The sequence below is a fragment of the Notamacropus eugenii genome, chromosome 3, assembly GCF_028372415.1.
Source record: "Notamacropus eugenii isolate mMacEug1 chromosome 3, mMacEug1.pri_v2, whole genome shotgun sequence".
Classification (NCBI taxonomy): domain Eukaryota; kingdom Metazoa; phylum Chordata; class Mammalia; order Diprotodontia; family Macropodidae; genus Notamacropus; species Notamacropus eugenii.
Genome location: NC_092874.1, coordinates 451,796,929 through 451,869,017, shown reverse-complemented (window position 1 = coordinate 451,869,017; position 72,089 = coordinate 451,796,929). Strand labels below are relative to the sequence as shown.

The following is a 72,089-nucleotide window of genomic DNA, read 5'->3' as shown; positions in this document are numbered from 1 at the left end:
ATAATGAAGCTCATCATGTCTTGTAGCACAATAGTATTCCATTTCATTGATAATAACAACAATAATAATTTATTAATTAAATCATTTACTTCTTAAAATAAATTATTTCTTTTGTTCCTCCTTGGTAAGATTACATACAGAAAAAGTCAAACAAGATAGTGAAGGTCTCAAGATCCTAAAATTTAAGAAGCATTTGAAGAAATTGGAGTTGCGTAACCTGGAAAAGAGATAATTCCTGGGGTGCATGATGCTTTCTTTAAAGGGCTGTAACAGGGAAGAGCAGTTGGGCTCATGGTTTTGAACCAGGAGCAATGGGTGAAGTCACAAAGAAGCCAAATTAGGATGAACGTCAGGAAAAACTCCTTAAGAAATACAATTTTCTAAGGTGAATGGACCATACCGAGAAGTCACTGGTCCCTCCTCTTTGAGGGTCTTCAGGCAAAGACTATGAAACTACTTGTCAGATGATCAGAAAGGGGATTCTTGTTCAGATATAAAGTGGATGAGATGATATGGCCACTAAGATCTCCTTTATCTTTGAGCTTCTGTGTTCATTTGTATATGCTCAAACTGGATCTGCCCCCAAACAGCTCAATTCTGTGTATTTGGACTTAATTTTTTTTGGTAGGCTTTAAAAAAAAAAAAAGTTGAATATTGTTAGGTGATAATTGAGTCTTTTAGACAGGTCATTCTATTACGTTATCAGGTGGATCCAGCCTTAAAGGGCTGTCCAACTCCTGGCTATCATTCAGTCTGTGAGAGGCTGTCAGCAATGATTGGAGCATGCATCACTTCTGTCTGTAAAGACCCTGGCTGGAGAAGAAAAGAGAGAAAGGTCTGGGATGAAGGGAGCCTTTTCCTGTATGCAGATCATGGTGATACTACTGACTTTCTCCACTGCAAAGGAAGGATCAGGTTCCTCAAATACTTCAATAGAAAAGCATGACCTGCAAAGCAGTAAAAGCAGCTTTATGCTTTAGATAGTCCATTGTAAATCCCAGACATGGTCATAATAAAAAAATGTCTATACTAATCAAATATGGCACAAGGCCCTAAAGGTCAAAGTCTGCATTGGAGTAGGAGGCAACTGTGGGAGAAGGGAGCATAGGATCCTAGATCTAGAATGAGAAGGGATCTTAGAAGTCATCTAGACAAGGAACTGAGGCCAAAAGAAGTTACTTGCCCAGGATCACACAGCTAGTAAGGGACTGAGATCAGATTTGAACTTAGGTCTTCCTGACTCCAGGCCCTGCTCTATCCAGGCTCCATCTAGCTACCACTTCATGAATTCAATTTTGCAGGGAGGTGAGGTAGGGAGGACTTGTTGAAGACCTGGTAAGAGACAAATTCATTGACCTTGTGTTTCTTCCTCCATTGTGCCTTCTTCACTTCACTCTGGGCAAAAGCCCTCCTGGCTTTGGGTTGGCCCTTTCAGAATTTTCCCAACTTTCTGTCTATTCCTTCAGGTGTGGGGAACCCACACTTGAGAACGTAGAGGGCCACATGTGACCTCCAGGCCACAGGTTCCCTACCCCTACTATTGCTTCTTTGAATCCAAGCTAAATTTTTATAATGCTTAGTGGTAGATGGTACAAATTTTTTAAGGGTACTTCCTCTCTCACTTGGCCTGTTGATTACCCCTAGTCACTATTATGCTTTCTCCTCTCACCATCCCAAGCCCCTAACATATTAATCCTATCTATTATCAACTATATATGCCTATAATCAACTTCATAGTATCCCAAATGAGGGTAACACATTAAGAATATAAATCACTTACACCTTAATATGAAGAAGTCATTACTCCCTCCCCCACCCTGCCCCAAGAACAGTCATTTGATAGAGGAAAGCAGAGAGAGAGAGAGCATGAGAATATTGAGTGACCAAGTATGGAAAAGGTAAAGTTTTATCTTTTTCAGAACATAAATTTTGCATTTTTATTGAAAGCAAGCTCTATTAATATACTTTGCTTGTCGAATATCAAAATAATCTGAATAACTCGGAGAAATATTATAGCTAGTCTACCCAAAGATGACTCAGGTGGGGGGTGACTGACAAATCTTTGTACATATTAAGTGAAATATGACTAATCCATAGACTTCACCCTTCTACTTCCATATTTCTGGCCTATTTTTGATACAGACCTTTTGCTATAAATTAAATTATTTCTTTAATTCTTTATCTTTAGAATCTTTAATTTTACAGAATATCACAAGATCAAAAGCCCTTTTTCTTTTTAGATCAACCAGGATAGCTGAGAAGCTGAAGAAGAAGAATAATTAGTAGTAGTAGTAGCAATAATATTAACAAAACAGTAACATTTTACATTTATGTAGAATTTGGTAGCTTTTTGGTAGCGTTTGCTAGGATTGTCCCCCCCCCCCCCATGACAAAGCATGTTATGCAAGCATTGATATCTCCATTTTGCAAAGGAGAAATCAGAAAGTCAGAGAAATCATCTGAATGTCCATGATCATCATAGGACCAGTAAGTGACAGAAATGAAGATCAAACTCAAGTTTTCTGCCCCTAACTTCAATGATTTTTTTCTTCTATTGCAGATTTCTTTTTGGTATCAATGTGGTCATTTCCCCAATCAAAGTTTACTAGATGACATTCGTTGAATCAATATCTAACTAAAACAATCAGATGAATTTTTTTTACAAACCCTTCTCATTGTTTTGTCTTTAATTGGCCAAACAATTATTTGGATAACATCATCAGCACTACTATCGGTGTCATCATTTACATGGGGCATTGAAATTATTGATAATAATAACAATGTGAGGGAAATAGATTTATTATTTTTGCTTTGTAGCCATTTAAACAAAAATACTGTTGCTCAATAAAGTTTCTAATTCTAGGTTCAATTCTATAATGGTATTGGCTTTTAGTCCTTCAATGAAAAGCCTAAGGAAAACCTGAGAAAATAGCTTCCTCCCAGGTTGTATTTACTTGCTGAAAGTTAACAGGAGAAGAGTGTTGTCCTCCCCTCCATTCCCTATATGGTCTCATCCAATTCACCGAATGAGTGAATAAAATGGATGAGTGAATTTTATTCATTCACTCCATTTCTCATACATCATAGGCAGTAAATAAATATTTGTTGATTTGATTTGACTTGATGAAGGAATAAATCAATGAAAAAATGCAGCATTAGCAGAAATTCACAGAGTGGTTTCCTGATATTCCCTCTGTGCCACCTCTAACTAAGAAACGTCTCTAAAGTAGGGTATTGAGTTTTTAAAGCTGCCATATTATGATCAATATATTTGGAAATTGTTTCTAATGTTAAATATCTTTTTCCTCCCCTGGAATAATAAATGCTTCCTTTACCCCACAGCTGTAGGAATTTCCCTCATAGATGAACAGAGCAACAAAAATGAGGGGGTGATCTCTGATCCCAAAGTAAGTGATGTGATCTATGAATGCACTGAGACCAAAGTAAGGTCTTGGGGTATTTCTTTGGTCTTGAACCAGTTCTGTACCTCCATGACTTAATGTTTCGTTCTTATTCCTCACAAAAAAAAACCCAGAGCAGCACAGAGTGTGCTCAATGATGACTGATTCAAGTTTAAATTATTCATCTGGTCCAAATTTCTCACTTTCAAAAGCCTATTCTAGGTACTGGTGACAACATGTGACAATTCACTGTGATTTTCCCCTCAAAGAATTCAAATAAATAGTTTTCATTCCAAGATAAGTCATTATCTTGTGTAAACTGAGCAGGAAGGACAGGGGGTTACCAATTCTGCATGAAAATCCTGTGGTTGGTTCAAGCAAATACATTCTGAACTGGTGACTGTGGTTTGCCTGACAAGAAAGAATGGTTCAAGAGTTTATAGAAATAAATCTGTTATCTGGAAACTAGCACCTCAAGGAACAGAGTGACTTTGATTTGTTCCACTGCTCAGTTTCACAGAATTTCAGAGCTGGAAGATAACCTTATCAGTCATCGAGGCCAACTGATAATCAAAAGGAATCTTACACTATATAGGACACTTTCATTTTTCATTTGGATCCCCATAACTTTGCATGGCCCTTGGCATATAGTAGGTACTTAATAAATGTTTTGTTGATTGATTTAATTGATTGGTACCTGATGAATGGTCATCCAACTTTTGTTGGAAGACTTCATTTACTAAGGTGGCATAGTTTGTACAAAACATCGCCTGTAAAGGTCTGGCACACACTCTGACACCAAGTCAGACTAGGTTCAGGGAAAAGTGGGCTCAAGCCTTCCTTGAGAGTACATACGACAGAGGTGCACAGTTGCTGGAAGTTATTTTATAAAAGTCCTCAATATTCTCCCCTTCAGTATGTTCTAATTTTTATGCTGGGCTCTTTGTAGAACCTTGAAGGATGCATCCGGTATGTCCTTGGCTCTAGATATAGACATCTTCATCAGCTTTTCTAGAAATATTGCTAGATATCAAGGATGATTGGAAGTTCAAAATTCTATAGACCTTTTGAATCATATATGGTCCTCCTCCACCCAACGGGCTGAAGAAGAAGTCTAAGGTCTTCTCCCCCATAAGAAATCCCTTCTCAGGGGCTTATGTTGAACTTTCTCTTTTTCCTGTTGTCAGTCACTCAAAATCTCTCATTCCAACCACACCAGTGGTTTTATAAAAACTCCAAAGGGTGCGGTCATGTCTCTTAGCCATTCCAGACTTCCTGTCACCCCTATAAAGGTATCTAAGCTTTGTTCATACCTGATAAATAGCCAAAGTTTATTCTCACCAGATAAAAGTATCAGGGCATGGTATCTTATCACTTATTTTATTTAAGTGGGGATGGGGTAATCATTTTATATTCTTTCCTGACTAAATTTTAATATTTGCAGATTTCTTGGAATTTGCTTGAGAAAGTCCATGGCATTAAATCCTGGCTAGCTGTTTAATAACTTGGAATGCCTTTGTAGTACGAGATTGTGAAATCCCAAGATGCTGCTTTAAAAACCACTATCAGTAACAAGAGGCAGTGTGGTAGAGTAGTTACAAAGCTGGTCTCTGAGTCAGGATGACCCGGGTTCAGGTCCTCCCTCTGATATATGTTGATCATGTAATGCTGGGCAATCACAGTCGCTTAACCTCTCAGTGTTGGTCTAGAAAACTCTCCAAGTTATAAAGAACATGTAAATTTGCATTGATAGAGGGAGTTTCCACATCTCCCACATCTAGGGAGTTCCCTATGTTAACGAAACTATAGGTTCATTCTCCATGCCTTTGGCCATCAGTCAATCAGTAAGCACTTTGCAAGTACTCACTATAAGCTGGGCACTTAGGATATGAAGACAAAAATAAACAGACCTGACCTCAAGGAACTTGTATCATAATGGGAGAAACAACATAAGCTCAGAAAAGCAAATTATAAAAAAATCTGTAAAATATATTCAAAGGAATTTCAGGTTAGCTCGCTTACTCTTCTTTTCACAAGCTCACTCCAGTCCAAATCACAGTATGATGAGCCGCTCTTTAGTGGAAGCAGTTGCCTAAAATCACATGGCTGAGAATGGATCATTAGCGGCTTCACCTCTCTGTATCGCTGCACGATTGGTTTTCTCCTTCCTTCCTCCGCCATCAACATCCATACCCTGTCAAACCACATCTGAGAGAAGTGATGCATGAACATTTTATTATCTTGGACAAAAAGTGGAAAACTTCAAGTGTACAAATTGTTTGGTAATTTAGGTGTCATAATTCCAAGTGTATATTGCGTGCATCTCGTAAATTACACACCCCTTCAGTTGACCAAATATTTTATGATACTGGGCATCCTAAAATTGGCTTTTAAAGGATGCATAAATCTCATGGCCCCTGAATGCTGTTAAGCTTCTCATAATTTAATTTTTCCTTTATGAAATGGGAATGGTATAAACATGAAATTATAGTACAAAACACTTTATTTTTATGTACATACCATCTTTCCTGAGCTGTTTGGAGTGCCCTGGGTTGTAACACATAGGCAGCTATTTGATCTCTAACTCAGCTCCCCCCTGAATCATATTTAGCACCGCCTCCATAGGCTGGGGCCCCAAACAGATGTCCATTTCGCCCCCACTTCAAAATGGTACTGTGCCTTTCAGACGACCAAGATTACAAAACTTTGGAGAACAGATGAGAAAGGGAAAAAAAGATGCTTTTGATAACCATGTGTCCTAACAGAGAATATATTTCATACCTTATGGGAAAATAACAATAAAAAATGAAGATAACTGGCACCACAGAGTATAATTTCTACTTGGCTTCCTATTAGGATAGTTTAACTAAGTTGATGTGATCTATGAATGCACTGAGCTGCATACCTCTAGTAATTTTAAGAGACAAAAGTTATATTGACAGAACACCCAAGGAATAAGATCAATTCAGTTAAAAGTTTGGTCTTGTAGTTGAATAGAAGAGGTTATTCTCCTCATGCTGACTGGGTGACTGACTTTTCCCCCCTTTTCATATAATCGTTTTAGTACAGCATAAGCTGAGCCTAATAATAAAAATATCTTCTTTTTGACTAGTCCTTTAAAATTTGTAAAACTTTATACCCTCTATCTCGTTTTATTCTCAATCTTGTAAGATAAAAGGCTATTATTATCCCTTTTTTCTAGAAGAGGCTCAGAGAGGTTGCATCATTTTCCTAGGGTCACTTGGCCAGTAAGTGTCAAAATTAGAATTTGAACCTGCTTCCTGACTCCATGTTTCAGGCTCTATGTACTAAGAATGAGAGAATAGAAAAGGGAAACAATGAAATTCAACAACTTTATACTTATTGTGTGCAAGACACTATACTAGGTGCTGGGGATCTGAAAATATGTAAGCCAGGTCTCAAGCCTACAACATTTGGATGAAATTCTCCTCATTGGTGGAAGGAATGATGACTCCACTGTGTGCCTAAACGAGGGGTAGATTTGGCTAGAGGACTTTGAAGAAGACAGAGATTCTTCCTTATGCTTCAAGGACAGGGAATATATGGTTAGAAGCTTGCTGCAGGTAGAGACATGTGAAGAGAGGACAGACTTGGGAAGGCAGAAAGGTGGAGGAAATTTGGCTAATTGACATGCCACTGATTTCTAGCTTGCCTCCTCAGATACTTCAGGGAATTTCTCCTTGGAAGACATTGAAGCCTATCTCTCAGTTAAGATAAGGTATTCCCCTCATCATAGGCACATAATATGCCTACTAGTAAAGAGAGACTTATGCAAATACTGAATTACAAATGAAAACAGTCCCTTCCTTCAAGAAGCTTAAATTCTATGGCAAGGATACAACACAATACAGTTATGTACAAATTGCATGTAAAGTAAGAGCACAGTAATTAGCCAAACAAATATGTGTGGGTCTATACAAAGAGAAAGACTCATATATATGTATATATACATGTATGCATATATGTATGTATGTATACATATATATAATACCTAAATGTATGTAGGTACGTATATGGGGGGGATAAAAGAGGGCAAATAATCAGGGAAGAAATAATCTCTCAATTAAAAGACAGAGCAGAGGGGGAAATGGAACAGGAATCTGAGGAATCCAGAGACCATACAGCCTATAAAGTAAAGGGGCCTGAGCTAGAACATGAACAGCACACACAGGGGTCATTCAGTTTTTGCTTGAAGGGAGGTACCTCACCACTCCCAGGGGGGCTGGCCCCCTCCACTTTGAAAGTCTGACATCCAGCTAAAGTTGTATCTTTATGACTGTTGCCCTAGCTCTGCTGTCTAGAGACAAGCAGAAGTCAGATTGTTCTCTTGCTTGGTGGTTCATGTACCTGTAAACAGACATTGTATCTCCCCTAAAAATCTTCTCTTTCCCAGGTTAAACACCCCTAGTTCTTTCCATTTAACATCATGTTGACAGTGTAGGTGGTGATGAGAATAGGAATGGGATAAGAATTCAACAGAATCACCCATCCTTCTGCAGACCAGATTACATATATGGGCTCAGAAAAGTCACAGCACCCATCTTAGCTTCTTCATTCATAAAATGAAAGAGTTTTGATGATCTCCATGGTTCCTTCCAGCTTAGAATCCTATAATCCAAGGATCTGTTGGTGTTTCAAGAGCCCACTTTACTATTTTTGGATTATCTTAAAGAAGACACCCTGCTCTAATATATCTAAGGAATAGGTTTTTTTTTTTTTAAATTTTCCTCAGAGGATAAAGAGAACAAAGAACTTCATATAATAAGCTCCTAGGGTCCCAAGGCATCATGGGATCAAACAAATAAATTCTACACTGAAATCTAAATTTCAGAGAACTAGGTACATAGCAATCCCAGACCAGTAGAATCAGTGTAGAAATACTAGATTTACTAATTACTTGGGCCAATAGAGGTACATTTTTTCCAAGTTTTATTTGCATAAGGAAAAAAGAATTCTATCTGAAAATTTCCACATGCAAATTTTAAGCCTGCTCTGGCAGCTACAGTCCTAACTCTATAGAAAAAAAATACATCATCTCTCTCATCTGGCTTTCACTTTCTATATTCTGATAGAAACCAGAGCTCTGACTTCCTGTAAACCTCATGCTGCAGCCTCTGTACACTAAGCATCATGGAATTTAAAAGCATGCTCTATTTCTGAGGAAATTCTCACAGCAGCTGGTGGATTCACTGTCCATGCATGCAAATAATATACTTCAGATTTTGTACAGAAATGTATAGGCCACATTAAGCCAAACAGCAATTCGTGGTCACCATTATGCATCTGTGTGGTCCTTTTATCCTGTTCTGCTAAAGAGACTTAAAGTTTTTATCTTATTAAATACTTACTTTCCCCAAAAGATCAATGTTTTTCATCATTCTTCTATGTATGTGTCTTTACGTATGTATGTGCATATACAAATAGAGATATATACAACATATATACATAAACACACACACACACACACACACAAATTGGGAAGGAGAGAAGTCTAAAGTCAGAAGGTGCCTTAGAGGACATCAAGTCCATTTCCCTCACTTTAGACATTAGCAAACCGAACCTAAGAAAGAGGATGTGCCTTGTGCACAGGAAATAGGAGCAAAGCTAAGAACCACATGCAGGTTCTTTGACTCTGAGTCCAATGCCCTTTTCACCACATGTCACAAGACCTCTTAAGATTTTGTGGGAAAATATATCATTTTGTAACCTTTGATGAACCTTTCTGAACTGATCTAGTCTGGTCCTCAAATGACAGGCCTACAGATTACCATCAGAGCCACACGCAAAGCTTTCCCAGGTTGGCAGGTTTAGTTTTAACTTGTGCACCCCTGTCATGGCCTTTAAGAATTCAAGTCATCTCTTGATGAGGTATCAGAAAACTTAGCAAAGGATTGAGATGAGAGTAGATTTATAGCATTTAAAGTCATCTACGGTATAAGAATGAAAAAAATCAATAAAACTTTTTTTTTTAAATAAAAGAGACTTCAGAGGAGGGAAGAATTTATGACCACACAAGGGATAGAGAACATTACAAGATATAAAATGGACAATTTTGACTATATTAAATAAAAAAGATTTTGCACAAACAAACCCATTGCAACCAAGATTAGAAGGAAAGCAGAAATCTGGGAAACAATTTTTATAGCAAGTGAATCTATCTGATAAAGGATTCATTTCTCAAATATATAGAGAACTGAGTCAAATTTGTAAGAATACAAGTCACTGTCCAGTTGATAAATGACCAAAGGATATGGACAAATGGTTTCAAGATGAAGAACTCAAAGCTATCAGTAGTCTTATAAAAATGTTCTAAATCACGGTTGACTAGAGAAAAGGATATTAAAACAACTCTGAGCTACCATCTCACACCTAGAAGATTGGCTAATATGACAGAAAACTAAAATAAATAATGTGGCAAGGGATGTGGGAAAATTGGAACAGTAATACACCACTGGTGGAGTTGTGAACTGATCCACCCATTCTGGAGAGCAATTTGGAACTATGCCCAAAGGGCATTTAAAACTTTAAAACATTTAAAACCCAGCAATAACATTACATATCTATCCCAAAGAGATCAAAAATGCTGAAGGGATATGGGTACAAAATATTTGTAGCAGCTATTTTTTGTAGTGGCAAAAAATTGGAAATTGAGGAGATGCTCGTCACTTGGGGAGTAGCTGAACAAGTTGTGGTATATGAATACAATGGAATATTATTGTTATAAGAACATAGGGGTAATTCATTAAAACCTGGAAAAACTTTTATGAACTGATACAAAGTGAGGTGAGCAAAACCGAGAGAACATTGTACACAGTATCACAATATTGTTCAATGAATTACTGTGAATAACTTAGCTATTCTCAATCTAAAGGACTCATGTTGAAAAATTCTATCCATCTCCAGAGAAAGAACTAATGGAGTCTGAATGCCGATGGAAACATATTATTTTTCACTTTCTGTACTTTTTCGTGTTTTTTTCCTCTTTGGGTATGTGTCTTCTTTCACAACATGAGCAATATGGTAATATGTTTTGTATTATTGAACACGTGTAACCTCTATCAAATTGCCTACTGTCTCATGGATAGGAAAGAGGAGGGAGGGAGAGAGAAAATTTGGAAACTTATTTTTTAAAAAATGAATATTCAAGATTGTCTTTTCTTTTAACTGGGGGAAAATAAGATATTATTTTTTTAAAGGGACTTCAAAGACCATTTAACTTAGGGGTTCTTGGTTTTTTTTGCTTATTTTGCTACTTTAGGATATATTCTTTTTCCTTTTTTCAAATAATAAGCATGTAAATCCTCAATCTGTCCCTTCTGCCTCCTCAGTAAGAAAATTAAAAACAAAACAAAAAAAATAAAGCCAACACTATATAACTTCATAGTCCAGTAAAACAAATTCCCACATTAACCATGCCCAGAAATGTAGTTCCCTTCCTGAATTTTAAGTTCATTATCTCTGTATGAAGCTCAGTGGCATGTCTCATCTTTGTTCTTTTGGGTTTATCATTATTTTGATCAGAGGGCTAATATCTTTCAAAGTTGTTTTTCGCTGTAATGTTTTTCTGCTCACTTCATTCTGCATGAGTTCATACAGATTTTCTCCAGTTCCACAATTTTTTTCAGTCATTTCCAATAGGAAGACACCTCTTTAATTTCCAGTTTGGGGCTATCATGGAAAGAACAGCTATAAATATTTTTGTTCATATAAATCTTTTCCCTCCTTCTTTGATTTCTTTGGGGTACAGACCTAGAAGAGGTATACTTGGGTCAAACTGCATATAGTTTGGTAAATCTGGGGGAATAGTACCCAATTGTTTTTCAGAATAGCTGAACTAATTCACAATTCCACCAATAGTGCACTAGTGTGTCTGTTTTTCCACAGTTTCTCTAAGATTTGTCATTTTAATCTTTTGCCATGTTTTCCAGTCTGAGAGGAACCAGGTAGAACCTCAAAGTTGCTTTATTTAACATTTCTCTAATTATTTGTAATGTAGAGCATTTCTTTATATGATCATCTCTATCTTTTGATACTTGATTCTGTCCTTTGAAAATTCCATTTATATCCTTTTACTATTTATCTTTTGGGGAACGGCTCTTAGTCTTATAAATACTGGTTAATTCCTTATGTATTTTTGATATGAGACATTTATCAGAGAAATTTGCTGTGAAGATTTCTTCCTGAGTTAATATAAAAGTAAAAATCTAAAAATAGAAGTTTCCCTTCTATTTTTTTATTATATTCAATTTCTTAGTGCAAAACTTTAAAATATATATAATCAAAATTGTGCATTTTATCTTGTATGATTTTCTATATCATTTGTTTAGTTATCAGTCCTCCCCTATCCATTAATCTGAAAGGCAATTTCTTCCTTATTCCTCTAATTTGCTTATGATATAACTCTTTATATTAAGGTCCTATTCCCAATTGGAACTTATATTGCTGTATGATAAGAATTAGTGGTCTAAATCTAAGTATTTCCAGTCTGATCTACTGATTGATCTTTGATTGACCAGAAATAAGTCATTTTCATGACTTCTGCATTGTAATCTCTCCCTTTGTAATGCTTCCAAACTCTGTAAATTTTGAATGCTGTTATCCCTAGACTCGTTTCCTTCTCACATTTTTTCATTATTTTCTCTAAGAGTCTGAATTTTTGTTCTTCCACATGGGTTTCATTCTTTTTTTCTAGGTCCATAAAATAGTCTTTTGAAAGTTTGGTACTGAATAAGTAAATTAATTTAGGTAGTATTGTTACTTTTATTAGGTTAGCTCTACCTAATCATGAGCAATTCATGTTTCCCTAAGTTTTAGATTTTTTTCTGTAAAGAGTATTTTATAGTTAAATTAATGTAACCCCTGGGTAGTATTTTGTGTCTGTGACAGTTATTTTGAATGGCATGTATCTTTCTGGATCTTTCTGCTGGATTTTATTAGTTATACATAGAAATGCTGATCACTTATGTGGATTTATCTTAAATCTTATGGTGTTGTTTAAGCTCTCAATTATTGCAGTTCATTTTTGATTGAAAATCTAGGGTTCTCTAAGAACACACTCATATCACTGAAAAAAGTGACATTGTTTTTCTTCTTTGTCTATGCTTATTTCTTCAGTTTCTTATTTTTGTCTTATTGGTATTGGCTAGCATTTGTAACACTCTGTTAAATGGCACTAATAAATATCTTTGATTTATTCCTGGTATTTTTTGGAAAGCCCTCTAACTTTTACATATAATATTTGTTTTTGGATTTAGAGAAATACAATTTACTGTTAAAGAAAGATCCATTTTTTTCCCCATGAGTTCTAGAATTTTAATTAAAGTGAGCATTGGATTTTACCAAAAAACCTTTTTGATATTTTTACTATAGTCATATGGTTCATATTTATATTACTAACATGTTTTATTATATACATATACACATACATATATATGTATCTGTGTATATGTATGTGTACATGTACGTGTGCATGTATGTGTGTGCAGTCTTCCTATCTTGAAAAAATTCTGCATTCCTGGTACAAACCCAACCTGGTCGTATTGTATAATTTTTCTAATGTGTTGCTATAGACTAATTAATAACATTTTATTATTAAAACTTTGCATCAATGTCCATTAAGAGTATTGGTCTATATTTTCTTTTACTGCTTTCTCTCTCTGATTTAGATAGCTCAGGTATTCTTAACCTGGAGTCTGTGAACTTGAAAAAAATTATAAATAAAATTAAATTTAATTACTTTCCTGTATAATCTTATGTATTTTATTTTAAGCATTTAAATCATCATTCTGAGAAGGAGCCTATAAGTTTCATCAGATTGCCAAATGGGTACATGACACACAAAAAATAACTGACCCCCATATCTAGCTCCACACCTGTAGTAAGTGAAATTATTTGAAATTTGAAATTCTTTGTTCATGGAGATGCTCATCAGCCCTCCTATTCATGAAAGTTAGCCTACCAGAGTTCATTTTCTTTTTAGCTCTTTTTGTCTTTCACCAAGACATTTCAAAATTTTCCATGTTGGTCATCTTATTCATTTAAGTGAAAGTGTACCTTTTGCTTATTTCCCCTTGAAATATGAAGACTTTAAAGGCTTCTTTTTGTCTTTCGTCACTTCATTTCCCTTCATATCATTTAACCTCATTATTTTTCACTCCTTTTTGTTTGGAGCCTTGGTTTTCTTCTTTTGATTTCCTGTTTGTCCATCTTTTTCATTTCTCTGGCATATTCTACCCCATCCCAAGTTTTCATTCTTTCCTTCCTTGGGGGATTGGGTTAAACAAGTACAAACCCCACCACCCTACAACCCTTGTTCCTCTCCTGGCTCCATTCTTGCCCTCACCCTTTCAAAAAAAATTAAAATGGCATCAAAATGTTGCCATAAGAAAATTCATAAACATTTTCCCTTTATCCTTATAAGGTTACTACTCTGGATGCATTTTTCATTCTTTAAACTTTATATTTGCAAGGAAAACTTTTGTCTCAAAAGAAATAGCATATACATATATTTGCAATAGCAAAAACCTGGAAAGAGATCATATATCCAGTGATGAAGGATGGCAGAATTAATTATGGTATATATAATGGAAAAAATATCATGGTCTCATAAAAGTGATTCTTATCAATATTAGGAAATTTGAAGTATTTATATGAGGTGATACACTGGGAAATTGGCATCACCATAACTATCTATATATCAGCTCCTACTACATGTTTTTTAAGAGGCAGCATTCAGTAATGGAGAGAGAGCCAGCTGTCATCAGAAAGACATGGGTTCAAGTCCTACCTCTGAATGTATATGGACTATTACCTTGGGCAAGTCATTTAATTTCTCAGTGCCTTAGGCAACTCTCTAAGACTATAAGTGGCAGAATAGCCATTGATCTCTTTTGGCAGAGTGAGTTTTCTCACAGGGAATCCCCTACAATTATAATAATAGGTCTGGACAGAATACATGCACATACATCTGTGTATTATATAAACTCACATAATACACCAATATGTGCACATATACATGTATACAAGGTAAATATAGAGTCTTTTTTGAGTGTGAAGTCACTATTATCTGGGGAATGGGGATCAGAAAAGCCCCTTCATAGCAAATGGCACTTGAACTGAGTCCTCCCAGCCACTAATGCCGCCTGCTCTAAGATTACCTTGCATTTTCTTTATATTTGTACATACATATTGTGTCTAGTTAATTACATGCTATTTCTCCCACTAGAATGTGAGCTCTTTGAGGGCAGGGACTGTGTTCTGTCTTTCTTTGTATCTCCATTCTTTGGCATAGTGCCTGGCATAGAGTAGATGCTTAATAAATGCCTATTGACAGAAGAGCTAAGCTTTGAAGGGACCTGAGTGTTCCAAAAGTTGAAGAGGGAGAGAGAATATTTGTTTGGTTCAGCTCTGCTAAATAACAAGGGTTAAATATGAAATTTTGTCCCTTATTTGGAATATTATTTGGTTGTATTTTTAATGATTAAATATGTGAAAAATCTTTAAATTTTTGAAGAGACAGAATATATAATTGTGTTAATTCCTACATAACTCATTATTATATGAAAACAATTAGAAATTGTTTGATGAAGCAGATTCTGTTACAGATGGCCAGCCTCCATACATTCCATGACTTGGGTTTCTTCTCACCTTCCCCCAGTCTCTTGCCAATTCTGTTTTGCATCATCAGTTCTCTTAAAATACAAGCATAAAATGTTAAAGGACACTTCTTCCACCTTTATTCCTTTGAGTATTCTTTGTTCTTCTCTAAAGCTTTTTCAATCAATCCGTACTTACATTTAAAGGACTCCTGTGTGACCTTATACAAGTTACTTCACGTCTCTGGGTCCCAGTTTCTTATCTGGAAAAATACAGGGCTTGGGCTCATAGGATTCCAAGATCCCTTCCAGTTGTAACATTTTGTGACTCTGTAATTGGCTCTTTGGGGCTTTTTCTGTCACCCTCATGATCATATCATCCACATAGGATGCACAGGAAACCAGTTATCACTTTATGCTGATATTTCAAGTGTCCGTTAGCACTTATCATCTAAGAGAACTGAAGTTTGCATCATGGTTCATACACACTTGGCATATTCAGTGATTCAGCTTAGATAGCTAGACTTCTCATGTATTGTGCCAAGGGCCATCTCTATCTCCTCTTTAAAAAGGATTACTTCTCACCTTGAAATCTAATTTTATGCATGCTGGAAGAGAAAGGAATGCTGAAACATTTTTCTTCAATCATTTGGATTTTCACTTATCCAGAAAATTCTTGCTTTTTAGTTATTGATATGTGAGATCATTCCATATTTGTTCCTTTTTCTCATGTCATGCAGAGTCCACAAAAGCTCTCCTTGAATACTTAATGGTGGACATGATTCTGAATCACATGATAAGTTAGCAAGTTGCAAGCTGTAGCAGTTTGTGTCAAGCTTACCACCTTGGAATACCACAAACTCTCTAAATTGAAAGAAACATTAAAAGCCATAAAAACCTACCCAAGGAAGAATCTCTTCTACAAGTGGTGGGAGATCTGACATCAGACTTTTTCCAACTGTGTGGCCTTGGGCAAGTCACAGAACTTCAGTATGCTTGCAATTTCCCTCCTCTCATAGAGTGAGAGAGTTGGGAGAGATGACATCTGAGATCCTTTCCAGCTCAAAATTTCTGATTCTGTGAGTCTGGGTGGTCATCTAGTCTTTGCTTAGAACAGCATCTGACACAAAGTAAGTGATTAATAAATGTGTATTGACTCATTGACTGCTTGAGAACTTCTCATGAATGGGAATCTACAACTTCCTAAGAAATCTTTTCCACTTTTGAATAATCCTAGGAGTTTTTTCTCTGCATCCAGCTTAAGTCTGCCTCTGCAGGTGCCTTCTGGGGACAAGCAGAACAGATCTACTCCTTCTTCCATATTACTATCATTTAGATACTTGAAGATAATTATTGTGACCCTCCCCCAGTCATCTATTCTCCAGGCTAAACATGCCCAATTTCTTGCTATGCCATGATCGTAAAGGGCTTCATTATCCCAGGTGCCTTCTTCTGAGTACTTTCCAGCTTATCAGGAAGACCCGTTGAAGGAGAAATAGGGTGGGGGGCAGCATGTGCCAGGCAAGGCAACCAACATCAGCAATTTGCTAACCATCTCCTCTCAGATTCCAGAGGAGGCAGCCTGGCAATTTGAACTGAAGAGTCTTAAGAATGGCAATTCTTTTAGCCCAATCCCATCATGCAACACCCAGGGAAGCAATCTCTATGAAGATACAGCTCCTGCAAATGCTACCGCCAAAGCTGTTAAAGATCCAGAAAAGACATTTCTGCCAAGGTCCTGGCACTGTGAAATGGTTTAACATCAGACACTGATGGATTTTATCAGTGGAAATGACATTAAAGAAGAACCAGTTGAAGCCTTTCATATGTTCTTCCTGCTCATTAGGATGTGAATTACTTGAGAGGAGAAACTGTCTTCCTTTTTTTGTTTGTATCTCCAGAACTCAGCTATGTGCTTTGCACATGGCAGATACTTAATAAATGCTTTTTTAAATCATTTATTCATTGATCACTGTCCTTCCTCAAATGAGGCAGCCAAAGCTAATCATAGTGATTAAAAAATGGTGTAACCAAAGGAAAATACAACAGCATGGATTTCTTTAGAGTCCCTCATACTATGCCTCTTCATGTAGTTTGATCTCAGCAGCTTTTTTGGCTTCCAATATCATTCTGTTGACTCATTAAGATTATAATCCATAAAAACATCCAGATTTTTTTTTACAGATAAACTGATGTCTAGTTTCCCTCTTGTGTTTGTAAATTAGATCTTTTTAGAGCCATGTGTAGCCCTTGGCACATTTCCCACCCTCCATAATCTTTCAAAGATCACTGACAGAAAGTTGTTGGTTCAGGAATCACATCAGTTCTTTACATACTTTGGGATATGGTTCATATGAACTCATACTTATTTTGGGTTTTAAATTCTTCTTAGCTATTTTTGTCCTATCATTTCCAGTCCAAAGACCATTCTCATTGGCAGAGAAAACAGAAATAAAATAATAGTTGAATATATATGCCTCATTGTCCTCACTCATTTACCATCCCACCCACTCTGCCTGGTAATAGGTTACCCACTTCCCCACCCACCTGTTGGAGGAAGACACTAGCTACATATGGCAAGGCTCATCACCAAAATGTGAGCCACCATGGGATGGACTTTTTTTTTGTCAGAGGAGGTTTTAACTAAGTAGAAAATAACAAAGAGCATACAATAATCCTCAGTCCTACGTGGGCCCTTACTACTTCTACTGTCATTATAGTAGAATGAAATAAAGGATATGGAAGGTGCTAAGAATCGCACATTTCATAGAACATATATGGATAACAACTCAACCATTGGCATTCTTAATTCAGGACACATTCTGCCTGCTGGATAGAAGACACAGAGGCCCTAAAATGAGCAGATTAGTCACCATTTTAATCACAAATCATTCCCACCATTGGTGATAGTGGAACCTTCAATTGTGAAGTCTACCATTTCAGTACATGATATCCTGTTCAAGGAATGAGACTTAAAAAAAATAGTCGGGGAAAATCGCTGAATCAGACCAAGAATATGTAGAAGAAATCTGAGCATGAGGTGATACATTTTTAATGTTTTCAAGGACTAGATCTCAAATGGGAGAAGATTCCAAAAGCTTGGGAAAAATTCAAAGTAATGAGAGACAAAGTAAATGTGCAATATAAATAGACACCATTGACCCTTATGTCTACTTTCTCATCTTGATAAAAATATTTATAAAAATAGCCTACACATGCACTGAGGGTTTAATCAATGAAAGTAGCTCCCTTAAAAAAGTTCTGGGGTCATTGATACACTGAACACTCAATGTGATATGTCAATAATATGACTATATGTATGTGTATTTCTGTATGTCATATATGTGTGTATCCAATCTTTTCACCTAGTCTTAGGACATGGTATGGAGATCCTTCATCATCCTAACCCCACCCCTTTGGACTCTCTCAGTTTGCCAATATCCCTTGATCAGAATTGAATACCCTATTTCAGATATAGATGGATCAGGGCTAAGTATAAGACAAAGATCACTTCCCCCATTGTGAATATTATGCTTCTCTTAATACAATTTAAGATTACATTAGTTTGGGGGATGCCATGTTATATTGTTGAATCATATTGAGTTTGCAATGAACAATTAGCCCCAGGTCCCTTTTGAAGTCATATTTACACACACATGTATACATCTATATGCATATACATACATATATACACACACACATATAGGTGTGTGTATGTGTGTGTGTGCATCCCATGAAAAGATTAGATTAACAGGGGACTAATATCTTAAAGAATCCAAAGGACTGCCATGTGGAAATCTGCTTGGCTCTACAGGGAAGAACTAGGAGCAAAAATTTGATGTTGCAAAGAATTCAAGTTATGTTTGATGAAAAGAGCTCCCCAATGATTAGAGCACTCCCCAAAAAGAATGGACTTCTTTGGTATTTTGTGATCTCCCTGTCCCTGGAGGAATTCAAGGAAAGACTTGATAGGCCTTTCTCTCATATATTGAAGAGAGAATTTCTGTCCAGATATGGTTGGGTTCACACTCTAAGATTCTGTGACTCTGACTGTGTATAATAGGAATAGACAAGGATGGGGCTAAACTTCATTAGGAACAGTAACAGAAAAGACAAGATGGCTCTGAGGTGAAACCTCAGAGATGCTTTGTTCTGCATGTTTTTACTTATTAATGGTTTGGAGCAGCATTACATTTTATTTTTAGTTACAAATTCTCTCCCTTTCTTCACTTCCTCCTCCACCCATTAAGAAGGCAAGAAATATGATATACTTATGAATTCATGCAAACCATATTTCCACATTAGACATTTTGTGGGTGGAGGGGAGAAGCAAGAAAAATGTTTTAAAAAGTGAAAACATGTTTCAATTTGAACTCAGAATTCATCAGTCCTGTCTCTGGAGGTGAAAAGCATTTTCATCATGAGTCCCTTGGAATTGCCATGTATCATTGTATTGATCAGAGTAGCTAATTCTTCCACAATTGATTAACATTACAACACTGCTGATACTGTGTAGAATGTTTTCATAGTTTTGCTCAATTGACTCGGCATCATATTAGTCTTCTCAGGTTCTTTCTGAAATAATCCTCTTCATTATTTCTTATAACACAATAGCCACACCACACTTTGTTGAAGCATTCCCTAATTGATGGTCATTCTCTCAGTTTGCAATTCTTTGCCACCACAAAAACAGATGCTATAAATATTTTTGTACATATACATCCACACTTAAGAAGAAACCAGAAAATTAGGGGAGCAAGATTTATAGAGAATGGAGAAATTTTTGACCAAACAAGAGTTAGAGAACATTATGAAGTGCAAAATGGATAATTTTGATTACATTAAATTGAAAAGTTTTTGCACAAACAAACCCAATGCAACCAAGATCAGGAGGGAAGCAGAAAACTGGGAAAGAATTTTTGTAACTGGTGTTTGTGATAAAGGCCTCATTTCTAAAATATATAGAGAACTGAATGAAATTTACAAGAATACAGTCATTCCCCAACTGATAAATGGTCAAAGGATATGAACAGGCAGTTTTCAGTGGAAGAAATTAAAGCTATCTATGGTCATATGAAACAATGCTCTAAATCACTCCTGACTAGAGAGATGCAAATCAAAACAACTCTGAGGTACCACATTACACCTATCACATTGACTGACATGACAAAACAGAAAGATGATAAATGCTGGAAAAGACGTGGGAGAGTTGGAACACTAATTCATTGTTGGTGGGGCTGTGAGCTGATCCAACCACTCTGGAGAGGAATTTGGAACTATGCCCAAAGGGCTACAAAAATGTGCATACCCTTTGACCCAGCAATATCACTTCTAGGACTGTATCCCCAAGAGATCAAAAAATGGGAAAGGGCCCCATATGTACAAAAATATTTATAGCACTCTCTTTGTGGTGGTCAAAAACTGGAAAATCAAGGGGAGCTCATTAATTTGGGAATGGCTGAACAAATTGTGGTATATGAATGTAATGGAATACTATTGTGCTATAAGAAACGATGAACAGGAAGACTTCAGAGAGGCCTGGAAAGACTTATATGAACTGATGCTGAGTGAAAGGAGCAGAACCAGGAGAATTTTGTACACAGCAACAACCACAGTGTGTGAGGAATTTTTCTGGTAAACTTAGTCCTTGATAGCAATGCAAGGACCTAAAACATTCCCAATGGACTTTTGAGGCAAAATATCTTCTACATCCAGAGAAAGAATTAAGAAACTGGATTGCAAAATGAAGCAGGCCATTTTCTTTTGTATTATGTTTTGTTTTGTTTTATGGTTTCTCCCATTTATTTTAATTCTTCTATTCAACATGACTAAAGTGAAAATGTATGTAATAGACATGTATGTGTAGAACCTATATAAGATTGCATGCTGTCTCTGGGAGGGAGTTGGGGAGGCAGATTTGAAGGAGGGGGAGGGAGGGAAAAAATCTAAGATATGTGGAAGTGATTGTATAACACTGAAAACAAATAAAATAATTTAAAAAAGAAAGCAGATAAAAAGTGCATTTGCCTAAACTATGATATGCAACTGAATGAAAAGTGAAAAGAGTACCTACATAACTAAAAATCACACATTAATCAAAATATCCAATTAATTTTTTATACACTATCTTGGCCTCTCTAGTTTTCTAGTTTATGAATTGATTGAAATATCAAATTAGTTAATCATTTTTCATATTCTGAAAAGGCACTGGAGTTGATACCAACCTGGGTCTAAAATAAGAAACAAGGCTCAATCTCATTTGGATGACTGAACAGTGCATTCAACGATGCCCACTGTTTTGTTACAACAAAAGTCCACCTCTCTCACATCAATTTTCTCCACCATAATGTATAATGGATTATGGGCCACTACAATATTTGATGAATTAAAGTAATAAATAATCTAAAAGGCAACAGAAAGACTCAAGGTGAGCATGAATACTCTGCAGTGGATTACCAATAGAGATATCGGGATGAGAGGTTCTAGGAAAGAGATTCTGGAAGAAATAGGGATGGGAAATGAAAGTTAGCCAGTCATATAGCAAGAGAGACAACAGAAAGTTTGGAAAGGTTTTCTGTTGAGGATGGGATTTTAATTGGAACTTGGAAGATGTCAGGGAAACCAGTAGGCACAGATGAAGAGGGAATCTAGGCATATGAGACAGCCAGAGAAAATGCTCTTAGGGGAGACATGGAAGGTCTTGCTCATGAACAGTAAGAAAGTCAGTGGCAATGGATTGGAGGGCACACAGTGGGTAGTAAGATTTAAGAAGACTAGAAAAACAGGAGACGGCTAAGTTATAAAGGGCTTTGAATGTCAAGCAAAGAATTTTATATTTGATCTTAGAAGCAATAGGGAATCACTGGCATTTGTTGAGTGGAGGGTGAGGGATGGTAGTGACATGACTGGACCTGTGTTTTAGGAAAATCACTTTGATGACTGAATGGAGGCTGGATAAGAATGGGGAGAGACTTGATGTAGGCAGATTCACCAGCAATAGTCCAGATGTGAGATGAAGAGGGCTTAAATTGAGGGCAGTATCAGAGGAGGTCAAATCCCCAGGCCTTTGCACCAAATTGAATACTGGGAGATGATACAGTGAGGAGACAGGGGAACTAGGAGAATAGCAATATCTTCAACAGCACTGGGGGAGTTTAGAGGGGCAAAGGTTTATAATAATAAGTTCAATTTTGGATATGTTGAGTTTAAGATGGACATGTAGTTCAAGATGTTTGAAAAATAGATATAGGAACAGAGATTAGCAGAGAGGTTAGGGTAGGATGGGTAGATTTGAGAATCATCAACCTAGGGAGGATAATTAAATCCATGGGAGCTGATAAGATTATCAAGAGAATATGGAGAAAGAAGAAAAGGAGGTCCAAGACAGAACCCCATGGGACATCAGTGGTTAGATAATGTGACCTGAATGAGGATCCAGCAATAAATGGACACTAAAGAAGGAGCTGTCTAATATGTAGCAGAAGCAGGAAAGGGTATTGTCCTGAAAACCTAGAGGGAAGGGAACATCAATGAGAAGAGGATGATCAACAATGGCAAAGCCTGCAGAGAGGGCAATAATGATGGTTGAGAAAAAAGTCATTGAATCTGGCCATTGAGAGCTCACTGGTAACTTTAGAGAGAGCAGGTTTGATGGAATGATGAGGTCAGAAATTGAATTGTAAGGGCTCAAGAAGAGTGAGAGAAAAGAAAGTGGTGGAACCTATTGCAGATGACTTTCTCAAAGAGTTTAGCCACAAGGGCAGAAGAGATATGGGGTAATAGTGTGGGTGGAAGAAAAAGTGAGAAATTTTTTGAGGATGGAGGAAATGTGGTTATGTTTATAGGTGATACAGAAGAAGCCAGTAGACAGGGAGAGATTGAAGCTAAGCAATAGAGTAAGGATGACAGAGGGGGCAATCTATTGAAGGAGATGAGATGAAATGGGATTGCTTGTACAGGTAGAGGGGTTTGCCTTTGTAAGCATCCCTTCCTGTGAAAAATGAGTGAAGAAAATAGTGGTAAAAGACATCTGAGGGGGCAGAGCCAAGATAGCAGAGTAGAAAGATGAACATACCATAGCTCTTCCCCCACAGCCCATAAAATATCTGTAAAAATGACTCTCAATAAATTCTAGAGCAGCAGAAGCCACAGAACAATAGAGTGAAAGAAATTTCCAGCCCAAGGTAGCCTGGAAGGCCAACAGGAAAGGTCTATGGCACAAGGCACAGAGCAGAATGCAGCCCAACCTTGGCTGTACTGCACCGGGAGGAACAGAACAGGAACAGGCCTCGGGGTGGAATCCCCAGCAGCAGTGGAGATTCTCTAATCCCTCAACCCACAAACACTAAAGGAAGCTTCAAAGGTCAGTGCTTTTTTGCCTCAGTGACAAGGGATCAGAGTCCTCCCCTAGTCCTGGCCCCAGGTGGCTGCAGTAGTGGTGGCAGTACCAGCAGCAGTAGCTGCAACAGCAACATTAGCATCCATTTGTGGAGCTCTCAGCCTAAAGCCCCTGGGGGAATTGAGCAGCTGATCTGAATCTCAGTGCTGAGCATGGTCCTGGTGCATGGTGTGCTGAGGTGGTTGTGGAGAGAGAATTCTACTACTCTCAGATTCTGGGCAGAAAAGCTTTGGTAGCTCCCAGACCAGTGCATAGGTCCTTGATTGTGCCACCTTGGAGCAACTGAGAACTTACAGGTCCCCAGAGGACACCCTCCTCCTAACAGAGGACTCAAAAATCAAATAACTGGCTGGGAAAATGCCCAAGAAAGGGAAAAAAATAAGACTATAGAAGGTTACTTTCTTAGTGAGCAGGTATTTTCTTCCATCCTTTCAGGAATAACAATGCATACCTTCAGAGGAAGTCAAGGCTTCCCTAACCTCCAAAGTAAATGTGCAAAGGTCTTGGGCCATGGAAAAGCTCAAAAAGGATTTTGAAAATCAAGTAAGAGAAGTACAGGAAAAGTTGGGAAGAGAAATGAGAGTGATGCAAGAAAATCATGAAAAGAACGTCAACAGCTTGCTAAAGGGGACCCAAAAAATACTGAAGAAAATAATACCTTTAAAAATAGGCTAACTCAATTGGCAAAAGAGGTTCAAAAAGTAAATTAGGAGAAGAATGCTTTAAAAAGCAGAATTAGCCAAATGGAAAAGGAGGTTCAAAAGTTCCCTGGAGAAAATAGTTCTTTAAAAATTATAATGGAGCAGATGGAAGCTAATGACTTTATGAAAAACTAAGAAATTACAAAACAAAACCAAAAGAATGAAAAACTGGAAGATAATGTGAAATATCTCATTGGAAAAACAACTGACCTGGAAAATAGATCCAGGAGAGACAACTTAAAAATTATGGGACTACCTGAAAGCCATGATCATAAAAAGAGCCTAGACATTATCTTCCATGAAATTATCAAAGAAAACTGCCCTGATATTCTAGAACCAGAGGGCAAAATAAATATTGAAAGAATCCACCAATCACCTCCTGAAAGAGATCCAAAAAGAGAAACTCCTAGGAATATTGTAGCCAAATTCCAGAGTTCCCAGGTCAAAGAGAAAATATTTCAGGCAGCTAGAAAAAAACAATTTGAGTATTGTGGAAATATAATCAGGATAACGCAGGATCTGGCAGCTTCTACATTAAGGTATTGAAGGGCTTGGAATATGATATTCCAGAAATCAAAGGAACTAGGATTAAAACCAAGAATCACCTAGCCAGCAAAACTGAGTATAATACTTCAAGGGTAAAAACTGGTCATTCAACGAAATACAGGACTTTCAAGCATTCTTGATGAAAAGACCAGAACTGAAAAGAAAATTTGACTTTCAAACACAAGAATCGAGAGAAGCATGAAAGGTAAACAGGAAAGAGAAATCATAAGAGATTTTCTAAAGTTGAACTGTTTACATTCCTACATGGAAAGATAATATTTGTAGCTCTTGAAACTTTTCTCAGTATTTGGGTAGTCGGAGGGATTTTACATACACATGCACACACACATATATACATATATATACAGACAGAGAGCAGAGGGTGAGTTAAGGGGTGAGAGAGGAATATATTGGGAGGAGAAAAGGAGAAATGGAATGAGGTAAATTATCTCTCATAAAAGAGGCAAGAAATAGTTTTTTTTCAATGGAGGGGAAAAGCAGGGAGGTGAGAGGGAAAGAATGAAGCTTACTCACATCACATTTGGCTCAAGGAAAGAATAACATGCACACTCAATTTGGTATGAAAACCTATCTTACACTATAGGAAAGTAGGGGAGAAGAATGATGGAAGGCAGGGCAAATGATAGGAGGGAGCAATCAGAAGTAAACACTCTTGGGGAGGGACAAGGTCAAAAGAAAGAAGAGAAGAAATGGGGGGCAGGATAGGATGGAGGGAATTATAGTTAGTCTTACACAACATGACTATTAAGGAAATCATTTGTAAAACTGCACATATATATAGCCTATATTGAATTGCTTGCCTTCTCAGTGGGGATGGGTGGGGAGGGAGGAAGGAAGAGAAGTTGGAACTCAAAGTTTTAGGAACAAACGTTGAGAATTGCTTTTACGTACAACTGGGAAATAAGAAATACATGTAATGGGGTATAGAAATTTATCTTGCCCTACAAGACAAGAGAGAAGATGGGGATAAGGGAAGGGAGGGGGGTTAGAAGGGAGAGTAGATTGATGGAAGGGATAATCAGAATGCTTGGCATTTTGGGGTGGGGGAGAGGAGAGATGGGGAGAAAATTTGGAACTCAAAATGTTGTGGAAATGAATGTTGAAAACTAAAAATAAATAAACATTAAAAAAATAAAAAATACAACTCCAGAACAGACATCTGAAATGAGGAATAGGGGAGAACAGGGAGTTTATGGCAAATGGCCTCAAGCTTTTCTGTAAAATATGAGATCAGGTTCTCAGTCAAGACGGTAGGGGGAGGAAGACCCATGCAAGGTTTAAAGAGAGATGAAAAGGTCTGGAAAAGTTTCTGGGGAGAAGGAGATAGTAAATTGATTAGAGAGGTATAGAAGGACTGCCTAGGAGCAATGAGGACCCAGTGGAGTTTGTGTAACATAAATTTGTAGTGGATCCAATCAGTATAGTTGAATGATTTTCTCCACCTTCATTCAGCAGCATATGTGTAGGTGCTAATGTGGTAAATGATGGTATTGATCCAAGGCTGAGACCTAGCTGGGAATAATATAAGGGCTAATATAAGAAATAATATAAGTGATCACATAAGGTCTAAAGATTGAATCAGCAGTAAGAGGGCTAAGGATTAAAGAGAAAAGGACAGCGTAGAGTTGAATTGGTTCACCAAGGTGGCAAGATGAGGAAAAGAGGAGAGAGTGGCTAGTGCAGAAGCAATGAACTGGGAGAGAACTGAGAGGGCAGAGGAATGGAAGTCTTCCTGTAGACAAAAAGAGTAAGGTTTGGTATAGGAAGGCATAGGGAGAAATGATAAGCCAATAGATTATGGTGAGATAAGGGAATTCTTGAAAATGGAGGTGCTACATTTGTGGGTGAGGGGAAGATCAAAGTATGACCATCTTTGTGAGATGTGGTGGAGGAGTAGGTCAGGGGACGTAAATAAACAGGTTGAGGGCCTGAGTGGTTAGCCTTTTAGAGGGAGGGTCAATATGGATTTTGCCCTCAGATGAGGGCAAGAATTGAGGAGGAGAGAAAAATGGTGAGTACTAAACTCACTGATTAAGGGAGAAATATTCTGGAGGTTTATAGACAATAGGTACCAGGATTTTCAATGAGTGGTAGCTGTGGAACTTAGGTTGGCTTGCTTTGACTTGTATCATGTTTTAAAAATGTTCTCAAGTTTCTCTGTGTGTGTTTTTTGTATTGGTCTTTTCTTAGAGAACAACAGTCCTGCACTGCAACCATTTGCCACAATTTGTTCAGATATTCCCCAGTTTATAGGCACCTACTTTGTGTATAATTTTTACTATTCCAAAGGTAACACATCAATTCTTTCCAAACATCCCTGTTTTGATAAATTAAATATTCTTATTATACCTGAAGGTACTTTTAAATTACTATTTATTTCTGAATAACATCATTGCCTCTAAAGTAGATTATATCTATATGGCTCACTTTGTTTCCTCCTTACTTATGAGTAAGTTCATCAGAAACTACATGTGATCTGAGATAGGAATTCTTGCTTACTTATATTTTTAATAGAGCATGAAAAAGATATGTGAAAGTGAACTTTGAAACTCTTTGGTCTACAGTATAGAACAGAAAATAAAAAACTTTCAATGAAGGAGGGTTTACCGGTTCCCTTGGATATCATTCCTAGTCAGCTCATTTCTTCCAGAGGATTGGCTTGATCTCCCCCTTCCTCAGTTTTCTAACCTCTGGGAAGTCAGGAGCAGCCTGAGGTCCTGGAAAATTCAATGAAGAAACAGCAGCACAGTGGCACAGGTGTAGCTGGGGGCCAGGGGAACATGCCACACCATATCAAATGGAACAAGACAGAAGCGCATGTGTACACACACACACACACACACACACACACACACACACACACACTTTTTTCCCCTCTAACCACCTCACACATCTCACTCCATAGCATAGCTCCCACCCCCTTCCTCTGCGGAGTTGGGACTCGGAATGTGAACAGCTGCACAGGGCTCTCATCTTGCTGCATATTCAGACACAACATTCTTAATGATACATCACAATGAATAACTTGATGCTGTTTCACTCTCATTAAACTATGTCGTGGACGACATCAATCCCAACATGAATGGCAAATTTATTCCTAAAATGTCCATTCATAAATAAGAAGAGCATCTTGTTTGCTATGAATCAATTCACCAAGATAAATATTTTTAAACGATGTGTCTTCGATTATGTGCTCTGATGATCATTCCTGGCTCACAGTCTGTAACTACATCAATGTGTTCTACGTACTATTCCTTTTTTTCATGCTGATAAAAGAATATAGCAGCTAGAAGCACATTGTGATCTAGCAACTAATGTATTCGTGATTTTGCATGAATATGTGCGTTATATTCTAGGTAATGAGGGACATCCATGCACCCCAAAACTTTGAAATATGATACTAAAAGTAAATACATTTTTTTCAGGAATGAGAGGAGACAGTCTCCCATCTGGTCCAGACTGGAAGGACAGTGGTCCCTCAGGGACCAATCCCTCTGAAATCAACCTTCGGTGTCTCTGACTTGTGTGGGTTTGGTACTCCTTAGTCAGCCCAGAGGTGGCAGATTTAATATGGTTGCTTGATCCACCTTAGCTTGACTGCAGCTCAGATCTCCTGAGCTCAAGCAATCCACTAGTCTCAGCCTCCCTCAGTAACAGGGATTATAGGGAAATGCCAAGAGGCCTGACTGAAGGGGATTACTAGATGCCCTCTCTTACATCTATTTTTTAGAATCCCCAGTTCCTTCAAAGCATTGTTTTTTATAAGAAGCCTTTATTCGGAAAGTTCAGAAATAAATAGTAATAAAAATGTATTTTTAGACAATTAGATAATAATGAGAGCTCTTAAATTTGCTTGTAGCTCCTTCCCCAAATTACCTTGGTGGTTTTTTTTTTACATATACTTATACATACACATACACACACTTGTCTATATTCTTTTCAATAGAATATAAACTCCTTAAAGGAAAAGACTATTTCATTTCTTATTGCTATAATTGGAACACCAGGCACAATGTCTGACACCTAGAAGGTACTTAATAAATGATTTCTGATTGATTGAGGTAGCAAATATAATTCTACTAAAGCAGACGACAGTTGTATCTCCCCATCTTTTATTAAAAAAAATTAAATAGGATGGGACTGACTTTGTGATGTCATGATCTGACAGAATTCCCAATGAGGAAACTCCCTCTACCAGTGTGGATTTGGCACATGTTCTGTAACTGAGAGTGTGAGAGGGTTGCCTGGGGCTACAAAGAGATTAAATGACTTACCCAGAGTTATACAATCAGGACAGGTCAGAAGCAAGCTCAGAACCTCCTAACTACCAGTATCACACTCTAGCCATCATGCCATGTTGCCTCTCAAAAAATAAATAAGGTACAAGAACCATTTTTACAGGTTTAATTCTTCCCTGTGAAAGGCACACAAATGAATCTGTGGCAAATTTGCACTCTTCATGGAAGAGTGTGGTCATTTGTGGGGACTGACAATTTTTTTGACCAATCTTGTCCCACAGTTTACATAATCTTTAAAAATAGAGAAAAGTCAAGTTCTTCTATCCACAGAACTCGTTCTTCTTAAATTTCATCCCTTTTATATCCTTGAAATCCCTATAGATTTAATAAATAATGTAAATTCCCCTGTTCCTATTTTATAGATGGAAAAACTGAGTCAGAGCAGGCTTAACTCCTCATCTCAGGCTATGTCACTAGAAGAACCAGAAATGAGGAGTCCATGCTTCTCAAACCACCACTTTAACTAGAAGCACTACAAATTATAAAACCTCAATTCACCAAGATAAATATTTAAATAAAATGTGTTTTCAATTGTGCTCTGTGATGATAATTGCTGGCTCACACTCTGTAATCATATCAATATGTTTCTCCCCTCTTTTCTCATGCTGACTAATGAGCACAGAATCCATGAGACATGAACTATAAAGCTGGGTGATAAAAGCAGAGATAAGGCTTCTCAATGTGACAGACTTCCCTTTATTCCTATCCTACAGAACACTGACCCCGCCCCCCATCTTTGCAGCATCTTCCTTGGGGGGATTAAGCCCTTTTGAGACATCTGTTAGTCAGCCAAACAGTGGGATAACAGTCAGATTGAAATTTAATGTCAACATCATCTCACTCCCTCAGATCCTGTACTAAGGAAGAGCAGTGCCCAAAACAGCCCTTCTCATAGGATGGAGCCATCCAATAATTCCCACAGACCACCATCTGGGTCTGTCTGAAAAGGAAGCAACCCAGCCACTATTACTCAGTTCAATCTACTCTGACCAGTGACGTCAAGCACGTCAACTAAACCTTAACTATGGCTTAGTAATGTTTGGAAAATTACATGCTGCACAATTTCATAATGCTGGATGATTTATGGAACAAATATTCCCCAAAGAAAAAGGAACAACACTTTACCTCCAATTCCCATCACTTACCTCTCCTCTCAGTTACTTGGATGAGAGGACTAATGTAAAGCTGAACAATGGATAGGCTATCGGGTTTCTAATCACAGTATTATAGAGTTTTTTTTAAAGGTCTGGAAAGTACTTCTCTGGCCAATCACTGAGGAGAGTAGGCAGAAGCAAAGCAAAAATGCAAATTAGAGACTTCTCTTGCTCTCAGAAGGGCATGACTCTCTCAAGCTGACTGTAGCATGTCTAACCTTTCTCCTTGCAAAATTATTACTTTAAAAAATAAAGAAATGGATTTTGTGGAGGGGGGATTTGGATTATGAAATAGACAATAAATACAACTTTTACTCAGAGATTCCAGTCCTAGGCATATACTTCAAGGAAGCCAAAGAGGGATTATACTATTATATCATTACAGTTCCTTGTGTTGGTAAAGGACTGAAGACAAAGTCAGTACCCGCCAATCAGTGAATGGTTAAACACTTTTTGGGTTTTGTTACAAGAGATTTATTGGAATGGGAAGGATGGATTTGGAAAGTAATGTCATATAGAAACAAAGTAATCAAAAAAACTTTTAAAAACAACTTAAAATGAAAATTTAAAAAAAGAAAATGAATATGAATTTAAGTCATTTGGTTAAATGTTTTATAACTATAATTAACTCAGTGCATAGGATACCTTGCACAATAGCACCAGAATTAAATGTTGAGCAATTGAGGTGTTCCCTTGCAAGGCTGAATGGTCTAGACTCTCAGATTTGGAATTTCTACTTCAGTGTTGGTTGTTTGGGTAGCTTGATGAGTAGACAGTACAGTTCATGCTTTAAATGAACTTGAAACAAGAATGCCAACTGGGCCCAGGTAGAGGGAGATGAGGTGCTTAGCCTCATAAATCACAAAAGTTCCTTTCTAGGATATAATTCCAGGTGGGGTACTACTTCATGTCCAGTTTGTCTTGATACAGGCTGCTCTGTCCTCTCTGTTATGCTTTTCAGAATCACAGAATTTGGAGTTATGAGAGACCTAGTCCAACTTACCATTGAAAGTAATACCATACTAAAACATATCCAACAAATGGTCCTACAGCCTCTGCTTAAAGACTTCCAATGATGGGAGATCCACAATTCTATGAAAGCCCATTCCACTTTTGACAACTCTAAGGACTGTTCTAGATTTGTATCTCAACCACCATATTCTGACTGGTAAACCATGTCAATAAGAGCCTCACATCGTAGATATGACTGGACAATGGAGTTTTCATGTATTATTTTCTTTAGTAATGTGGTACAGTCAAAAAGAACACTAAATTTGGATTCAGCAGATCTAGGTCCAGCTCTTGACTCTGTCACTCACTTCCTGTGGGACCATAGGCAATTGATGCATTCATTCAAGGAGTATCTATTAAGTACCTATTGTATACCACATACCAGGGATATGAAGACAAAAATGAAACAATACTTGACCTCAAGAAGTTTACATTGTCTGGGAGTGGATGAGAGGGAACTAAGACAAACAGATATATGGATAGGTGTGGATGGATAGATGGAAAGATAGATAATAAGAGGGTAGTAAGAGAGATTGTAAGAGAGGTAGTAAAAGAGGAAGATACAATGTAAAATAAAAGTAATTTCCAGGGAGAGAACAGTAAGAGCACCAGAATAAAACTCATATAAGAAGAAGTACTTGAGCTGAACCTTGGGGAAACGAGGGATTCTATGAAAGAAATGAGGAGGGAATTTTTTTTTTTTGGTAAATGATATTTTATTTTTTGCCAATTATATATAAAGATAGTTTTCAGCATTCATTTTTATAAGATTTTGAATTTCAAATATTTTTATCTCTCCCTCCCATCCACGCTCCCTCCCATCCATCCTCTTTAAGATAACAAGCAATGTGATATGCTTTATACACATGCAATCATGTAAACATATTTATGCATTAGTCGTGTTGTGAAAGAAGAAATAAAACAACAGAGAAAAGCCACAAAAAAAAATGAAAATGTTGTGCTTTCATCTGCATTCAGACTCCATAGTTCTTTCTCTGAATATGGATAGCATTTTCCACTATGAGTCTTTCGGAATTATGTTGGATCATTGTATTACTGAGAAGAGCTGAGTCCATCATGGCTGCTAACTGCATTAAGGTGCTGTTATTGTGTACAATGTTCTCCTGGTTCTGCTCACTTCACTCAGCATCAGTGCATGTTAAGTCTTTCCAGGTTGTTTTCTGAAATCTACCTTCTCATCATTTCTTCTAACACAATAATATTGTATTACATTTATATACCACAAACTCGTTCAACCATTCCCCAATTGATGGGCATCCCCTCAATTTCCAATTCTTTGTCACCACAAAAGAGCTGCCACAAATATATTTTTGTACATGTAGGTCCCTTCTGCTTTTTTATAATCTCTTTGGTATATAGGCCCGGTAGTAGTATTGCTGGATCAAAGGGTACACGTAGTTTGATTGCCCTTTGGTCATAGTTCCTAACTGCTCTCCAGAAAGGTTGCATTAGTTCACGACTCCACCAACAGTGCATTAGCATTCTAATTTTCCCACATCTTCTCCAACATTTATCATTTTCCTTTTCTATCATATTAACCAGTCTGATAGGTGTGAGGTGACACTTCAAAATTGTTTTCATTTTCATTTCTTTAATCAATAGTGATTTACAGCATTTTTTATGTGATTGTAGAGAGCTTTAATTTCTTTATCTGAAAACTGCCTGCTAATGTCCTTTGACCATTCATCAATTGGAGAATCATTTGAAGTCTTATACATTTGACTGAGTTCTCTATATATTTGAGAAATAAGACCTTTGTCAAAAACAGTGACTGTAAAAACTGTTCCTCCCATTTTTCTGCTTTTTTTATAATCTTGGTAATGTTGGTATTATCTATGCAAAACCTTTTAAATTTAATGTAATAAAAATTATCCATTTTGCATTTCACAATGTTATCTATCTCTTGTTTGGTTGTGAATTTTCCATTCCCATAGGTCTAACAGGTAAACCATTCCTTGCTCTCCTAATTTGCTTATTATATAACCCTTTATGTCTAAATCATATACCCCCTTTCACCTTATCTTAGCATATAGTGTGAGATGGTGATATATGCCTAGCTTCTGCTATACTATTTTCCAGCTTTCCCATCATATTTTATCAAACAGTGAATTCTTATTCCAGAAGTTGAGGTCTTTGGGTTTATCAAACAGGAGATTACTATAATCATTTACTACTATGTCTTGCGTACTATTCCATTGATCCATCACTCTGTTTCTTAGCCAGTATCAAATAGTGTTGATGATTGCTACTTTATAACATAGTTTTATGTCTGGTACAGTTAGGCCACCTTGCTTTGAATATTTTTATTTTATTAATTCCCTTGATATTCTTGACCTTTTGTTTTTCCAGATGAATTTTGTTATTGTTTTTCTAGCTCTATAAAACAAGTTTTGGTAGTTTGATTGGTATGACAATGAATAAGTAAATAAATTTATGTAGAATTTTCATTTTATCATATTAGCTCAGCTTACTCATGAGCAATTGACATTTTTTTCCAGTTGTTTAGATTTGACTTTATTTGTGTGAAAAGTATTTTGTAATTGTGTTTATATAGTTCCTGGGTTTGTCTTGATAAGTAGACTCCTAAACAATTTACAGTCTATAGTTTTTTTTTTTTTAATTTTTTATTTTTTTTTTTAATGTTTAACAATCACTGCCATACAATTGCGATTTTATCCCTCCCCACCCACCCCCCACTACCTCCCTCCCTCCCCACGACTGCATACAATTCTGTATAGATTCTACATATACTTTCCTATTGAGTATATTTTCACTATAGTCATGCTATGTAGTCAGACTAAGATAAATGAAAGAATCCGTATAACAAATCAGAACATGATACACAAACAGATACCCATACACAAACATGATCTGCTACATTATGTGAGTGACTTCCATATTTCTCTCTCTGAGTGTGGAAGGTATTTTGCCTTGAGGTCCACCATTGGGATTTTTTTTTTTTTCAGAAGTTCTTGTGTTATTACAAAAATCTAAGTCTACCAGAAAAAACTCTCACACACTGTGGTTGTTGCTGTGCATAAAGTTCTCCTGGTTCTGCTCCTTTCACTCAGCATCAGGTCATATAAGTCCTTCCAGGCCTCTCTGAAGTCTTCTTGTTCATCATTTCTTATGGCACAATAGTACTCCATTACATTCATATACCATAATTTATTCAGCCATTCCCCAATTGATGGACATCCCCCTGACTTCCAGTTTTTGGCAACTACATAGAGTGCTGCTATAAATATTTTTGTACATGTGGGACCCTTTCCCATTTTTATGATCTCTTGGGGATATAGTCCTAGTAGCGATATTGCTGGGTCAAAGGGTATGCACATTTTTGTAGCCCTTTGGGCATAGTTCCAAATTGCTCTCCAGAATGGTTGGATGCGCTCACAGCTCCACCAACAATGAATTAGTGTTCCAACTCTTCCACATCCTCTCCAGCATTTATCATTTTCTTGTTCTGTCATGTTTGCCAATCTTATAGGTGTGATGTGGTACCTCAGAGCTGTTTTGATTTGCATCTCTCTAACCAATAGTGATTTAGAGCATTTTTTCATATGATTATAGATAGCTTTAATTTCTTCCTCTGAAAATTGCCTGTTCATATCCTTTGACCATTTATCAATTGGGGAATGACTTGTATGATTATACATTTGGGTCAGTTCTCTATATATTCTAGAAATGAGGCCTTTATCCCCGAGCTTAGCTGTAAAAATTTTTTCCCAATTTACTACATCCCTCCGGATTTTGGTTGCATTGGGTTTGGTTGTGCAAAAACTTCTCAGTTTAATGTAATCAAAGTTATCCATTTTGCATTTCATAATGCATTCTATCTCTCCTTTAGTAAAGAATTCTTCCCTTCTCCATAGATCTGATAAATACACTATTCCTTGCTTCTCCAGTTTATTCAGGGTATCAATCTTTATACCTAAATCATGTACAGTCTATAGTTATTTTAAATGAAATGTATCTTTCTACCTCTTCTTGAGAGCATCGTTGGTAATACATAGAAATCATTATGATTTATTAAAACTGTTAATTATTTTAAGTAGGTTTTTAGTTGATTCTCTAGGATCCTCTAAGAATGTCATCATATCATTTGCAAAGAGTGATAGTTTTGTCTCCTCAATGTCTAGTCTAGTTCCTTCAATTTCTTTTTCTTCTCTTATTGCTACAGCTAACATGTCTGGTACAATATTGAATAATGTGATGATAATGGCATCCTTGTTTGACTCCTGATCTTACAGAGAAGGGTTCTAGCTTATTCTTATTATAGATCATGCTTGCTCATGGTTTTACGTAGATACTACTTATCATTTTAAGGAAAACTCCATTTATTCCTATACTCTCTAGTGTTGTTGCTTTTTTAAAAGATAATACTGGGTGCTATATTTTGTACAAAACTTTTTCTGAATCTGTTGAGGTAATCATATGATTTCTGTTGGCTCTGTTATTGATATGGTCAATTATGCTAATAGTTTTCTTAATATTGAACTAGCCCTGCATTCTTTTTTTTCTTTTTTTTTCTTTTTTTTTTATTTTATTAAATTTATTTTTTTAACTTTTAACATTCATTTTCACAAAACTTTGGGTTACAAATTTTCTCCCCTTTTATCCCCTCCCCCCCCCAAACACCAAGCATTCTAATTGCCCCTATGACCAATCTGCTCTCTCTTCTATCATCCCTCTCTGCCCTTGTCTCTGTCTTCTCTTTTGTTCTGTAGGGCCAGATAGCTTTCTATACCCCTTTACCTGTATTTCTTATTTCCTAGTGGCAAGAACATTACTCGACGGTTGATCCTAACACTTTGAGTTCCAACTTCTTTACCTCCCTCCCTCTCCACCCCTTCCCTTTGGAAGGCAAGCAATTCAATATAGGCCAAATCTGTGTAATTTTGCAAATGACTTCCATAATAGTTGTGTTGTATAAGACTAACTATATTTCCCTCCATCCTATCCTGTCCCCCATTACTTCTATTCTCTTTTGATCCTATCCCTCCCCATGAGTGTCGACCTCAAATTGCACCCTCCTCCCCATGCCCTCCCTGCTATCATCCCCCCCACCCTGCTTATCCCCTTATCCCCCACTTTCCTATATTGTAAGATAGGTTTTCATATCAAAATGAGTGTGCATTTTATTCTTTCCTTTAGTGGAATGTGATGAGAGTAGACTTCATGTTTTTCTCTCACCTCCCCTCTTTATCCCTCCACTAATGAGTCTTTTGCTTGCTTCTTTTATGAGAGATAATTTGCCCCATTCAATTTCTCCCTTTCTCCTCCCAATATATTTCTCTCTCACTGCTTGATTTCATTTTTTTTAAGATATGATCCCATCCTCTTCAATTCACTCTGTGCACTCTGTCTCTATGTGTGTGTGTGTGTGTGTGTGCATGTGTGTGTGTGTAATCCCACCCAGTACCCAGATACTGAAAAGTTTCAAGAGTCACAAATATTGTCTTTCTATGTAGGAATGTAAACAGTTCAACTTTAGTAAGTCCCTTATGACTTCTCTTTGCTGTTCACCTTTTCCTGGTTCTCTTCATTCTTGTGTTTGAAAGTCAAATTTTCTTTTCAGCTCTGGTCTTTTCATCAAGAATGCTTGAAAATCCTCTATTTCATTGAAAGACCAATTTTTCCCCTGAAGTATTATACTCAGTTTTGCTGGGTAGGTGATTCTTGGTTTTAGTCCTAGTTCCTTTGACTTCTGGAATATCCTATTCCATGCCCTTCGATCCCTTAATGTAGAGGCTGCTAGATCTTGTGTTATCCTGATTGTAATTCCACAATACTTGAATTGTTTTTTTCTAGCTGCTTGCAATATTTTCTCCTGCACCTGGGAATTCTGGAATTTGGCCACAATGTTCCTAGGAGTTTCTCTTTTTGGATCTCTTTCAGGCAGTGTTCTGTGGATTCCTTGAATATTTATTTTGCCCTCTGGTTCTAGAATCTCAGGGCAGTTTTCCTTGATAATTTCATGAAAGATGATGTCTAGGCTCTTTTTTTGATCATGGCTTTCAGGTAGTCCCATAATTTTTAAATTGTCTCTCCTGGATCTGTTTTCCAGGTCAGTTCTTTTTCCAATGAGATATTTCACATTATCTTCCATTTTTCCATTCTTTGGGGCTTGTATTGTGATATCTTGCTTTCTCACAAAGTCCTTAGCCTCCATCTGTGCCATTCTAATTTTGAAAGAACTATTTTCTTCAGTGAGCTTTTGAATCTCCTTTTCCATCTGGCTAATTCTGCTTTTGAAAGCATTCTTCTCCTCATTGGCTTCTTGAACCTCTTTTGCCAATTGAGTTAGCCTATTTTTCAAGGTGTTATTTTCTTCCACATTTTTTTGGGTCTCCTTTAGCAGGGTGCTGATTTGTTGTTCATACTTTGACTTCATGTCTCTCATTTCTCTTCCCAGCTTTTCCTCCACCTCTCTAACTTGATTTTCAAAATTCTTTTTGAGCTCTTCCACGGCCTGAGCCCATTGGGTGGGCTGGGACACAGAAGCCTTGCCTTCTGTGTCTTTCCCTGATGGTAAGCATTGTTCTTCCTCATCAGAAAGGCAGGGAGGAAATGCCTGTTCACCTAGAAAGTAACCTTCTATAGTCTTATTTCCTTTCCCTTTTCTGGACATTTTCCCAGCCAGTGACTTGACCTCTGAATATTCTCCTCACACCCACCTTGCCTCCTGATCCTCCCAGCCAGCATTTGGGGTCTGAGATTCAAATGCTGCTTCCAGCCTTAGGGCTTTTGGCAGGGGCAGGGTTGCTATTCAGTGTGAGATTAAGTTCAGGTGCTGAGGTTGGGGCAGGGCTGCCTCTCAGGCTCAGTTCCCTCAGGGGGTTTATGCACAGACCTTCAACAATGGATCCAGGCTCCCGCCCGCTTGGGGAGCCCCGGTCTGCAGCCGCCTCCCAGCCTCTACCTCCTGGGGGGGCCCGAGTTATGGGGGCACCCCACTCCCCTCTCGACCCGCCAAAGAGACTCTCTCACCGACCCCCGTCACCTGTGGGTGGAGGGACTTGTGCGGCCGCTGGAGATCCCATCCCTGAAGCCTGCTCGGGTCTGTTTCTCTTGGTGCCGCGGCCGCAGCAAGTCTGGGCTGGGCTGGGCTCCGTGTCTGCAGCGCGATGGACCTTTTGCGAGAGGTTTGCAGGTCCCTCTGGAACAGAAATCTCCTTCTCTTCACTGTTCTGTGGCCTCACTGCTCCAGAATTCGCCGAGAGTTACTTTATACCAATGTTGTATGGGTTGTGGGTTCAGAGCTATGTGTATTTGCGTCTTTCTACTCCGCCATCTTGGCTCCGCCCCTAGCCCTGCATTCTTGATATAAATTCCACTTGTTCATAATGTATTATTCTCATGGTAAATTGCTGCAATGTCTTTGCTAATGTTTTATTTAAAATTTTTGCATGAATATTCATTAGGGAAATTGGTCTATAACTTTCTTTCTCTGTTTTGGCTCTTCTTGGTTTAGGTATCAGCACCATATTTGTGTCATAAAAGGAATTTGGTAGAATTCTGTCTTTGCCTGTTTTTTCAAATAGTTTACATAGTATTGAAATCAATTGTTTAAATGCTAAAATACTTTACATTTTTAGTAGAGTTCACTTGTAAATCCATCTGGCCCTATATTTTTATAAAGCTGGCTATTAGTTTTATTTATTAATTCAATAGTTTTCTTACTTTCAGTTTTATTCATCTCTCCTTTGATTTTCAGAATTTGGTATTGAACTGGGAATTTTTAATTTGTCTCTTTTCTAGTTTTTTTTTAATTGCATGTCCAGTTCATTGATCTGCCCCTTCTCTATTTTATTCATATAAGCATTTAGAGATATAATATTCCCCCTAAGTACTGCTGTGGCTACATGCTATAAATTTAGGTGTGTTGTCTCATTATTGTCATTCTCTTTGATGAAATTATTGATTGTTTCTGTGATTTATTGTTTGACCCACTCATTCTTTAGAATTAGATTATTTAGTTTCCAATTACTTTTTAGTCTATCTTTCCATGGCCCTTCATTACATGTAATTTTTCTTGCAACATGGTCTGAAAAGGCTACATTTAGTATTTCTGCCTTTCTGCACTGGACTGTGAGGTTTTTATGACCTAATACATGGTCAGTTTTTGTGTAGGTGCCATGTACTTCTGAGAAAAAAGTTATATTACTTTCTATTGCCATTCAATTTTCTTCAGATGTTTATCATATCTAACTTTTTAAAAATTCTATTCACCTTTTTTCTTGCTTATTTTGTGGTTATATTTATCTAGTTCTTAGAGGGAGGGGTTGAGGTCTCCCACTATTGCTGTCCATTTCTTCCTGTAATTCACTTAATTTGTCCTCTAAGAATTTGGATGCTATACCATTTGGTGCATATATATTTAGTATTGATATTACTTCATTGTCTACAGTAACTTTTAGCAAGATGTAGTTTCCTTCCTTGTCTCTTTTAATTGGATCTATTTTTAGTTTTATTTGGTCTGAGATCAGGATTGCTCCCTATGCTTTTATTTTTCACTTCAGCTGCAGCATAATATTCTGATCCAACCTTTTACCTTTACTCTGTGTGTGCCTCTCTGCTTCAAATGTATTTCTTGCTAAAAAAATAAACAAACAAACAAACAAACATATTACAGGATTCTGGTTTTTAACCCACTCTGCTATTCACTTTCATTTTATGGGAGAGTGCATCCCATTCATATTCACAGTTAAGATGAGAAGGGAGTCCTTTCCAGAGATGGGGGACAGCTTGAGAAAAGTATGGAGATATGAGATAGGAACTGGTGTATGAGGAAGAGCAAGAAGGCAGGGAATAAAAAGGAGAATAATGTGCAGGAAGCCTGAAAAAACAGTCTGGAGTCTGAATGTGAATGGGTTTAAATGACAAACAAGAGTTTTTATTTCATCCTAGAGACAATTGAGAACCAATGAGTAGGGGATACACACACACACACACACACACACACACACACATACAGACACACACACACAGTATAAATTTGACAACTACTCACAGGATGAGTGAAAGAGAGAAAAGATTGGAAGGGAAAGACAAGCAGAGTGGCTATTACACCAGTCCTGACAAGAGGTGCTGAAGGTCAGGACTAAGGTGACAGCCATGTGAGTGACGAGCAGGGGACAGATGCAAGAGATGTTGTAGAAGGTAGAATTGGCAATACCTGGCAAATGTTTTGATCTGGAGGGTGTTGAGACAGAATGAAGAGTCAAAAATGGCTATGAAACTACTAACCTTGTTGACTGGTGATACCCTTAACAGATACCAGAATGTTAGGAAGAGGAGAGCATTTGGATGGAAAAGATAAGTTCTGTTTTGAATACATTAAGTTTAAAATGCCTTTGGGACATTCAGTTTGAAGTATCTCAGAGGTGGTTGGTGATGGGAGAGAGACTACGGTTGGGCCTATAGCCCTGAAAGTCCTATACATAGAAATGATGGAAAATTCTATGATAGCTGATGGAAGATTTTAAGGAAAGAAGTCCCTGGGATACACGCACACACATAAGGGAACAGATACAGATAATGATCCAGCAAAGAAAACTGAGGAAACAGACTGACAACAGGAGAATAAGAAAGAACTTTGTAAAATCCAGTGAGAAGCTAGGACTCCAGAGGGAGTGATGGCCAATTATGTCAAATGCTGCAGAGAAAACAAGAAAGAGGAAGTCTGAGAAGAGTTCGTGACATTGAGTGACTTAATCATCGCATTTCAAGATCATTGTCATTTTTGGAGCAAACAGTTTCAGTTGAGTGGAAAGATGGGGAGAAACAGGACAAGGGTTCTCATGAGAAGCACTTCTTTGAGGCTAATTTTCTTCATCTGTAAAAAGAAGGGGTTGGATTAGAGGGTCCTCCTAGTCGCTTCTGGATCTATTTGGAGGAAAGTATGTTAGTACAACAGATTCATTTATTGATATTTAATATGTGCCATGCACTGTGCTAGACACTAAAGATAAAAAACAAACACAAACCAGTTTCTGTCCTCAAGGAGCTTACATTCCTTCAGAGAAAAAAAACATATACATATAAGGTGTTCCAAATGAAACCATTAAATCTGGAAACTGCACCAATACTTTTTGGAACATAGTGTATTTGGTAGATAGAAAAATACGGAAAGTAAATGCAAGGTCATTTTTTTAGGGGAGAAAAGAAACAGTTGGAAAATAGGGAAAGGTTACATGTAAGAGACGATGTTTGAGCAGAGCTTTGATGGAGGTCAGAGATTCTAAGAGGCAGAGGGGGGGATGGGGTACGTTGCAGGGATGGGAGAAAAGAATTTCATGTACAAGAAACAGTAAGAAAACAAGTTTGGAAGAGACAGCTAACCCAATCTTTAGGAACTCTTCTTTCTAAACCTTATATCCTAATATTACCCTGAAGCAGACAATATTTTTGCTTTGAATGTGTTGCATTTGATTTAAGCCCACAAATCTATTTTTTTTAAAGCAGGCTTCCCCTCTAAATGTGTCAAAAGAATGTTTGGGGCTTGATTAAGAACTAAACACAGTACATCAACTTACTTAAATTCAGACACTTCCTTAAAAGCTTTCTGTTTGACTTGAGAAGGTAAGTCATTTTGATTACCCAATTTCTATATTTATTAGAAATGATAAACCAAAGTACTTGAGGATAATTTTAGTGCCTATGAAGTGTGGTGTTAGATCGATCGAGGACATGACAGTCAATTACCCTTCCACTTTATTTTGGTCCTCTGCAATCAGTTTGGATCAATACTCTCAATCTCAATTGATAGCATATAGCAAATCTAAAATAATTTTAAAGCAGTCTGTCACTATGTCTACAGGCAACTTCCACAGATTCTTAACCATTCACTTTGTTTCCATCTGGCCCAAACAGGAAGAAATACGTGATGTCCAAATTGAAAGCATGCATTGTTTCGGCATGAATGAATATCAACAATCAGTTTCGCATGAATTGAAAACAGAAACACAACCCATTGCATCTCATTATGCCCTGTGCCATATATAAGTAAAGCAGATGTACTTAAAGATTGAAGCACCTGAAAGAATCTGATGACAGAAATTGGACGGGAAAAACAGGAAAATGGCAAGACAATCAAGTAGTCCTTGTAAAGCACTCTATCATTAAGAGATATTCAGTTTCTAAAAAGATATGTCCCTTTTGAGTCAAAGTAAATATTCAGAGACCGTAAATGGATATTTTAACTTAAGCATTATATTTCTCAAGGGTCATGTACAGGGATGTGAAGAGTTAAAAGAGCCACAAGTGTTTTGATCTGTTGTTTTTTGAAGGTCCTGCACTGAGTATATAAAAGACAAGTGGATACTTGAAAAATAGTTTCTGTAATTTTCAATGCAATTTTCACATTAATTTTCATCACTAATAATTGCAAGGTGATCATGTCTTAATTTTCCCCTTCTCTAGTTCTTCTTACCCACCCACATCTCTGACATCAGAAATATGAGAAAAAGTAGGCAAACTCGACATTAGCATCAGATTGCAAGTGGCCTTTAGGTGTCCTTAGAATATTGATCACAATCATGCCCTGCATGAGTTCTGTGATGATTGATCAATCTAGGTAAATAACTTCTTCAATCTAGAACCTGAATCTACATCATTTTTACCTTCTTTTTAACTAGTACTTAGTACAGTGTCTTGAATATAGTCAGCTCTTAATAAATGTTTATTGATCTGATCTACCACCTACACCTTTCAAATTGGCTAAAATGACAAAAAATGGAAGATAATGGATGTTGGAAGGGATGTAGGAAAACTGGGACACTAATGCATTGTTAGTGGAGCTGTGAACTGATCCAACCATTCTGGAGAGCAATTTGGAACTGTGACCAAAGGGCAATCAAACTGTGCATACCCTTTGATCTCAGTACTGTGAGGTCTGAATCCCAAAGACGTTGAAAAAAGGGGGAAAGGATCGATTTGTATAAAAATATTTATAGCAGCTCTTTTAGTGGTGAGTAAGAATTGGAAATTGAAGGGATGCCTGTCAATTGGGGAATAGCTAAATGAGTTGTAGTATATGATTATAATGTAATCCTATTGTGCTATAAAAAACAACAAGCAGGGTGATTTCAGAAAAACCTGGAAAGACTTACATAAAATGATGCAAGGTGAACAGAACTAGGAGAATGTTGTACACAGTAACAGCAATATGGTTTAATGAAGAATTGTGATTGACTTAGATGTTCCTGACAATCCCAAAGGATTAACGATGAAGCATATGATCCACCTCCAGAGAAAGAACTGATATTGTTTGAATACAAACTGAAGCATGATACTTTTTCTTTCTTTTTATATTATTCTAGTCTTGTACAAAATGACTAATATGAGAATGTTTTACACAATTGCACACGTATAACCTTTATCTGATTGTTTATCATCTTAGGGAGGGGTAGGGGAAGGAAGGATAGAATTGTAAACTCAAATTTTAAAAAACCCAAATGTTAAAAAAAATATTTAAACATGTAATTGAAGGGAAGAATACACACACACACATACACACACATATACATCCATATAATACAATGTCAAAAAATAAATGCTTGTTGACTGACTTCTTGACTGACTCTGAAGCATTTGATGCTATAAATTACCCTCTCTCATTCCCCACTCCCCTTACCTTAGTTTCTAAAATACCATACCTTCTCCTACTCTAGCTCTCTCTTTACCTTCCCCTTCTCCATTCCTTCAATGGCTACTAGTTCTCTTTCAGATACTATAAGATAATATTCTTCAAGGTTCTATCCTTGACCTGCTTATCTTCTTTCTCTCTTAATATTATCATTCGCTTCCCTTGTTTCAAAGAAAGGCAGTATGTTTTTGGGTAAGATAACTAGTTTGGAAGCAAAAGACCCTAATTTAAATCCCAGTTCTACCATTTACTAACTGGAGGTCCCTGAGCATATCAGGCATGTCAAGCCTCAATTTTCTCATCTGTAAAATGAAGGGATTGGAATAGATGATTTTTAAGTTCCTTTGTAGCACTAAATCTGGGGTCCTGGGATCGTGTGGATGTCTATACTGAAAGAGCTGGAATTTAGAGCAGTTTTTATCATGAACTACATCTCTATCCTTTTAAAGGTAAAGGACATCTCAGCTCGGTATCTCTCAGGGACTTCAAATGCAACAGGTCCAAACTTCTACTTTAAACCTTGCTCCTCCTTGTTACTTAATCATTTCTGTTAACGACATCATCATTCCTGGGTCTCCCATTTCTGAAACATTTATGTCATTTTTAATAATTTCTTCATTTCTCATATTTGTTGAATTTAAGGCATACCCACTCATATGTGCTCCTCCCCTAAAACTGCTGGGATTCAAAGTACTCTGTGGGTCAGCTTCCGGTCAAAACCATAGGGCACATTCTACCAATGAACAGTTTACTTATAACAACCATTCAGAGGAACCATTAGTTCAAGAAAAAGACATCTACTCAAATATCTAGTAAATAAAGAGACAATGAAAGTTCTTTCCATGCATATACAGAATTACCGTACAACCAGTAGGAAAGGAAGCACATACAGAAAACATGTATAACCAGGGAACCAATATATAGGGCCTGTATCTGAGGAAAACACGTGGGAACATGTAGGAGACATGTATGCTAAGGGCAATCCATACCTCTGGTATGGGCTGCTGATGTCCCCTGATAATATCATTAATAATAGCTAATGTTTATATAGCCAGGCACCATGCTAAATGCTTTACAATTACCATCTCATTCTATCTCTGTGATTTCTCCCATCTATTCCATTTTCTCATGACCCAGTACCTTACAGGTCCTCTATAATGTCTTCTCCACTTGCCTCTTCTCCTCTTCAATTCACCCTTCATCCTATATCCTTATGGTTAGACCTAGTCATGTAACTCCAATGCTCAAAAACCTTCAATGGTTCCCTATGACCTAAAGTTCAAATTCCTTAGCTTCACATTTAAAGCTCTTCAAAATCTGCCATCACCAAGCAACTATGGGCAAAGCATTTGAGAACCTTTCTTGCTTTTTCATGCATCACTCCCCTCCATACTCCCTACACTCCAGCTTGAATGTTAGCCATAACCTAAGCTCTCCTTGAGTTTTCACATTGCATTGCTTTTCCTTGCCCCCATCTTTGCCACTTGAAATCTTTCCATCCTTCAAAGCCCAATTCAAATGCCACCTTTTCCACGAAGCTTTCCCTGATTCTCCCAGGTGTGAGTGTATAGCCTTCTACCATTTGGACCTAAAAAAAGAAAATTGTTCATACCACTCGTGTATTCCTATTTTATATCATAATATAAAATATCATATTACAATATAATACATAATAGTATAATATACAATTATAGTAATTGTATATGTGTCTTGTTCCCCAATTAGACTATAAACTCCATGAAGAGTATGGATGATGCATATCTTTCCTTGGACTGTGTAGTCTCTTGCACATTTGCTGTGTGAATGTTGGACTTCTTATGTTTGATGGACTCAGTACTGCAAAGTGGAAAGAAGTCTAGACCAGGAATGGACCACTTCTGACACAGGAGCTAAGTGAGCAAGAGAACAGAATTTCCATTCATTTTCATCATCTATAAAATGGGGATAATGATACTCCCTCTTTGTACCTCACAGGGGGTTCTAGAAGGAAAAGGCTTTGTAAGATTTAAAGTACTATTGAGGCATCATTATTATTTATGTCTATATGCCATCTGGATTAAAAGGGGAAACTCATAATATTTCATTTACCTGACATTATATGATTAGAAACATCTGAGTATCTGACTACATTTTTCACTTTTCATCCAGACTTGATGCTCCATTCTGTGTGCACTGCCAATCCCTCAGCCAGGTTCTTAGCTCACATCTGGATTAGTCCAGGGGACTCCTAACTAGAAGGCAGAGGGTATCTTGGGAAGGGTACGAGCTCTGAAGGCCAAAGGTGGTTGTTTGAATTCTTCCTCCAACTCTTTCTACCTGGCAGACAGTGTAAAAGTTGCATCATTTCCTCATCTGCAAAATGATGGGGTCAGATGCTAAGGTAGGTAATTTCCAGCTCAAAATCAAGACTTTTCTACTTCAATTCTCAGCCCCCTCCTATCCATCCTACACAACATTTGTCAGATTCATCTTTCAGAAGCAAAGCTCTGATCATTTCACTCCCTTGCTCAGAAAATTCCAAACTTTGGCTATTGAATTCAGTCCAAATTTCTCAGTCTGACATTTTGTGACCTTTGCAATATCATTCTCGCCTACCTTTACAGCCATATTTTCCCATCTCTTTCTTAAACTTCAGTAAAAGAGGACTGTTCTATTAGCACTCATTGCATGTCACCACCTTGGGGCTTTGGCTCACAAAGTTATCTCCTCCTGCAGGGCCCTCCCTTCTCCATCACCATCTATTGAAATCTCATCCATTCTTCAAGGCTCAGTCAAGTAATACCTACTTTGTGACAAGTTTCTCTAATTTTTCTTATTTATAACTAGTATTTATATAGCATTTTTAGACTTGCAAAGTGTTTTACAAATGTAATCTCATTTTATTATCACAAAAACCTGTCTAGATGGATGCTATTGTTATCCCCATTTTACAGATGAGGAGATGGAGGCAGACAGAGATTGACTTGCCCACAGTCACATAGCTAGAATGTTTCTGAAGCATTTGTGTGAGGAGGTCAAATTGCTAGAAAAGAAATTCCATCGTGTACCACTCTCCTGCCTTTGGGAAACAGGAAGAAAATGCAATTCTGTCATGCCACGTCTCCTACCTGGTCTCCAACCTCCCTTATGAAGAGGAGAAAAAGGCATTCTATTGAGTACTCCTCTCCTGCCTTGAAGTAACAAGAGAAAATACCATTCCATTGCACCAGGTTTCCTACCTTCTCCCAGAAGAGAAGAAACTCCATTCCATCAAGCACCACACTTCTCCATTCCAGGAAATGGGAGAAGAGGTATTTCATCATAACTCCAGCCTGGTTTCTTGCTTTGGGAAAAAGGGAAATAACATCATTCCTACAGTTCCAAGAACTTTTCTCTTTACCTTAACAGCTTCACATCACTCCCACCATCCTTTGTCTTCCCTTCACTCCTGTACATATAGTGCTGAACAAAGCTGAAGAAAATGATAAAACCATATCAACTGAAGCCACTATAGATTTATGTTAATACATCTTCAGCTGGACCCTTACTGCCACAAGGCAATCTTTTTATATCTCTCTAATTAACTCACTATCCCACTCACCACAACAGCTCTTCCAAACCTTGACTTCCTTCCTGAAACCTCCCATGGCTCCCCCTCCACCCTACCTCTCAGCTGAGAACCTTGCCTCATACTATGCTAAAAAAAACCTCTAGATCATTAGCTAAGAGCTCCCTGTCTTCCCTCACATTCAACTCATGTGTTTCTGGTTCCTTCTGGGGCTAGCTCTGCCTTCACACATATCACCCATAATGAGGTGGCCCTTCTCCTTGCAAAGGCAAACTCTTCTACATACGCAAATAATCCCATTCCATTACATACTTCTCAGGAGATTACCCCCTTATCACTTCCCCTCCCCCTTCTCTTCATTCTCTCTCTATCTACTGGCTACATGCCTAAAAACATGGCCCCCAATCCTTGAAAAAAACATCCCTTGATCTGTCTATCCCTACCAACTATCATCCCATGTCTTGCCTCCCTTTTGTGGCAAAGGAAAGGTCATCTATTGTAGATGTTTGTCTAGATATTGTCGTCTACAATAGATGTTTGTGCTTCCTTTTCTCTCACATTTCTCACATAGGTCCCCTTCTCTCCTCTAACATGGCTACCACCCTGTTGCAGGCATCTCATGCATGGATTATTGCAATAGCCAGCTACTTGGTCTCCCTGACACAAATCTCTCCTCACTCCAGTTTTCATAGAAATACATATACAGATATGTGTGTGTATGTATATGTGTGTATAGGTACATATATATACACACATACGTGTGTGCATATATGTATATATATATATAATATGGATATGTTAAAGACATATAAGGAACAGTTTCAAATTTATAAGACTAAGAGTTATCTACCAGTAGATAAATAGTCAAAAAGTATGAATTGGCAGTTTACAAAGGAAGAAACCCAAGCTAATAAAACCATATAAAATGCTAGAAATCATTAATAATTCAAGAAATGACAATTAAACTTTGAGGTTCTACCTCACATCTAACAGGCTGAAAATGATGACAAAAGAGGGAAATGACAAATGCTGGAGGGGCTATGGGAAAACAGGCACACTAGTGCACTACTACTGGAATTGTGAATTGGTCCAGCCATTCTGGAAAATATTTTGGAATTATGCCCAGAAGGTTAACAAATGAGGCATACCCTTCCATTCAGCTATGTCACTACTAGTACTATACCCCAAATAAATCAAATAAAAAGGAAAAGGATCTATACTGCCAAAAATATTGAGCAGCTGCTACCTATTCTTTTCATGGTAGTCCCAAATTAGAAACTATGAGGCTATCCTATTGGGGAATGGCTAAACAAATTGTAGTATATTAATTTAGTGGAATATTATTGTTCCATAAGGGGTGATGAAATGACAATTTCAGAGGAAACTTGGAAAACATATATGAGCTGATGTATAATAAAGTTAATAGAACTAGAAGCACAATTTCTACCATGATAACATTATGGAGAAAAGACATCTTTGCAAGACTTTACAACTCTGATCAATTCAGTGAAAAATCCAAAGTCCTAAATAATGAAGATGAGACATACCGCTCATCTTCTGATGGAGAGGTGATCAACCTAAAATGCCAAGAGACATACATTTTTCAGGAGTGGCCGATGTATTTTCTGGTCTATGTGGGTAGATGTGGAGCGATTTGTTTTTTGGATTATTTTATTCATTTGTTTTAATTCAGTTAATGCCTAGCTGGGTAGTGGGAGGAACAGATTAATAAAAATAAAGTTACTTGAAAAATTTCTAAAAAGCTATTTCCTTCATGAAGTGTTTTCTGAACTGCCCAATCAGATGTGATATCTTCCTGATTTGAACTGCTAGGCCATAAGAGAGAAATGTTTCTTATGGTGCATCAGATTACGTCTGCCTTTCATGACAGTTGTATATGTATACAACTGGGTGTCTTTTATTAGACTGTAAGTTACTTGAAGGTGAGCACTGTGTTTGACCAGTCCTAATATTCTTACATTGCCTTATACATACTAAAAATTTAATGAATACTTTTTTTAAAAAACCACACTTTTGATTTCTTTGTAAAGATAAGGAACTGCCAGTGAGGAAACTCCATCTACCAATACAGTTTAGCACCTGTTGGTAACTTCTAGTATGAGGGTGGGGAACCTGTGGCCTCAAGGCCACATGTGGCCCTCTAGGTCCTCAAGTGTGGCCCTTTGACTGAATCCAAACTTCACAGAATAAATCCTCATAATAAAAGGATTTGTTCTGTACAACTTGGACTCAGTCAAAAGGTCACACCCGAAGACCTAGAGGGCCACACGTAGCCTCAAGGCCACAGGTTTTCTACCCCTGATGTAGTCTTAGAGAGGGGTCTAGAGTCCTAAGGTTAATCTAATTGTTTAGGGTCACATGGCCAGTATGATAAAGGTGGCACTTGAATCAATGCTGTCCTGACTCCAAGGCCAGTCTTCTATCTGCTACAAAAATCTACTCTTCAGTAAAGAAATAACTTGCTGATTTTTAAATTAAACCTGCTGGAGAGCTGGATTTGATATCTCAGAATAATAACTATGATTAACCGTAGCAAAGATACTCTTTCTAAAATAACAAAATTGACTTTTAAAATCCACTTTCAGACTACTTTTGAACTTTCTTCTCTAAATTCTTAGGTTCAGTTCTATTAATCAAAGATCATTTGGCCTCTTTGTAATCTTAGGATTACAAACCTGGTTGGATACCCCCTAGTAGCAGAAGGGAAGTAAATAAAGGCAGGAGACATAGTATTTCCTCCCTAACCACATAGCTTTGGAAGACAACTACGGACCCTGTGATCAACCAGCTAACCAATCAATACATATTTATTGAGAAAGTACCTGAAAGAAGAGTGTCACAGTGAATTAAATATTAGATTTGGAGTCACGAAAATGTGTTCAAAGCAGGCCTCTGATATTCGTTGTCTTTGGGACCTTGGGCAAATCACTCCATCTCTCTAGGCCTTAGTTTTCTCATTTGCAAAGTGGGGATGATAATACCTGAAGTACCTCCCTCATACCTCATAGGACATATATAAAATACTTAGTAAGCTTCAAAGTACTATATATCACTTATTGTGACAAAGGACACTTTTTAGAACCTGAGGGCTAAAACTGGTTGGAAACCCTGTAAGACCTTATGGGAAGGTGGGTAAATTAGGAATGCACATAGTAAGTGTCCTCCCCTTATGTGGCTTTGGAAGGTGACGTTGTATTCTATAATGATGGTTTGTATTTGTATAGCTAAAGAGCTAGCCTAGACCCTGGAGAAAGGGGACTAGAGAAGCATAGGATTTTGTCCTTACCCTAAATCTAAAGGAGATGACAACCTAGTTGAGGAGTCAAAACTAATAGACACTATTTACCCAACAGAATGGAAATTCCTTAAGGGCTGGAACTGCATAACTTGGGTCTTTGAATCCCTAAATTACTTGCATATAATAGGTCCTTAATAAACGCATGTTATTTGTTTATTGCCTTTTTCCAGCTGTAATTCTCTATTTGGTCCTGTGGACTAATGGAGAGAGCATCGAACTTTGAGTCATGTAGACTTGAGTTCAAATCTCACTTCTAACTTATAGTTAAACATTCTAAACATTAATTTCCCTAACAATTAAATGGAAGAATGGGGGGATGAGATGAACCTTATTATAAAAACTGACATGTGTGTGTTCTGTATACCTATCCCATAATGTTATTATGTGTATCAAATGAGATAATACACATTAAAGGTTTTGGAAAACCTTGTAGCACTTTATAAATACTAGCTATTGTTTGCTCTGGGATCCATGCCCGGACCATGTTATGATGGGCTTATGTTTGTGTCTTTCTGATTGGCTTGCTTCTGTTCAGGTAATCCAATTGTTTTATGTTTAATGAAGCAGTCTAGTAAAGTGGGGAAGCATCACATTTAGCAATAGAGGACTGAGTTCAAAATGTGGCTCTGCTACTTTATGACCAATTTGATTTGGGGGATCTGACTTTACATTCAGGGTCCTCTGTTTCTTCATCTGTAAAATGCAGGATTTAGACTCAATGACCTCAAAGATCCCATCTAGCTACAATTTATGATTCTATGCTCAGCAATTGCAGGAATCTAAGAGTTAGTGCAATATTTTCATTGTAAATCTCCCTATTTATGTATACCACCCATTAAGTTTCATTATTCAGATCAGGAAGGGGAGGAGGAATAACAGGGAAGGTATTTCCCTTCTCCTCTTTTAAATATCATGAAAGTTATAAATATATTTTCTCCAAGCTGCCAAAATAATTATTTCTTTCACATAACAAAAATCCTCCCAGGAGTATACCAGTGAGGCTCTGAAGTGCTAACATCAAATATTCAGGAAACAAACATGGAATATTCCATATGTTACTGGTCCCCAAAGCAGCATCAAGAAAGCCTGAGAGAATTGGAGCTTTCTCCATTTCTAAGCCAGTCCTTAAGTGGGAGCAGAGATAGTGCTGAGACTCACACAAAAGCCAATATTTCACAACATAGTGTGCTAGGTATACAATTTGGGGTATCCTCACTAGTTAATATTTTGATAATTCCATTTAAAGGAGCACTTGGAAATAAATGTTGAATCCATGGTTTGCCCCAGTTGGGAAAGTTGTCCCAAATTCTTTTTAACATCGATACAAAGACCATTGCTCAGAAGGGCTATCTATCTGACCTAGAATAGATAAAAAGCAGCCAGGAGGATACTCTAGGAGCTATCTCCATTGAAAATGACCTATGGCAAATTAGAAAGCAAACTTAGTTAAGCAAATGTTATCTTGAAACTACTTTTAGTTTGAGCCCACTCTCCCAAGGGACCAAAGTAATACAAAGAAAAGCATCCTCCAAAATATGAGAGGGAAATGATTTGTAAGTTTTGTTCTATCTTTGTGGTAAATATCTCTTTATACAAGCTAACTGATAAATGTGAGTCAGTGCAATGACTACCCATAATTTCTGAGGCCTGATGATTCAAGAATACAGTCTACCTCATGACAGAAAGATGATGGATTAAATGCAAAATGAGAAATGTATTTTCTGGACATTGCCAATGTGAGAATTTGTTTCACTTGAAAAATTGTATGTATTGTGTTATGTAATACAAAGATACAATCTAGCATTTCTTTGTTTCCCCAGTGGGTGGGGATAGATGGTAGGGATGAAAATACATTCTTGATCATTGGGAGAGGAGGAGAGCTAATTGCTATTTTTAATTGAATAAGTAAAACTAAGGCTCTGATCACTAGCTGTTAATATGGGGGGGCAATGATAATTACAGCTGGATCTGATAGCATTAAAGAAGGAATCCTCCAACCCCTCAGGACTACCCTGAGAATGCCAAGGGTGAGATCTAGCTTGGCTCTGGGAACTTGACTCCTCGGTGAGAATGGGAGTTGGAATAAGGATCAACAGGGCTTATAAAGGCTATACAGAGATTAACTTCCACTTGATCTAAGCAGCCTATTCGGAATCATTTTATCAGACTATGCCAACGATAGACAATTGTCTTCACCAACAGGACTGAATTTTTTTCTGTGTTTTTTATCTACAAAATATCAAAACAACTGTTTGAAAAGTTGCATGTCATTTTTTTTTGTCCTTCTGAAACTAAGTAAATTATTTTTAAAATGGTCTACAGTTGCCATCATAAAGATATGGTCTACTTCTAGTTGTGAGTGAACTTTAAAATCATGCATTTGATATATTGAGATGTTATTTTTTTTTTTACTTAATGGGCATAAAATCTTTCTTCCTTATATTTCAGAACCCTAAAGTTTAAATTAAATGAAAGAAAAAGACTTCATTTTCAATTCTATCTTCATTCACCATAAGAGGTCCTACTGGTGTAGTAAGAAGTTAGAATATGAAGAAAAATAAAGGGGTAGTGTATGTGTGTGTGTGTTTGTGTGCGTGCATGCTTGTGTGTGCGTGTGTGTATACACATATGATTCTGCATTATCCCAATGGCAATGAAAAGTAATTCTAGGTACTTTGGTCCAATGTTGTTGAAAAAGTCATTTATGGAATAGAAATTTCCTGAACTACAAGTCTTTAAAATACATAACTCTCTTTTCCTTTTGAAATATGTCTGAACAAATTTTTAAACTACAGTAGCATTTCTATCGCAGTTTTCAGAAATAATATTCTTGATTTTAGATCCCGTTGGCTGATGACTTTGCCAAATTCAGTACCGTTTGACACTGCTATGTTGCATAAACAGAATGGGACTGACGTGACCAGATGTGGCATGTCACAGCAATGATCAATCAGCATAGAAAATAGAAAATGCTGGTTTCTATGAACCATTCAAGCAATTCTATGAGGCACTCAAGAATTGCCACCATATATTCATACTACTTTAGTGGTGTTGTTTTAGGACAAAAACATGGACACAGAAAAATGTAAAATCACAGGAATGCAGAGGAAATATAGGTGAGCTCCTGATATTGAATTTATCAATGCTCCCTAGAACAGATAATCACCTCTAACTAGATTTTCATAATCTTGGTTCCAAGTAAGTGTTTAGGATTTGCTAGATCCCAAGTCTATAGCTACTCTCTGGCATGTCAATGTGTGGAATATATTATCTGTGAGCTAGAGATACTGAGATTTATCATTGTGTGATAAGGTTAGTTCCAGTTCTCAAATGATGCGGTCCCAAGTACAAAAATGGGGAGACACCTACTTGGAGTCTTAGAGAATGGAGAGGATCAGCATTCTCTTAACATCTGCCTTGCCAGAATCTTGACAATTAACTAGATTTTAAGCCTGTCTTCACTAAAAATGTGAGCTCAAAGCTCAAGTCTAAGATTTAACCAGCTGAGTGACACTGGGCAAGTCTCTTAACGTCTCTGTGCCTTAAGCAACTCCCTAGAATGTTTTTTCCAAGTCATAAATGGCTAATTGAAATAATGGAATTCTCAATCATCATGGAAGTCTTTGTAGATTGCTATGGCTATTCTAGGAGTGCAGTAGGGTATAAGGCTTTTTCAGTAGAATAGCAGTAAAAGGAAAAGTTGATGGATTTGAGAGAGTGAGAAACTGATTTCCCCATGTGGTGGACATGGTTTTAAATGGTAGTGAAGTCTTTTCATAGCAAAAGAAATAGACTTTTGTTTTTCTCTCATCACCTCCAAACTCTGCCAATTCCCCCCCCCCCCACGCACACACACAATCTCCTCATAGCCATAATCTATTTTATGAGTATCCTAATTCAGACCTTTATTAGCTCTTATGTAATCAGGATATTATAACCTTCCAAACCAATTCCTCATTTCTAGTCTCCTCATCCAGTCCATCCTAGATACCTTTACCAGATCAATTTTTGGATTAGGAGTACAGAACTAGAACTGAAAAGTATTGGTCATGCTAAATGAAATGCAGCTTGATTTTAAATGAGGTACAATAGGACAAATGAAAAATCTATTGTGATTTGGTTTTTCCCCTCCCAGTTGTAGCATCTGTGTATAATTTTGTACCAGCCTGAGAAAGAATTATGCATATACATGTATGTATGTACATATGTATGTATATATATGATATAAGAACAAAGAATCATATCTAATTTTGGAAGGACCCTTAGAAGCCATATAATCCAAATCTCACATTTTATAGATGAGAATAGTGAGGTCTGGGGAAGTTAAGCTTCTTACTCAGGGTCCCATTGGTAGTGCTCATCAGATGTGGTGTTAGAACCCCACCTGAACCAACACTCTTTCCACAGATGGATGGAGGACCAAACTGGGAGCCACTAAGACTCAGCTTTAGATCCTGCTTCAGGTGCTAAATATCTGTTTGATTCTGGGTAAATGACCAACCTCTATGTGCTTCAGGCAACTCCCTAGGACTTAGTTCCTAAGTCAGAAACACATTCCAGTTTGTGTTGCTGGAAGGATACGTCACACTGAGAGAAACCACAGATCAGTCACATCTCCATATATGTGGATATGAATATAAATGTAGCAAAATACATACATACTAAAGTCATGCTATAAAGATCATGTATGTATTATCTATACATATACATATGTAACATTTGTCAAATTTCCATTTTTGCAGCATATTTGGCAAATGCATACATAATTTTTTTCATTACACATTACACATAAATATATGTATGTATTTATATGTACATGTGTATACACACATATATATATATATATAGGAGGCAGGGGACAGAGTTCTGCACTTGGAGTCAGGAAAATCTGGGTTCAAAGATTCTGGATAAGTCACTTAATTTCTTCTAGCTTCAGTTTCCTCTTCTGTAAAAGGAAGATTTATTGTGAAGCTTAAATTCGATAATATATGTAAAGTGCTTTGCAGGCCTTTAAGTTCTTATACAATTATTAGACATTATTTTTATTATAGAGTCCCTGTGATAGTTTTCTCCAATGTATCTATGTATATAAATTCAGGTTCACATGTAGTATGTGTGGAAACCATCCTTAAGACATAGCTTTCTCTATTAGAAAGAAAATTGTATCATCTGTAGGGAATTTAAAAAAAATCAGACCACATGCTCAAAATAACACTTATGAAGACAATAAGCATGTAATTGCAAGAGAACATGTGCTATTTTACAGCAGAAATTTGGCACCAGAGAAAAAGAGAGGATATAAGTTTAACCAGAACTAGGTCATTCCTCTCTTTGCTTTGTCCCCAGACAAACCCGTGTTAAGTGTTAGTAACATTAAGAAACAAGACATCTTAATAGTATAGCATTTCTTGTTTTAAAGGAAAGATGGTAGGGGGATAGACTCAAATCATCTTAAACTCAACTTGTGTCATTAACTGTCTTTAGGCCTCAGAAAGATGGGACACTATGGACCATGCCAGAGAAACCAGCCGGCCCTTTATTCCTAAAGAACTGAGAGGTAACTCGCCCAAGACAATCTACTGATTTCCTGCCAAGTTATGGGTAGGAGGCCATCAATTCATAAGATGAGGTACTCAGCAATCCCTCTGTTGCCTCTGTAAGTACGTTTGGTGTTATGTAATAGAAAGGGTGATTGTTCTGGAATCAGAAGCCTGGGTTCAAATCCCAGTCCTGTTTCTTACTACCTATGGACAAACTGCTCACTTCCTGTGGACAAGCTCCTTACTATCTGTGGACACCTACGTGACCTTTCAACTGTTCTAGGCTTTAGCTTCCTTTTCTGCCAAGTGACAAGATGAACTCCCAAGTTTCCTTCCAGGCTGAGATCTATGTTCCTCTGTGCTGGGACAAAAATGATCATCCTCACACTAGTGTTCTGATCTATTGTCTGTACTTGGGGGTTCTTAACCCGGCATCTAGGGACAAATATGCCCAAACCTTTGTAATAAGGTGCTGGTCTATTGTCTACCTTGTCAAATGAAATGTATGTAAAGCACTTTGCAAACCTCAAAGCCCAATATAAATAAATGCCTCTTATTATATTTATTAGCAGAATAATTATGAGAGACAACACTTGAAGCAGACCGGGAGGAAGCCCCCCAAAGGTTGTACATAGCTCATTTCTATACCCTTCCAGCTTTTAGTTTTCTACCCTTCAAAACATCCCATGAATACAATCTTACCAATATATCAAATGGCATGCTAAATCCTGCATTTCTCTGATGGAAACTGAGGGGCTTCAATATGTTTGACTAGCCCCTGCCTCGACAATGCTTGCTAAGCAAAGAAAAGCATTTACCTGGTATGTAGCCAAGCCCCAGATAGCACTCACTGGCTACCACAGTAGCTCAAGATCTCCAAGAAACTGTGTTGCTTAAAAATAAAATAAAATAAAAAGGTTTTTCTTAAAGCTAACGAACACTGTGAGGTACAATCCTGTTTGGACCGCCCCTGATGCTGTAGGCCCCCTACAGAGGATTTCCGATGCTCTTTTATCTCCCCCTTCTAAAAGGCTTTCTTGATCTTAAAGGGATCGCCACTAATAAGGCCAAGGTTGGCAGGCAAGGAGAGGACTGAGCCCTTCTCAATGGAGCACAGAAAAAAAGCATACCTGCAGCTTCAATATCCCAGGATATTTTCCATTTGAGGAGAGATGTCAAGAGCTATTCTTGCTTTGTGAAAACAAAACTGGATAAAAGTCCCTCTATGGCCTCAGTGGGTCTGGTGATGTTATTGAGATGGCCTGACTTCTGTCTTCACAGGCTGAAGGTAAAGACACCAAGAATAATGTTTAAACACTATTTTCATTTGTCTTCAGTCCTCATATTCATTGGATACAAAACTAAAAGTGGAAAGCATCCTTACATTCTGTACTTGGGATCTGGATCACAAGGTTTTTGTTTTTACCTTTCGGATTTTGTTTGAATCCATTTGTCTACTGGACATATAAAAAGGCCTTTCCACATCGCAATTCCCCAATAACTTCTCACTGATTAGATGGAATTGGGATCATATTCTGAACACATTTCCTATTTAATTTAACTGTCAGATTCATTCCTTTATGCTGGTTCACATGTAAATCTGACAGAATTTTAATTCTTTCAGTCCTTATAACATATAGTGACTTCCTCCATAATTTATGTTATAGTGCCATCTTATGGTAGTCTTATTCCCACCATTTTTAATTTTTAAAAGATCTGGGCTGCTTTTTTACTTTTTTCTGAGAAGTACATGTAACTTAATTGGTGTTTAAATACATGAAATCCAATAAATACTTCACATTCTGTAGAGATGAGAAAAGTCAGCTTGAAAGCAGTCTATAAAAGATCAGGAGCTTCAGGGAACGTTCTAATAGTTGCATATGCCTAAGACATGATGGATAATGCATTTTTAAAAATTATTTCAGAGTATTCAGTTTTCCATCAGGATGACCAGTGACACTGTTCACATTAAGGAGGCAGCATTTTTAATATCATATAACATCTAGAAAGAAGGATCTAAAAGGGAAGGGCTTCTTTAGGTGACTTTGGTCCCAGCATCATCAAAAGAAGCTTGAAACCTGAATTCTGCTTTGATATTTCTCTGAGCCAGCCCATAACCTTTTTGTTTCCTTACCAGTAATACATAAGAAAACAAAAATCCATCTTCAGGCCTGACCATTTGCATTATGTTTCAACCCCTAATTTAATTCCAGTAGAAAATTCCTTGAGGGGGAGTTTCCTTACAGACAGATGCCTGCCAGTTTTCCAACTTTAGTCTCTGTTTCTTCTGTCTTTCCTCTGTTGTGTTTTTTTTCCTATATAAACTTGACATCTCTCCTGGGGCTGCACAGACCCTAGGCCCTTAGTACAAACTCCCTGGTGTCATGACCTAGGTTGTCTATCATACTCAACAATGGAGGTAGCAGAAGCAATAAGCTGGTCTTGGTTGCAACCTCAGTTGAGTGGAAGCAAGTGAGAGTTCGGAGTTATCTTCAGGTTGTGCCTCCAAGTGTAATAGCTGATGCTTTGATACACCCAGGGTGTGTGTTAATTAGTGCTTTTCTAGAATCAGCTCTAGATGCAACTTCAAGTCGCTATCATAACATCACTACCTAAGGTCTTTCTCTTTCAATGGTGCTTAATAAATGTTCATTTATTGATTGATTGATCAATCCCCCTGTCTTCTCTCTAGTCTTTCAACTTTGAGGTGACCGAATATCTCATAAGAAAAATCGACTTTTTCACATCTACAATCAAACTAAGGTTGTTTTTCTCTCAGTCTTCTATTCCAAAGTCCCCCATTTGCTTATTATTTATTATTCTGTTTTATCAGACCTGCAAAATGATAAAACCTGAGGAGATGGGTCAGGGGTGGCACCTTTTTCACTTGTCATGTAACACAAACCAATACACACACACTACACACACACACACACACACTACACACACACACACACACACACACACACACACACATACTGAGCTTTCAGCAATTCATTAAGGAGTTGAAATTAATATGAATTTAACCAACCCCAATCCAAGAATTTTGGAACAAAGGCAATTTTAAAAGGACATTTGAATATCAAACATCTCCCAGCTCCTTCCTTCCCTGACACACTCAAAATGCTTTTCTTTATGACTGCCCCAATTTCAACAGTTGTAGAAATCACAGTTTCTAATTAAACAATCTTAAAAAATAGTGGTGAATTCCAGACTGATTCATTTGTTTTTTCTTCTAATTTCTCTCTCTCTTTTTAAAAGGTCCCTTTTGTTAATCGCTTTCTTGTCATACACTTACCTTTGCTGACCCCTCTTCCTCTCTCCTTGGGGGCAAGCCTTGCTTCAGTCACTAAATATTCCTCTTCTCTCTTCAACTGTCATTCCCAAAATGGCAAGGACCCGTCTGGTACCAACATTCTTCCCATCTTTTTTAATCAAAGGAACATTATCAGGGAATCCAACACATTCGGCTGACTGTCTGAACCAATTGTACCCATTAAGAATTCTTAAAGTGCAGATCTACACTGGAAAATGACTCTTTACAGATGCAGAAATGACATCAGGAGAGGGGTTTGGGGCCCCCAAACTTATGCCTTTTCATTGACTTTCCAAATTAAAATTTCTCAGTTTACCAGTCAAAAAAAGAGATGATTTTCCTAATAGCCATCCTGCAAATTCCATCTGGGATCTCCAAACCAAGCTGTGTTCTTGCTGCTTCTTACACATAATGGGTTATAAAAATTCAACAATTAGAACAAGGAAGGGGCTAGTTATTTCTGAGCTTAACCTTTCCTATCAAGCATCCTAGATTAGGACTTAACGTTCACGAGCTGAAAGACTACGAATGACTCAGGGGGCACAACACCTGGATGCAGAGAAGAGATGCCTTCCACTAAACCCTGTTCTTGCTTTTTCCACAGAAGGAAATCACCTTGGGGAGGCCTGGGTCACACAGCCCTTAGCAAACTGGGTGCAAGAAGCACATGTTGAATTCACAATGATTACATACATGATTTTCGAGCATCTCAGTATTACTAACCTTCCAGGCTTTCAGCCTAGTCTCTTGTGGGAAAGAAGAACCAGATGGGAGTCTTTCAGGCTAAAATGGATACACCAATTATTTATAGATTTGGACTAAAAATCACGTGGACAGCCTTCTGTGGAGTTCCATCTTCTGAGAGCAAGCTTGAAATAGCTATAGTTATGGAAAATCTCAGAATTACTTGGAAAAATCTTTAACATGGTGATTACAAGTCAGGGACAACAAATCAAATTTTAAAAAAAAAATTGAATACATCTTTATAACAATAATAAGTGAAGTTGATCTGGATATAATTCTCTGAGGTTTGCAAAAACTTTATGAATGTCATCTCATTTGAACTTCATCATGGCCTTTTGAGATAAAGACTGTGGCACCCTGTTTAAAGTTACATACGCAGCTCACTTCACATCGAAGGACTCGATCGCCATATGGAAGGTAACTACTCTTTTCAGGAAGCTAGGGGTAACCCTGAGAGTCTAAGTGTCTAATTCTCTCTCTCTCTCTCTCTCTCTCTCTCTCTCTCTCTCTCTCTCTCTCTCTCTCTCACTCTCAAGCCCCCACCAGTGAGTTTCCCATTTATTATCAACCAGCAGTCTTAATTAGGTTGTGCCAATGTATTTACTAACAGAGTATAGGAAGAGTATCTAGTACAAAATGTGTCCCTCAGATCTAGTGTGCATACTCCCACAAATACACATGGGATGCAGGGGAAGAATGAATTTAAGCCTAGAGCATGGTAATAGTGAAACACATATGTAGAGAATACATGTAGTCAAGTAAACGCATGATTCCAGATTATTGGAGTTCTTTCTCAGGTCAGTTTCTGAGTTTCTTTTCTGGTGAAAGGGGTCATATTCCTTGAAATTATTTCTTCTCTTTGGTGACTATCTTTATTTCTCCATTTACATATTTATTATTGGAGTATACTCTGAGTGAATTTTTTTTGTTACTGGTCCAATCTAAACAGTAACATGATTAGTAGGGGGAAAGAGTATAACATTCTCTCTAGGTTCATTTCCCCCATACCTTCTTGTGGCCTTCTGAAACATGCTCAAGGTATTCTCAAATCTATAGTCTTCCATCACTTAATTGTTTTGCTATTGGACTGGTACTATGCTAAAATTCCTCTAGCCATTTAAAGCCCCCAGAAGTGTGTCTTACTTGGTTAGGTAATCTGGATTTTCCCCTACTGAAAGCCAACTGAAGAAGCTCTGATCTTATAAAAGAATCTATCTTATTTATACACTTAAAAATAGAATAATGGCCTTTTATCAATTAATTGAGCTGGGAGGTATAGAACTCCCCTCCTCCCAAGTGCTTTCATAGATATTACTCCCCTTTTATAATTAGGAAAGTGAGACTTGGAAAAGTTAAGCAATTTCAGTAAGCTAGAGAGTAGAAGAGGCATATTTCAAAGCAAGGCATCTCTGGATTCAAGATGGATACTCTGGAAGGCACCAATAAAACTGATGTTAAAAATAGAATTTTAAATGTAAAAGGAGGCTGCTTTTTTTTGTTTAAATGTTATAGTTTGTCTAGAATAGGACCAAAGGACTATAGATAGAAAGGTGGAAGAATTTTGAGGTCATCTACTCCAACTCTTTTCCTTTCAAAGATGAAGAAGCTCATCTCTCTTTCTGAGTGGTGAAAAGACTTACCCAAAGTCATACAGGCAAGGAGTGATAGAGGCATGATTCAATGTTCAAGTCTTTGACTCCAAGTTCTACTCTCTTTACATCGTACAACAACCTCCCTAAAATAAGGAAATAATGTCTGAAAGAAATTAAAAATAAACATAGAAATTCACATTCATTTAAGTGAGTCCTTTGACTCATTATTCATGACTATAATAACAGCAAAACCTTGGAGGGGGTGTTAAAGATAAGCTTTTAATTTTTTTTTCCAAATAAAAGTCAGAATGCACTAAAAGAGAATATATTTTCAAACATGAAGTGCAGTTTTATTAGGTCACTTTTCTATCTGAAGCCATCAGTTTTTCAATTGCCTGCCAAGAAAAATTTTCAATGATATGAAAGTTGAAAGATGAAAGTCTTACTTTTGGCCTAATCAATACCTCGGCTCTAATAGTAATTTTAAAAGTTAGATGGCTTACGAGCCTTGAAATGGCTCATACTCAAATTCATTTGAAAATCCCAAATGTCATCAGAAAAAACTGGACAATTTAGCTATGAAGCAAACTTTGTTAAGAACTGATTATCTCCCATTACCTACATTTTAACCAGAAATAAGTTATTCATTAATTTGGAAATGACTATTTCTGTGGCACATCACGTGGAGTCAAAATTAAAACCAATTGAATATTTTTTTTCCTGGTTGACTATTGTTTTCTGAATGGGACAATTTCCTTCACTTTCTCAGGTACCAGAGAAGATTGAAGTTAAGCTATTCACCTTTTGTGGGAAGAAGGAGGGGGAGTGGTTGCTATGATTTCATTGTTGTGGGCAGCTCTGTAAATGTCTAACTGCCCTCTGTAACTTAAGGTCATAGGGCTACTAGGAGATGTTGAGCTTGTGGTTTTTCTATGGTCACAAAGCCAGTATGAGTCAGAGGTAAGACTTACCAGGTCTTCCTGCCTTTAAGGCTGACCCTCTCTCAATTTTCAGGCTGCCTCCTGAGCCACCCACTCAGCAGGTAATATAAACAGAAAGAACAGCAAATAATGCAATGGTAGGACATTCTGATCATGTGGGTGGAATAACGTGATGTAGAAGAAATAAAACAAGTAACATGTATTGAGTTATCAATACTCACTTTTTTGGGGGATAGTTTTCCAGTCAATCATCTAAGACTAAAAAAGAAACTAGCCTGCCATGTTGGCTATTTATCATGCATCACAACTGTTCAAATGCAGAAACATCTTTTCTCTTCATTTGAAATCCCATTGTTCCCCTACTTCTATTCCACTGTCAGGGCCAAGAACCTGGTTGGGTGATTCTCCCCTCCCCCAATTCTGCTTTGTTCTTCAATAGAGCACTACTTTAGATCATTCCTGACAAGAGAGTAAAGGTTATCATTAGCATGTTGAATAATGGATAGAGTCCATTGTATTTTCTTGTTTAGGAAAATAAATCATCCTGAAAACTTTTATTATGTTCTATGTAAAATAGGGGCACATCAGCACTTGTTATGTTTTCTCTCCTTGAGTCAGTCTGGCAGGGATCCTTAGGTTGGAAAGAACAGCCCCACGCTGCCAAGGAAAGGCTGTCTTGATTCTGTGCCCATTCCTCTCCAGGACATAAACATCCTGCACTTCATTGCTTCCCCAACCTGTAGCTGGAAAACTCCCTTATTCGACTGTGAGACTTAAAAGCTGTAACTGAATAAGGGCTTCACTTGGCCCTGTGGAATTCATGATCCACAAGGTCCTGGCTCCCAATTCACATGAACTGGGGTCAATCTTGGTTTCTTCCTCCAAAAGGTCTTATTCTCTTTGGCTGGTTATGACCCCACTCAGGGGGAGAAATCTAAAATTATACACTATTTTTTTTTTCTGGCTCTCCCAAATCCTCTGGCTCTTAAAGCTCTTGGCAGCCTGGCTCCTTCCTACCTTTCCAGTCTGCCTACACCTTATTCCTCTCCCTGAGCTCTATGATATCACAAGAGTCGTCTTCTAGCTGTTCTTCGATGTTTCCTAATCATTGACTTTTCCTGGCCGTCTGCCATGTCAAGAATGCTCTCTCTCCTCCCCTCTGCCTACTGGCTTCCTTCCAGACCCAGCTCAAAACTGCTTCTGTAAAAGGCCTTTTCAGGTTTCCCAAACCCCACTGCTTATATCTTCCCTCTGGAATTATCTCCCATTTACATTGTATAGATGATGTATGTACATAGCTTGCTCGTTATTTCTCCTATTAGAGTAAGATCCCCTTGAAGGCAGAGAATGTGTTTTTGTCTCTTTTTGTATTGGTAGAGATTAGCACAGTGCCTGGCAGAGATAGGTACTTAATAAATGCTGGTTGATTGATTAATCAATTGCTTGAAATATGAAGAGAATAAGAGCAGTAGAAACTTTAGGCCATTAATTGAGGAAGGAAACATATAGCCATTGCAACAATCTAAGAAATATCCAGTCCCTTTTGGAAAATAATGACTCTTGTCAATAGCTCTTTAAATCAAATAGATTTAAGAAGCCCATGTTTATCTGGAAATGTCAAATTTATGGGCTCATTAAGAGACAAGCATGGCCATAGTCACTGAAGGAGTATTTTTCCATAATGTAATCAGAGTTATTACATGGAAATAGCTTTTCTCAAACTGAATGGGATAGAGAGACTGACCTACACTTGAGGAATCAAATTTGACAGGGACACATCTAATCTCTGCTGATCACAAATTAACACAAATTGTCTCTGAATAGTCAGACTAAGCAGAGAGCAGTATCTATGTCTTTTACTATATTTTCTGAGAAACTAAAAAGAACATAGAGCATTTACTAATTAGAACTACTTAGTGCACAGGCATGTACAGCAAAATGACCTACTTTTCAAGATAATGTTTATGTGTAAGCTGAGCCAATACAATAAAAATGAAAATTCTACCTAAATTAATTTACTTATTTAGTGCCATACCAATCAAACTATCTGATAATTATTTTCTAGAGCTGGAAAAAATAGCATCAAAATTCTTCAGGAAGAACAAAAGGTCCAGAGTAGCAAGGGAACTAATGAAAATAAATGCTAGGGAAGGTGGCCCAGCACTACCAGATCTCAAAGTGTATTATAAAGTAGCAATTATCAAAACCACTTGGTACAGGCTAAGAAACAGAAGGGTAGACAAGTGCAATAGGCTAGGTACTCAAGACACAGTAGGCTATGAATATAGCCATCTACTGTTTGATAAACCCAAGGACCCCAGCTTCTGGGATAAGAACTCACAGTTTGCAAAAATTGCTGGGGAAACTGGATAAAAGTGTGGCAGAAACTATGCATGGACCAATGCCTGACACCGTACACAAGAATAAAGTCCAAATGGGCACATGATCTAGGTATAAGATTGATACTATAGACAAATTAGTAGAGGAAGGAATAGTGTATTTGTCAGATTTATGGACAAGGAAGAATTTTTGACTAAAGAGATAGAAAGCATTATGAAGTACAAAAATCGATAATTTTGATAACATTAAACTGAAAAGTTTTTGCACAACCAAATCCAATGCAACCAAGATTAGGAGGGAAGCAGAAAACTGGGAGAGAATTTTTGCAACTAGTGTCTGTGATAAAGGGCCTCATTTCTAAAATATATAGAGAACTGAGTCAAATGTACAAGAATACAAGTCATTCCCCAATTGATAAATGGTCAAAGGATATGAACAGGCAGTTTTCAGAGGAAGAAATTAAAGATATCTATAATCATATGAAAAAATGCTCTAAATCACTATGGATTAGAGAGATGCAGATCAAAACAACTCTGAGATACCACATCACACCTATCAGATTGGCTAACATGACAGAACAGGAAGATGATAAATGTTGGAGAAGATGTGGGAGAGTTGGAACACTAATTCATTGTTGGTGGAGCTGTGAGCTGATCCAACCATTCTGGAGAGCAATTTGAAACTATGCTCAAATGGCTACAAAAATGTACATACCCTTTGACCCAGCAACACTGCTTCTAAGACTGTATCCCCAAGAGATCATAAAAATGGGAAAGGGTCCCACATGTACAAAAATATTTACATCGGCCCTCTTTGTGGTGGCCCCAAACTGGAAATCAAGGGGATGCCCATCAACTGGGGAATTGCTAAATAAATTATTGTATTTGAATGTAATGGAATACCATTGTGCTATAAGAAATGATGAACAGGAAGACTTCAGAGAGGCCTGGCAAGACTTATATGATCTGATGCTGAAAGAAAGGAGCAGAACCAGGAGAACTTCATGCACAGCAATGACCACAGTGTGTGAGAGTTTTTTCTGGTAGACTTGGAACTGCATTGCAATGCATGGACTTAAAAAAAATTCCCAGTGGTCTTTTCAGGCAAAATGCCTTACATACCCAGAGAAAAAACTTTGGAATTCAATAACAGAATGTAGCAGATAATTTTTTTTTTTGTATTACATTTTGGTTTGTTACATGATTTGTCCCATTCATTTTAATTCTTCTATACAACATGACTATAGTGAAAATGTGTTTAATAGGAATGTATGTATAGAACCTATATAAAATTATATACCATCTTGGGGAGGAAGAAGGACGGAGCGGGGAGGGAGGGGAAAATAATCTATGTTACATGGTAGTGTTGTAGAACACTGAAAATAATTAAAATTAATATAAAAAAAGATAATATTTATGTGGAAAATAACAGAGATAGCAATGATGCCCAGATTCAACACTGAATTTTCAGGTAGAATTCACTACAATGAAGTTACTTAACAAAAATATTAGAAACAAATCTCAATCATTAATTTTTTAAAAAGCAACTAAACAAAAACAGGAAAAAATTATGCATAGTTGCCCACCTCCTTGCATTTTGCAGCTGTATGACAGAAAGTCATGAGAGACAGTGTGGTGCAGTGCATAGGGAGATAGCATCAGAACAGAAGACCTGGGTTCAAATCCCACCCCTGAAACCTGCTGAACTGCTGACATGAACAAGTCACTTAATCTCTCAAATGCTTCATGGAACTAAGATTAAAGACTGCATTAGCAGGTATCAATCTACTTTAGTAGGAGAAGTTTCTTACCTGGAGCTCCAAGAGCTAATAACATGAGAGGTGTAGCCAAAACCAGAAATATGAGCAATTATAAAACAAAAATGCAACTTCCTATGTCAGAGTAAATGGAGAAAGCCCATGCAGAACTGTGATGCCTCCAAAGTGCTCCCAGCCCCCTTTCTTGTGCTGTTTTCCTAAGATCTCCATTACTGAACAAAGAAGAATCTTCAGAGACCAACTCACACTTCCTGTGTGATTATTTTATACTAAAGTGGTAACTGAGGTCAGGTATCCATTTTCAAATGATTGGATGAAGGCTCTTTTAACCCTAATAGAAATCCAGACATTAGCAGAGAATGAGGAAGAAATTCTGGCTCTGTCATGGTGGAGTCTTTTAAGGAGAAGATATAACTGGAAAGGGGCCTCTGATTATATATTAGGTCTACATAATTCTCTCTGGAGATAAATTATTGCTGGCCTTTTAAAATGCTATGGTAAGGGTAAGGGAGCAAAGGGGGAAAGCTCATGGTCTCTCTGCCCAGAGAGTCCACCTCCCTCAGCCAATCTGAGGAGGCTAAAGGTAGAAACACCCACCTCCTTTCTTCATTAGTATTTGGAGCCTAGAACCTGTCCTTTTCCCCCATCCCCAAACACTAGCTTTCTTTCTCTCTTACATATTATCAAGGCCACCTCATTCATTTTACAGTCAAAATAACTGAGGTACAGAGAGGGGTTAAGTGATTTACTCTGGTAGCAAGTAGCATTGTTGGAATTTGAACCCATCTGCTGATGCCAGATTCAGCATCCTTTCCACTGTGCCATAATGCTCATTATTCCTCCTTTTTTCCTCTTTCTTGATTAACAAACAATTCATTAAGTATGTACTATGAGCTAGGTGGGCACTATAGAGACTCTGGGGTTGCATAGTTCAAATGCAAATAGCTCCTGCCTTTAAGGAGCTTACAATATAGCCAAGGGATTACAGTATAGATATAGACAGATAGATAAATAGATAGATAGATAGATAGATAGATAGATAGATAGATAGATAGAGATAGAGACAGAGAGAGAGATGAAGGTATAGATATACATAGATAGATTTAGAGATCTACATCTATATCTATGTATGTATATATGTGTGTGTGTATATATATATGTATATATATACATATATATATACACACACATATATATCTGCAAAATGAGATAGAAGGGAATTGGGGTTGGGGGAAGAGTAACTAAGCAACTAGCAGTTAGGGGAATCAGGAAAGGCTTCCTATACCAGGAAACATTGGAATTGAGATTTAAAGGGAAGCAGGGGAAGAGGACTCCTTGGAAAAGACCCTGATGGTGGGAAAGACTGAAGGCAGTAGGAGAAGAGGGTGGCAGAGGATGAGATGGATACATAATGTCATGGAAGCAATGAGCATGAGCTTGGACAGATTTTGGGAGATGAGAGAGTGCAGAAGGTCTATGATCCATGGGGTCATGAAGAGTCACATGCTACTGAACAACAAGAAAAGCAAGAGAGAGCATTCCTGGTATGAGGGACAGAGAGCGCAAAGACATGATGATGGCAGATGGAATTCCAAGCCCCCATTCCTTTCTTGCACAAGCAAGAAGAATGATGTATCTAACACAGGACATTCAGAAGATTATACAAGAGAAAGTATGATGTATGGACTGAAACATTTAGAGACTAGAGGTGGAAAGAGAGATGAGGAGGTCGTTGTGCTCCTACTCATCCAGAATTTTTAGGTTAACACCACCACATTTGACATTTTTGTTACTATTCTATTGTTAAGTGCTAGGTCAGGAAGTCAGGAAGACAGAAGTTTGAATCTTGTCTCAGACAATCACTAGCTGGGTGACCCTGAACAAATCATTTAGCCTCTCTCTGGGTCTCAGTTTTCACCATCTATAAAACGGGGATGATAAAAATCACTTACATCCCAGGATTAAAAGGATAAAATTAGAAAATACATATAAGAGGCTTAGCAAACCTTAAAGAACTCTAAATGCTAGCTATTATTATTGTTATGCCATAACACTTCTTTTTCAGTGACCTGGATGACATCTCTGTGTTTTAAGGATGATTTTTACTTTTTTTTTTTTTTACAAAATTCCAATTTCCCTGAATGGTGCCATCATTCACAGAGGGCTAGCTTTAGTATTTAAAGAATGTGTGTGTGTGTGTGTGTGTGTGTGTGTGTGTGTGTGTGTATTTTTTGCACAGTATGCTTGTCCCCCTCTAAGAAATGCAGACCACAATACCCCACCCCCAAGTCAATTAAGTGTGACCATGGCTGAAAAAAAATCCCCACTCAGTGGCCAAACTTCTGAGGATAAACAGTCTCCATACGTTGTTTGAAGCACCACTTGGCAGGTGTATGAGCCATTGCTTGAACCACTGTTAAAGCCTCTGAAGGTTGAAGGGGTCTGTCAAGAAGCTACCTCTGTGGGCAAACCCCCTGAGGACTCCAGTTGGGTAAGTTAGATCAGGAGAGGACTTAGGACCATGGCAGGAGCATAGATTTAAAGTTGGAAGATACTTTAGAGGCTATTGAGTCAAATCCTCTCATTTTACAGATAAGGAAACTGAGATTAGGAGAAGTTAAATTACATGCCCAGGGTCACACCAGGAGTTAGGGCATTGATCCCAGTTCCTCTGATTCCAGATCCAATTCCTTTGCCACTGTATCACATACCTTAATAGGGCATTAGGGAAAGAACACAGGCATTACTATTTAGGAAAAATTTAAACAGTTTCATGGTAAAACTAATAATTATAGCAACAAAATATGTCCAGAGAGGGCTGGTGCTTCAAAAAAGTGACCTGGGAGTTGTAAGAAAGTCTCCTTTTTCCTACCAAATCATGTTGTACCTATTTGTATCTAACATAATGAGTGTGTTGTCTTTCCTGAGTGAAAGTAAGCTCCAAGAATGTAAGCTGTTTCACTTTTGGTTTTGTACACCCAACACTTAGCAGGATGTCTGATGCAAAGGAAGCATCTAACCACCAATCGGTTGCAAAATCCTGTCCTTTCTTCTTTTGTTAACATCTTTCTTATATGCCTCCTCTGTCTTCTGAAACTGACACCCCCCTGGTCCAGGTGCTCAGGACTTCATACTGCAGTAGCCTGCTGGTGTCTCTGCCTGCCTCTACTCTCCCTCAACTCCCATCTATTCGCCACTCAGTGGTCAAACTGATCTTCTTAAAACAGGGGTCTTTCCATGAAACAACTCAAGTCACATTCCATGTTACCTCCAAGTTCAAATATAAAAGTATGTATTTGGCTTTTAAAGTCTTTCATAGCCTGGGCCCTTCCTACCTTTCCAGTTATTCTTAGATTACAGTGAAAATGACCTCCCCACTGTTCCACACACAGTACTCTCCTCCTGACCTTGAGCATTTTTCACTATCTATTGAATACTCTCTCATCTCATCTCCACCTCCTTGCTTCCCTGGGCATCTTTCAAGCCTCAGCTAAAATTTTACCTTCTTCAAGAAACCTTTCCTAGGCTTCTTTAATTTTAGCACCTTGCCCTGAGACTTTTCCCAATTAATCTTTAATTAACTAATGTATCTTTTTTGTACATATTTTGTCTTTCCCATTAGACTGTAAGTTCCTCAAGAGCAGAGACTGCTTTTGTTTTTGCCTTTTTTATATCCCCAGTACTTAGTACAGTGCCTGACACTTAAAATGCTTAAGAAAATGCAAATTGAGGGAGGCAGAGCCAAGAAGGTGGAGTAAAAGCAGGGACTTCTAGTGCTCTCCTCCCAAACCCAACCAAATACCTGTAAAAAATGACTCTAAACAAATTTGGAAGCTGTAGAACCCATAGAAGGATATAATGAAGCAAATCTCCAGCCCAAGACAGCCTGCAAATTCAACAGGAAGTGGTTATCACAGTGGGCAGTGAGAAGAGCGTGGTCCAGTGGCTGTGCTGGCAGAGATGGGACCTCAGCAGGCCTTAGGGGGACTGAATCTCTGGCAGCTGTGGCACTTTCCAGATTTCACAACCCTAAAAAACCAAGGACAAACTGGAAGGTCAGTGGAACGAAATCTGTCTGACCTATCTGAGGAAGTAGAGTGGTTTGGCCCCAGCACCATGGTGGCACAGTGGGGAAAGAAACCTGTGACAGCCTCAGCAGGGATAGAGGCAGTGACATTTTCTGGAGCTTTAGGCCCATAGATTGTGCAGGGATTGAGGGGCTGACAGTACACCCCACCCCCCAACCTCACAGGAAGCAGAAAACTACGTTGACAAAGAGCTCAAAAGTCAAGTAAATGGCTGGGGAAATGAGCAAAAAGTGGAAAAAGACTGACAGTAGAATCTTACTTTGGTGAGAAGGAAGACCACAATATACAAGCAGAAGAAGACAACAAAGTCAAAGTTTCTACATCCAAAACCTCCCAGAAAAATATGAGTTGTTCTCAGGCCATGGATGAGCTCAAAAAGAATTTTGAAAATCAAAGAAAAGAAGTAGAGGAAAAATTGGGAAGAGAAATTAGAGTGATGCAAGAAAATTATGAAAACCGAGTTAACTGCTTCCCAGAGGGGACCAAAAAATTGTGAAGAAAATAACACCTTAAAAAATAAACTAACCCAAATGGCAAAAGAAGTCCAAAATGTCAATGAGGACAATGTCTTAAAAAGCAGAATTGGCCAGTCAGAAAAGGAGATCCAAAAGCTCACTGAAGAAAATAATTCCTTAAAGATTAGAATGGGGTATATAGAAGCTAATGACTTTATGACAAATCAAGAAATTATAAAACAAAAACCAAGGAATGACAAAAATGTAGACAATGTGAAATATCTCACTGGAAAAACAACTGACCTGGAAAATAGATCTAGGAGAGACAATTAAAAATTATGGGACTACTTGAAAGCTATGATCAAAAAAAAGAGCCTAGACATCATCTTTCAAGAAATTATCAAGGAAAACTGCCCTGATATTCTAGAACCAGAGGGTAAAATAGATACTGAAAGAATCCACCAATCACCTCCTAAAAGAGATTCCAAAAAAGAAAACACCTTGGAATATTGTAGCTAAGTTCCAGAGCTCCCACGTCAAGGAGAAAATGTTGCAAGCAATGAGAAATAAACAATTCAAGGATTGTGGGAACATAATCAGGATAACACGAGA

General features: G+C 37.6%; 2 long non-coding RNA genes across 3 annotated transcripts; both read right to left on the bottom strand.

The window, feature by feature from the left end:
* Positions 1 to 2,254: 2,254 nt before the first annotated feature.
* LOC140497571 (uncharacterized) lies at positions 2,255 to 27,630 on the bottom strand. Of its 2 annotated transcripts, none has more exons than XR_011964728.1 (3): positions 27,567 to 27,630; positions 27,290 to 27,399; positions 2,255 to 5,609 (listed from the first exon to the last, which is right to left on the bottom strand). It is a non-coding gene; the product is annotated as an uncharacterized lncRNA (long non-coding RNA). The 2 variants fall into 2 exon arrangements; XR_011964729.1 differs by having other exon boundaries at positions 27,581 to 27,619.
* Positions 27,631 to 41,570: 13,940 nt separating this feature from the next.
* On the bottom strand, positions 41,571 to 64,766 carry LOC140497570 (uncharacterized). The gene is made up of 3 exons (XR_011964727.1): positions 59,523 to 64,766; positions 57,355 to 57,506; positions 41,571 to 47,140 (listed from the first exon to the last, which is right to left on the bottom strand). It is a non-coding gene; the product is annotated as an uncharacterized lncRNA (long non-coding RNA).
* Between the last annotated feature and the right edge of the window lie 7,323 nt (positions 64,767 to 72,089).